At 46.1% G+C, this 61950-nt stretch overlaps 2 protein-coding genes across 6 annotated transcripts; both read left to right on the top strand.

Moving 5' to 3' along the window:
* The first annotated feature begins 1294 nt into the window (after positions 1-1294).
* LOC139754783 (C-type lectin domain family 17, member A-like) lies at positions 1295-14856 on the top strand. Of its 4 annotated transcripts, none has more exons than XM_071672566.1 (4): positions 1295-1448; positions 2596-2671; positions 2863-2978; positions 3261-3616. In XM_071672566.1, the coding sequence occupies exons 1-4, from the start codon at positions 1391-1393 to the stop codon at positions 3533-3535; spliced, it is 525 nt and encodes a 174-aa protein (XP_071528667.1). In that variant the 5' UTR covers positions 1295-1390; the 3' UTR covers positions 3536-3616. The 4 variants fall into 4 exon arrangements, with proteins under 4 accessions (XP_071528667.1, XP_071528670.1, XP_071528669.1 ...); XM_071672569.1 differs by lacking the exons at positions 2596-2671; positions 2863-2978; positions 3261-3616 and adding exons at positions 11757-11832; positions 12049-12164; positions 13493-14856 and having other exon boundaries at positions 1343-1448; XM_071672568.1 differs by lacking the exons at positions 1295-1448; positions 2596-2671; positions 2863-2978; positions 3261-3616 and adding exons at positions 6341-6438; positions 11757-11832; positions 12049-12164; positions 13493-14856.
* Positions 14857-18526: 3670 nt separating this feature from the next.
* On the top strand, positions 18527-22093 carry LOC139754782 (tetranectin-like protein). Of its 2 annotated transcripts, none has more exons than XM_071672565.1 (4): positions 18527-18680; positions 20046-20121; positions 20614-20729; positions 21710-22093. In XM_071672565.1, the coding sequence occupies exons 1-4, from the start codon at positions 18623-18625 to the stop codon at positions 21925-21927; spliced, it is 468 nt and encodes a 155-aa protein (XP_071528666.1). In that variant the 5' UTR covers positions 18527-18622; the 3' UTR covers positions 21928-22093. The 2 variants fall into 2 exon arrangements, with proteins under 2 accessions (XP_071528666.1, XP_071528665.1); XM_071672564.1 differs by lacking the exon at positions 18527-18680 and adding an exon at positions 19087-19171.
* Positions 22094-61950: the final 39857 nt, after the last annotated feature.

Raw genomic sequence — 61950 nt, 5'->3', positions numbered from 1 at the left:
GGGCCGTTTTGATACCTGCTCCTTTCCCTGCGCATCATGAACTGTTCACCGTCGTGCAATCGATTCAGTAACTTAAGTGTTGGTATCAGATCACCCCCTATCTCCCTTCTCTCTTCCCAAGGTGGACAAATTCGCAGCCCTCAACCATCTCACTGTGGCTCAGTGTGTCTCAGTTCAGCTTACCATCTCAATTGCTCTTCTCCGATTTACTGGTCTACGAGCTTCTCATGGGATTTATCGCTCATAACAGACAGCTGTTTCATCATACCATCATTCGACTCCTTATCCCTCAGACGTGGATGATGCCCATGTGACCGTGGCACCACACACACACACATACGTGCCTTCTATCAAATCGTACAACCTGACGATCTTTCCCAGACAACATGTGCATCCTCTCTATTTTAAGCTTTGTAAACTTGACCCCTCACCCCATCCTCCACCCCCCAAAAAAGTTAATACCACAACATTACTTTGGTTCCTGTTCCAGAGAGCTGACTGCTTGTGTGCCCCCCATCACTAGCTAGACCACGCGATATTCGCCAAGCTGCTGCGTCGCATGACTGTTGTGTGGCCGTCGGCAACTCAAGGGTGGGCCGCTTTGATACCTGCTTCTTTCCCTACACGTCGAAGCTTTGGAGCTCTCTACTTTCTCATGTCTTTACCAATAACCGTGACCAGGCACATTTCAAAAGACAGGTCTTTCACTTCCTCCAAAATTCATAAATACTTCCCCTTGTCTTCTCTTTTTCCGTTTCCTAATTCTCTCAATATTTCAGTTAAGGCTCAGCCTTAATGTGGACTTTTGTCCCTGACTGGAACCTTCAACTTGGTATATAATTTGTCATCTGTATGTCACACACTTGTCAAGTGAATTATCTGGAATTTCAATCGTCACTTCGTAATCCATGAAATATGATTCAATCTGGAAAATATCTATAAAAAAAAATTGAATTGAACCCTTCCATGATTCCAGACTTCTACTCGTGAGAAAATGAAGAGTATTAGGGACAACAAACCCTCTTGTGGCCACAAGTGCATTTCTTAATCCAACAAGGTTTTTCAAAAGTCTTTCAAACGCAATACAAACAAAAACATGAAATCGTATGTCGTGAATCAATGTTGCGGGAAAATTTCTCAAATACAACTACGAGGCAAAGAGATTCTTCACAGCCACGTCACAGGAAATTCCGATAGACGCAGGACATCTGCATCGACCGACTCCGTACAACGAAATGTTCGACTTACCATCAACGTCAACTATTTTGGGAGGAAAAAAACTGACGTAGCAGCTGGTAGGCGGACGTGTGTGCGAGTATATAACCTCCATCACACACCGCTCAGGGTACCACACTCCCGCCGATACTTCTGCTGCTAAAACCGCCTCAACATGGCTCACTTCAACTGCCTTCTGACGATAGCTGTGTTATCGTTCGTGTCTACTTCAGGTAGGTGTTCACAGCTTGGGGCTCATGCGCTGTGCATGACCCTAATGAACGTTCGGTTAGTGTTCGTGCGACCATGAGCGGTTGATGACCCCTACCCAACCCTCACATGAGGCGCCCTCGGCAAACGTCTCCTCCATCTTCCCCACCATCAACCCTGTGAGAATGACCACAGCTGACCTACTGGGGGCGTCGCCGTCAGAGTCTGTATATCACAACCGACGACGCTCAAAGGCCTCGCACTCCTGCAGGTACTTTCACATGGCTTGATTAGATTACATCCAGACGAATGATCCTCTTTTCGCTGGCGTCTCCCTCAGGTAGGTCTTCCTTACCGATGGAGTAAGGCGTGCGTCAAGGACTTTTGTCGCACCAGATGAACCAACCAACCGTAGGTAAAATAAGGCTGCCGTGAAGAATGGGCCGTACTTTACAAGATTACAATAAAGACATGATAAAAACCAAGTGGGTTCTTGATGATAAGGGCGTTGTACAGCCAAGAATTATGTCAATACTGTAGTCTTTTGTTCTACGTTCTCCCTGGTATAGATACACCAGGAGACAAACTGGTGTAATCCCTTAGCTTTTACATCAACTGTGACACAGAGGGTTAAAGAAGCAAGCTATGGCATGAGAAAATAATGAAAGCGGCGAGAGACAATGGCATTTCCAAGCCACTGGCTGAAGGGGGAAGGTGCCACACTTTCTCCTCCTCTCCTCTAGAACAATCCTGCTTGAGACTTCAACTCAGGATCCCTGAAGCAGATGTGGCGCCCTGGTCACTCGACACGATCCACCAACCAGACCGCCAGTTTACACTGAAGGCTTTCAGTACCTCGCGCAACACAGCAGCGGACGTGGTACGGGTACTACAATACCCCGACCGTGGCCAGGGGAAGTGAATGAAGGAAATTAACGTAAGGATAATGACACACCCGACGACCTCAGCCATTCATGCAAGTATATATATATATATATATATATATATATATATATATATATATATATATATTATATACTTGGCTATCTCTGGGTGACGGGAGGATGCGATATACACTGATGTTCGTGTTCATTATTACGTCATCATTGACGTCAAGTACGCCATTACGTCATCGATAACGTCATGTAATTACGGGTTTCTTTCCCACAGATGCGTTCTGCAATAACCCCTTCCATGAGGTGGGCAGCGCCTGCCTCCTGGTCAACTCGAAAGACAAGATGAACTGGTGAGTGGTGGTGGTGTTGTGGTGGTGAGTGGTGGTCGTGTCCTGGTGAGTGGTGGTCGTGTCCTGGTGAGCGGTGGTCGTGTCCTGGTGAGCGGTGGTCGTGTCCTGGTGAGTGGTGGTCGTGTCCTGGTGAGTGGTGGTCGTGTCCTGGGAAGCAATGGATAATAAACCAGAGTCTCTCCCCCTTACAGGACCCAGGCCAGGGACTACTGCAAGAGCTTGAGTTATTCCATCGACCCGACCGACCTGGCTGTGGTGACCAATTGCCAAGACCTTAACCCAATCTGGCAGTACCTCCTCCTCGACCGTAAGTGGACCCCTTCTACCACGTCACGGACACACTCATGCACACTCATGTACACACTCGTGTACACTCATGCAACACTCATGCACACTCGTGTATGTTTGTAGGTACTAGACTTAACGGGGAGGGAGGGTTTTACACTGTGGTACACCTACGTGTATCCAAGCACTCGTATCTTATCTATATACTATCTATCTATCTATATGTCTATGACGCAGTAGTTGTGCAATGACTGGATAAACATCATGTCACTAGTGACTCCCGGATCCATTTTCTATCCCCCAGATGTCTTGGACGAGTACTGGCTGGGAGGTTACGACATTGAGCAGGAGGGCGTGTGGCACTGGGTCAGCAGCAAGCTGGTGAACATGGGCGTGCCCTTCTGGCCCGCCAACATCCCTGACGGAGGCCCCAACGAGAACTGCCTCATGCTCACCGCCGCCGGGTTCTTCGACGACGCCGACTGCTCCGAGGAGAAGCACGTCATCTGTTCGCCTCACTCGCAGTCCCCGAGTGAACGACAAGGATCCGCACGTCCACCAACAACACGTCACACATGAAGAGGTGAAGCAGCATCGCCGCTACCACCACGCCCATGGGCGCTCGCTCACAAACTCACAACAATAAACCGTCACAAAACACGCCCTCTTTACTTACTCCTTTACCTAAAAGAAAATCAAATTCGCACATCAAACGATCAAAGAACAATGAAAATTGGAAGGAACAATGACAATGTATGTGGTCGTGGCTGTGCTAATATCATCATCATCATCCCTCAACCACATTCGTTAACACTGTTATGCTTGAGACATGACGTACCATCCAGGCATGGCAGACCTGCACACGATATGACCTCTTGATTTATGAGAGCTGAGGGTGTATGACGATGATGTCATATGCCCCCAGTAGCCACTCTGCTCCGTAACGGAGAGCCACGGCGACCACCTCTGCTCAAATTATGACCGGCGGCACTGAGCACCTTCGCCGAAACCTGGGGTAAGGGGTGATCAGCTCTGAGCACATCAAGCAGTACAGAGGCGTTTCTGTTCAACACGTGTCTTTAATTCCAGCCCCTCTGGAAGATGGGCACGGCGCTGTTGTATACCTGGAAGTGATAACCCGGGGATGTTTAACCTGGCTGGCCTAATGCTGCCATCCCTCGAGAACGCTGGCATCACAACACATCATCGTCAGACTGACCAATCCATGTTGCAGGATCATTCCAGCGACCCCCCGGCAGCCTTTCCAGAGCAACACTGTTCATCACCACGTCGAAATCATTCGAACAGCAGGTTCTTAGGCTGCTTGTTTCTGCTTTACGCCTATGAATTGCCAGGGTCATTATGGCCGTTAAAGCCAACCTGTACATACACAAAGAACATACACAAAGAAATAAAAAAAATATCTTCAGGTGTTAAAGATAATTTTGTAAGGCCATATACGCCCTCACTACGCATCTGGCCCTTGACAAGCGTAAGAACGATTACAAGTCAAACTAAGCAGGTCTCATTAACTGCGTCCTCATATCTTCCAGGTAAAGTAGCCATCAGAAAGTGCAAGAATTTGTTATCTATTTTCCCTTCCTAAAACTCAGTAAGATCTTCATGTTTCCTGTTGGTATCGAGTTTGATAAATCCATTTCTATACGATGCGGATTATAGCTTATTACGATAAAATAAACAGAATGTGAGGCAAAGTGAGATTTGCTGAAACTGATGAGAGAGAGAGAGAGAGAGAGAGAGAGAGAGAGAGAGAGAGAGAGAGAGAGAGAGAGAGAGAGAGAGAGACTCGATAATATATTCTTTAGTGATCTGTGACGCCACCGCATTCCTCCTGCCAAATGGTAATGTTCTGGACTCCTAACTTGGACAACGTGAGAAAAACAAATGTGCCAAGAAAATGGATTCATTATAAATAGCACGTGGGGGTTAGTCACCGTGCTCCTGTCAATTTTCGGCGTGTCGACAGACAGGACTGGCTTTCTATATCATATACTATACAGTATAATACTATCTGGGAAATATATGATCCTACCAGAGAGCAAGTTCCATCCTACTGCGGAAACGGATTACTTATAGGCGACTCCGTTTGGGGGTTAGTCATCTTGTGTGTAGGATCGCTCCCCCGTGTCCACACCCAGAAAACAGGACCCGCTTCTTTTGTAGTACAGAAGATCAATCTTATTTCCATCTGTGTTTCCTGTCGTACGACATGCAGAGAACAACAACCAAAATTAACGTAACGGAAATATGTTTTCCGCTGTGGTTTCAACCGTTCACAAACTATTTCCCAATCACCACACTTTAAGTTCCAGTTATGGGTTATTTGCTATACGTATCTACAGAATACCCATATGACTACAGCTACAGTCACCTCTCCTGTAAACATAGAGATAAGACTATCTACATATCGGAAACCCTTCGAAAACATGTACACATGCAACCAGTCAACTTCGATCGTGTACAATCCACATCACTCAATACTCAGAAACGGACTCAAAATTTCCCGAACTACAATGATGAGTGATGGATTACCATCCCACCAGCACCGTAATAATAGTAGGAGTAGTAGTAGTGGACGCCATGTGATGGAAAGCGTCTCAAGGACGTCTATTCTGATCGAGAGATCCGGTGAAGGGATCGGAGACATCACCCAATCCCCTGTGTGACATCACTAGTCATCTACTTGTAAACTCTACGTCAACCAGACTACAAGACTCTGGAGATATAAGACTCACGTACCACTGTGGTACTCCACATACCACTGTATACAATCCACCAACATGTACCACTCGCTTTACGAAGGAGATTATCAGAAATTTCAACAGTTTTGAAAGTCGAGTGTACGTCATTCGACCTAGAAAATTTTATTAACGAAGAAATATTCCCAAAATTCTACACTCGTGTAACCCAATGGGTGATAAAGTCTTGTGGAAAAGTTTTATGTACGGAAAAGTCATAGATAAACAAAGTATAAAAATGAATAATTTTGACGCTACATTTCCTTTTTTACCTCCAAAAGGTCTTAAAATCTATCACAAAAAAAAGATATATTTTTTTAGATAACCAGAGATAATTTTCCAAATCTTATTCTGTCTATGAACCAATTAGCCACAAATAAAAATGTTAAATAACTCCATGAATAAAACTGCGATGCAACAGCTACGTATCCGGATATTGCAAAGGACGCACGTCCATCCTACGTAATTACAGACTCCATACAACGAAATACTTATCATCTACGTCGACAACTCCAGAGAAAGCAAAAAAACTGGTCCGATGTAGCAGCTGCTAGGCAGACGTGTGTGTGTGTGTGTGTGTGTGTGTGTGTGTATATAACCTCCATCACACACCGCTCAGGGTACCACACTCCCGCCGATACTTCTGCTGCTAAAACCGCCTCAACATGACTCACTTCAACTGCCTTCTGACGATAGCTGTGTTATCGTTCGTGTCTACTTCAGGTAGGTGTTCACAGCTTGGGGCTCATGCGCTGTGCATGACCCTAATGAACGTTCGGTTAGTGTTCGTGCGACCATGAGCGGTTGATGACCCCTACCCAACCCTCACATGAGGCGCCCCCAGCAAACGTCTCCTCCATCTTCCCCACCATCAACCCTGTGAGAATGACCACAGCTGACCTGCTGGGGGCGTCGCCGTCAGCGTCTGTATATCACAACCGACGACGCTCAAAGGCCTCGCACTCCTGCCAGGTACTTCCACATGGCTTGATTAGATTACATCCAGACGAATGATCCTCTTTTCGCTGGCGTCTCCCTCAGGTAGGTCTTCCTTACCGATGGAGTAAGGCGTGCGTCAAGGACTTTTGCCGCACCAGATGAACCAACCAACCGTAGGTAAAATAAGGCTGCCGTGAAGAATGGGCCGTACTGAAGAAGATTACAATAAAGACATGATAAAAACCAAGTGGGTTCTTGATGATAAGGGCGTTGTACAGCCAAGAATTATGTCAATACTGTAGTCTTTTGTTCTACGTTCTCCCTGGTATAGATACACCAGGAGACAAACTGGTGTAATCCCTTAGCTTTTACATCAACTGTGACACAGAGGGTTAAAGAAGCAAGCTATGGCATGAGAAAATAATGAAAGCGGCGAGAGACAATGGCATTTCCAAGCCACTGGCTGAAGGGGGAAGGTGCCACACTTCATCCTCCTCTCCTCTAGAACAATCGTGCTTGAGACTTCAACTCAGGATTCCTGAAGCAGATGTGGCGCCCTGGTCACTCGACACGATCCACCAACCAGACCGCCAGTTTACACTGAAGGCTTTCAGTACCTCGCGCAACACAGCAGCGGACGTGGCACGGGTACTACAATACCCCGACCGTGGCCAGGGCAAGTGAATGAAGGAAATTAACGTAAGGATAATGACACACCCGACGACCACAGCCATTCATGCAAGTATATATATATATATATATATATATATATTATATATATATATATATATATATATATATATATATATATATATATATATACTTGGCTATCTCTGGGTGACGGGAGGATGCAACATACATTGATGTTCGTGTTCATTATTACGTCATCATTGACGTCAAGTACGCCATTACGTCATCGATAACGTCATGTAATTAGGGGTTTCTTTTCCACAGATGCGTTCTGCAATAACCCCTTCCATGAGGTGGGCAGCGCCTGCATCCTGGTCAACTCGAAAGACAAGAGAATGGTGAACTGTCTGGTGAGTGGTGGTCGTGTTGTGAGTGGTGTCGGTCTGGTGATGTCGGCTGGTCGGTGTCGTCTGGCGAGCGTGGTCGTGTCCTGCTGTCCTGTGGTGTGGTCGTGTCCTGGGAGGCAATGGATAATAAGCCAGTCTCTCTCCCCCGTACAGGACCCAGGCCAGGGACTACTGCAAGAGCGTGGCTTATGCCTACGACCCGACCGACCTGGCTGTGGTGACCAATTGTCAAGACCTTAACCTCGCAACTCTCTGACCGTAGTACCTCTACACTCGGCACACTCATGCACACTCTGTACTCAGCACTGTGAACCGCACTCGTGTACACTCAGCACACGTGTACGGCACTCATGCACTCGTACACTCCATGTTACACTCGTGTACACTCGTGTACACTCATGCAACTTACACTCGTGTATTGACATTGTTTGTTTAGGTACTAGACTTAACGGGGAGGGAGGGTTTTACACTGTGTGTACACCTACGTGTATCCAGGCACTCTTATCCTATCTATATCCTATCTATATGTCTATGACGCAGTAGTTGTGCAATGACTGGATAAGCATCATGTCACTAGTGACTCCCGGATCCATTTTCTATCCCCCAGATGTCTTGGACGAGTACTGGCTGGGAGGTTACGACATTGAGCAGGAGGGCGTGTGGCACTGGGTCAGCAGCAAGCTGGTGAACATGGGCGTGCCCTTCTGGCCCGCCAACATCCCTGACGGAGGCCCCAACGAGAACTGCCTCATGCTCACCGCCGCCGGGTTCTTCGACGACGCCGACTGCTCCGAGGAGAAGCACGTCATCTGTTCGCCTCACTCGTAGTCCCCGAGTGAACCACAAGGATCCGCACGTCCACCAACAACACGTCACACATGAAGAGGTGAAGCAGCATCGCCGCTACCACCACGCCCATGGGCGCTCGCTCACAAACTCACAACAATAAACCGTCACAAAACACGCCCTCTTTACTTACTCCTTAACCTAAAAGAAAAACAAAGTCGCACATCAAACGATCAAAGAAAATGAAGATTGGAAGGAACAATGACAATGTATGTGGTCGTGGCTGTGCTAATATCATCATCATCCCTCAACCACATTCGTTAACACTGTTATGCTTGAGACATGACGTACCATCAGACATGGCAGACCTGCACACGATATGACCTCTTGATTTATGAGAGCTGAGGGTGTATGACGATGATGTCATATGCCCCCAGTAGCCACTCTGCTCCGTAACGGAGAGCCACGGCGACCACCTCTGCTCAAATTATGACCGGCGGCACGAGCACCTTCGCCGAAATCTGGGGTAAGGGTGATCAGCTCTGAGCATATCAAGCAGTACAGAGGCGTTTCTGTTCAACACGGTGTCTTTAATTCCAGCCCCTCTGGAAGATGGGCACGGCGCTCTGTTGTATACCTGGAAGTGATAACCCGGGGATGTTTAACCTGGCTGGCCTAATGCTGCCATCCCTCGAGAACGCAGGCATCACAACACATCATCGTCAGACTGACCAATCCATGTTCCAGGATCATTCCAGCGACCCCCCGGCAGCCTTTCCAGAGCAACACTGTTCATCACCACGTCGAAATCATTCGAACAGCAGGTTCTTAGGCTGCTTGTTTCTGCTTCACGTCTATGAATTGCCAGGGTCATTATGGCCATTAAAGTCAACCTGTACATACACAAAGAAATAAAAAAAAATCTTCAGGTGTTAAAGATAATTTTGTAAGGCCATATACGCCCTCACTACGCATCTGGCCCTTGACAAGCGTAAGAACGATTACAAGTCCAGAAACTAAGCATGTCTCATTAACTACGTCCTCATATCTTCCAGGTAAAGTTGCCATCAGAAAGTGCAAAAATTTGTTATCTATTTTCCCTTCCTAAAACTCAGTAAGATCCTCATGTTTCCTGTTGGTATCGAGTTTGATAAATCCATTTCTATACGATGCGGATTATAGCTTATTACTATAAGATATACAGAATGTGAGGCAAAGTGAGATTTGATGAAACTGATGAGAGAGAGAGAGAGAGAGAGAGAGAGAGAGAGAGAGAGAGAGAGAGAGAGAGAGAGAGAGACTCGATAATATATTCTTTAGTGATCTGTGACGCCACCGCATTCCTCCTGCCTAATGGTTATGTTCTGGACTCCTAACTTGGACAACGTGAGAAAAACAAATGTGCCAAGAAAATGGATTCATTATAAATAGAACGTGGGGGTTAGTCACCGTGCTTCTGTCAACTCTCGGCGTGTCGACAGACAGATGACAGACATGACTGGCTTTCTATATCATACACTATATAATACTATCTGGGAAATATATGATCCTACCAGAGAGCAAGTTCCGTTTGGGGGATAGTCATCTTGTGTGTAGGATCGCTCCCCCGTGTCCACACCCAGAAAACAGGACCCACTTCTTTTGTAGTACAGAAGATCTATCCTATTTCCATCTGTGTTTCCTGCCGTACGACATGCAGAGAACAACAACCAAGAATTAACGTAACGGAAATATGTTTTCCACTGTGGTTTCAACCGTTCACAAACTATTTCCCAATCACCACACTAAGTTCCAGTTGTGGGTTATTTGCTATACGTATCTACAGAATACCCATATGACTACAGCTACAGTCACCTCTCCTGTAAACATAGAGATAAGACTATCTACATATCGGAAACCCTTCGAAAACATGTACACATGCAACCAGTCAACTTCGATCGTGTACAATCCACATCACTCAATACTCAGAAACGGACTCAAAATTTCCCGAACTACAATGATGAGTGATGGATTACCATCCCACCAGCACCGTAATAATAGTAGGAGTAGTAGTAGTGGACGCCATGTGATGGAAAGCGTCTCAAGGACGTATATTCTGATCGAGAGATCCGGTGAAGGGATCGGAGACGTCACTAAATCTCCTGTGTGACATCACTAGTCATCTACTTGTAAACTCTACGTCAACCAGACTACAAGACTCTGGAGATATAGGACTCCACGTACAACTGTAGTACTCCACATACCACTGTATACAATCCACCAACATGCACCACTCACATTACGAAGGAGATTATCAGAAATTTCAACAGTTTTGAAAGTCGAGAGTACGTCATTCGACCTAGAAAATCTTATCAACGAAGAAATATTCCCAAAATTCTACACTCGTGTAACCCAATGGGTGATAAAGTCTTGTGGAAAAGTTTTATGTACGGGAAAGTCATAGATAAACAAAGTATAAAAATGAATAATTTTGACGCTACATTTCCTTTTTTACCTCCAAAAGGTCTTAAAATCTATCACAAAATAAAAGATATATTTTTTTAGATAACCAGAGATAATTTTCCAAATCTTATTCTGTCTATGAACCAATGTAGCCACAAATAAAAATGTTAAATAACTCCATAAATAAAACTGCGATGCAACAGCTACGTATCCGGATATTGCAAAGGACACACGTCCATCCTACGTAATTACAGACTCCATACAACGAAATACTTGTCATCTACGTCGACAACTCCAGAGGAAGCAAAAAAACTGGTCCGATGTAGCAGCTGCTAGGCAGACGTGTGTGTGTGTGTGTGTGTATGTGTGTGTGTGTATATAACCTCCATCACACACCGCTCAGGGTACCACACTCCCGCCGATACTTCTGCTGCTAAAACCGCCTCAACATGGCTCACTTTAACTGCCTTCTGACGATAGCTGTGTTATCGTTCGTATCTACTTCAGGTAGGTGTTCACAGCTTGGGGCTCATGCGCTGTGCATGAGCCTAATGAACGTTTGGTTAGTGTTCGTGCGACCATGAGCGGTTGATGACCCCTACCCAACCCTCACATGAAGCGCCCCCGGCAAACGTCTCCATCTTCCCCACCATCAACCCTGAGAGAATGACCACAGCTGACCTGCTGGGGGCGTCGCCGTCAGCGTCTGTATATCAATGCATGTGCATTATATGGCTATGCTGGCGGATGGGCAAGGAGGTATGGCACACGACATGACATCAACAACGTCTTCTCTGTCTGTCATGCACTACATTGATACGAGTTCCTTTCTCACAGATGCCACCTGCAAAAGCCCCTTCCAGGAGGTGGGCAGCGCCTGCATCTACGTTAACTCCGAGGAAAAGATGAACTGGTGAGTCCGCCGTGCGTGTCCTGGGGAGTCCTTCGTGCGTGTCCGAGCGAGTCCTCAGTGCGTGTCCTAGAGAACTTCGTGAGTCCTGGGGAGTCCTCGTGCGTGTCCTGGGGAGTCCTTCGTGCGTGTCCGGGCGAGTCCTCAGCGCGTGTCCCGGCGAGACACGTTGAGACGGAAGGCACTAACTTAAAACTGCATGGATTTCTCCTCCTTCAGGTCCCAGGCCAGAGACTACTGCAGAGCCATAGACTACTCGTACGACCAGCCCGACTTGGCTGTGGTCAACGACTGCAGAGATCTGAACCCAATCCGGCAACACCTCCTCCTCTACCGTGAGTCTCCTTCACGATATCAAGCATACGTCAGTATGTATATCAATAACAATAACAAATAATAATAATAATAATAATTAATAATAATAATAATAATAATAATAATAATAATATATAAATAAATGCCTTAAGATTAAACAGCAATTCGTCTAAAAAATGCACACCTTGGATATTTATTCACGTGTACACGACCACTTATCTCATTACTGACCTTTTTTTCTTTCTTCACACCTGTTCACCGTTACCCACCTTGTTGACGTAGCGCCAGGATATGAAGAACAATGGACTCATTTAGAGACATCCACTCTCACGATTTCTCTTGCCAAGGTTTGAATACAACTCCATGGATTCCCCTAAGCCGTTCATATACCCCGGTGCAGCTCCTTAACAAAACGCCGCCCCCTGTATACCACAACAATCCAATTCATTCTATCCCGCGCACGCCTCTCACCTCCCTGAATGTTGAGGCCACGATACCCCGACACCTGTCTCACTCCGTCATACTGTAGGCACAAGGTGGGAGGCAGCCTCCGACCAGGGTGGTATATCACCAGCACTAACCCCACCTGGGCATCGCAAGGGTTACCGCAGCCGTGCAGTGAACCAGGACTGTAGTGGCTGTCATCCACCACTCCTAAGTCTCAGGTAGCAGCTCTCTTGTTTTTTGCCTCTCTGACAAGTTGGCCCGCTGGCCGGCCTTTCAGTCCACAAACGTACAATCTCTCCACCTCACGCGTATCACTGAAACAACCCGTGGCTAACACAAGTCTCGCCGTACTGCTAACGTAAACAAGCGAGGAACAAACACGACCAAAAAACATCAGCACAACAAATGTAGTTACTCTTCGCCTAGTCTTTTGGAGGTCTTCAATGCATTCTGTGGTACTTACAGGAGCCAGTATGACGGACCTGCTGGTCCGACACGGGCCTCTGCCTGTTGGCGGCCCGTGGAGCCATATGGTTCTATAGTCACCCTCACCTCCTCCCTGTGGCGACTGTGTCATCCCTTTCCTTTTCTCTTTTTTGTGAGCTGAGACGGCATGGGCAGCTGAGGCCCTAATCATGATCATCCTATTAATACTATATAAATATATATATCCCGGCCTGAGCCAGGTACCCATTTTATCAACCAACCCCTTAAGGATGGATGAACAGCTGGGTCTACTGTAGACCGACTGCCGCACCCAGGAATCGATCCTTTGCGCATCCATGTATTTCCACATGTACTCAAACTCATTTCACGTTACATTCGCACAGCTACCGGACGGGTCACTGTTCTGAAGACTAGATCTATGCGTCTTTCCTTCTCATCTTTCCCCTCCCTTCAGATGGTGTGGGCGACTATTGGCTGGGCGGGTACGATATCGCCCAGGAAGGCTTCTGGCACTGGGTGAACGACCAGCCCATAGACATGGGTATCCCATTCTGGGTCATCAACAGCCCCGACGGAGGCTCCCAAGAGAACTGCCTGCGGATGATGTACCCTTCGGGCTACTTCGACGACACCGGCTGCATGGAGGAGAACTACGTCCTCTGTTCAGTCTGAACAACAACTCCATAAAGCACAGCAGACGAATACATTAGTCACCGAGACGCTGGAAACAAAGAAAACGACGCACGGGTGGGGCGATTCCCAAAACGCGCTTCATTAACGATGTACAAAACTGTTTATATACTTCTTATGTTCATCAAAACAGCCACAACGCACAGGTGGTCACGACTGTTCGACGAGTGTAATGCGTCATCACGCATCAATAAACAGAATCATCCCCCACAACATACCACATCAATTGACCTGTATTTTACTGTATTATCTTGATACCTTGAACCACTTGGCATGGATAGAGAGAGACCATCCTCACTGGGAGCGTATGAAGTGCCTACTCAGCGACCTGAGGTTACATAGGGCTTAAGCGATCCCCTCTCCTCACACTGCCAGCGGCACTGAGCACCGCCGCTCAACGCCAAGAGGACCCGGGTCACCACCACTGCTCCTATCACTATATCACCAGGACTGAGCACCTCTGCTCGGCTCGCATCTGCAGCCCCAGATCCCTCCCTGGGTGATGGGAAACGGCGCTCTCCTGTACCCCTAACTGATGGTGGTTCACCTAAACTCTATTCCAGCGTCCTCGGTTACTACATGGAACGACCCATGGGGAACTACGCCATGGATGACAGACGACCTGACCTTTAACCCGACAGTTAAGGGCCATATCTAAGGGTCGTGCCTCAATAATTCGTGAGGCAATGCCACACTTCCCTGAGGACAGCCTCCCATCTATTTTCTTCGATTCTATTTTCCTCTAAAGACAAAAAAAATGTCTCACGCTTGACATGTATAAAAAAAAAAAAATCTCCCACGGCAACGCAGACAAGGATCTCCCTGTCATTCCGAACAAGCTGATGGGCAGTTTCCATTACAGTGAACCTTTAGGCTATTACAGTGAACCTTTAGGTAACAGTGCCCACCCATACTCACCGTCCATCTTCGCGTAACGTGAAAGTTCCCACACACAAAACCTTGTTTCTCCGTTATAGCTTGACCATGGGGTCGGGAGGGGAGGCATGCTACCCACGCCATCTCCTGCCTGTCGTAGAAGTCGACGAAGAAGCGCGATCCGATTCGTCCAGGTATTCCAGGGCCATTTTCAATGTGACAAACTTAACAAATAAAGATTAAGAAGTATTCCACCAGAGTATAACTCTCCGCACACACCATGTAGGGAGAGGAAGGTCAGATACGTCAGGTCACATAAGTAAGTGCCCACCTACTGTCCACGGGGAATAATGAACCCTTCCCTCACTGCTACCACTGTGCTTTTAAGGACCTCAACACTTGCATCTCCCCCAACTCTGTCTGAGGATGTATTAAACGAAAGTTCTCACTGTTTTGACTTTCTCTTTCCATTGGTGATTGTTGCATATATCATAGAAACCTCCAACGGCCAGGATCGAACCCGGGACCCTTGTGCTCCCGCCTGTTGCACAGGAGTCCCGGGTTCGATCATGGCCGTTGGATGTTTGCATGTTCTATGAAGGTGCGCGTTCCTATGCACTTTGTTCATATATATATATATATATATAATATATATAATATATATATATATATATATATATATATATATATAGGATCATAGGGTGGGGGAGGGGGCGAAAATCCTGGGAGCCTTGAAGAATGTGTGGAAGTCGAGAACATTATCTCGGAAAGCAAAAATGGGTATGTTTGAAGGAATAGTGGTTCCAACAATGTTGTATGGTTGCGAGGCGTGGGCTATGGATAGAGTTGTGTGCAGGAGGGTGGATGTGCTGGAAATGAGATGTTTGAGGACAATGTGTGGTGTGAGGTGGTTTGATCGAGTAAGTAACGTAAGGGTAAGAGAGATGTGTGGAAATAAAAAGAGCGTGGTTGAGATAGCAGAAGAGGGTGTTTTGAAATGGTTTGGGCACATGGAGAGAATGAGTGAGGAAAGATTGACCAAGAGGATATATGTGTCGGAGGTGGAGGGAACGAGGAGAAGTGGGAGACCAAATTGGAGGTGGAAAAATGGAGTGAAAAAGATTTTGTGTGATCGGGGCCTGATCATGCAGGAGGGTGAAAGGAGGGCAAGGAATAGAGTGAATTGGATCGATGTGGTATACCGGGGTTGACGTGCTGTCAGTGGATTGAATCAGGGCATGTGAAGCGTCTGGGGTAAACCATGGAAAGCTGTGTAGGTATGTATATTTGCGTGTGTGGACGTATGTATATACATGTGTATGGGGGTGGCTTGGGCCATTTCTTTCGTCTGTTTCCTTGCGCTACCTCGCAAACGCGGGAGACAGCGACAAAAAAAAAAAAAAAAATATATATATATATATATATATATATATATATATATATATATATATATATATAATATATATATATTGTCAACTCATTCTTGGTCTTGAAATCACACAACATAAGAGCCGCACAGCAGTGCACCAGCTGCCGCCTCGTGACCCACCTGTCGTCCAGCTCAGGCCCTCGTCTCGGGCAGTGGGCGACGGAAGACGACGTCGTCCGGGAACGACAGCCAAGACGGCTTGATGCCGCGCCGATCTTTATCTATCTATCTATCAAGTATCTATCAGGGTGACCCCCATACCCAGTTTCAGCGAGGGTACTGGTAAGGTCCACACAGCCCCCTGAACTCCGTCATACACACGACCCTCACCTACGTACATTGTGCCTCGTAACCTGACGAAAATGCCTCTCCATCGTTTTCCATTTTACACGTTTCTTTTACAATTTTACACACTTCTACTTGTATACTTCTTTTACTTACCCACATGTTTCACTCACACACTTATTTTACTTACTCATCTTTTACACACCTCTACTTACACACATCTTTTACACAATTCATTCATCAGGCGAGACCAGCCATCTCTCAATGACAGGTCTCTGTAATTCCTGTAACATTACTCTCTCTCTCTCTCTCTCTCTCTCTCTCTCTCTCTCTCTCTCTCTCTCTCTCTCTCTCTCTCTCTCTCCTGGTTCCCTCACCAGCGTAACCACAGGCCCCCGGAGTTGACTCGGGGGTGGGTGGGTGGGAGGCTGGTGTCTTGAGAAGGTAACAGCTGTGATGACGAGGGATGATTTCCTCATCTTATCTACCGCGGTTGGTGACGACCCGCACGTGTGTGTGTGTGTGTGTGTGTGTGTGTGGGTGTTGGGGGGGGGGGGAGGATATGTGTGTCACGTCGCTGTATCAAACAAAAACCAAAAAAAAAAACCATTTCCTGTTTCACCAGCCCGTTAGGATGGAGTTGTTCACATGGCTTCTCCTGCCAAGACGTTGACCAACTACGTTCTTGAACAGTATCAGTTCTCGTCATATCACTGTCAGTCTTAATAAAACACCTCTACGTACTTTCCGTGTATGTGTAGCTATTTTTAAGACATGTTCGCCGCATCCCGCGTGAGCAAGGCGGCGTCAAGAACAGATGCCAGACTTAGAGGAGAGAATTCCTCACCTGCCTCCTTGCTTCGTTCCTTCTTTGGGAAAGTAATACAGGAGGGGAGGATTTCCACCCCCACGCCGCTCCCTCACCTTTTAGTCGCCTTCTACGACACGCAGGGAATACGTGGGCAGTATTCTTTCTCCCCTTACCCCAGGGAGAAAGACAGACTTATCATAAGACTTGATCAACACATGACTTACAGATTTCGGCCGTGAAAAATAAACGTAGTGGGAGAAAGATGTTCTTCCGCCTGGGTCTGAGCCGTTCGGCAACCATTCCCTCAGTTCCACGACCAAGTTCACAGTCTATGAGGTCAACACTCAAGAGAAACTGTGTGTATGTGTGTGTGTGTGTGTGTGTGTCAGACAACCAGATGTCTGGAGACAGCGCCAGCACACACCATACACAACTGACCAACCGTCATACGTCAGGTCGTACCGAACATTACTGGAACCCTTAACATTTCCCTCGTATATCACACATGGTATACTATGAATCAAGACTCAGCCCAGACCATACTAGGAAGATACTATCAACTGAGGGACGACATATAGGCCTCCCAGTATGAATGTGATCGGTAGAAAGTGAATACAGACTTCCTGTAATTGTAATTGCAAAAAAAAGGAATACAGACTTATTGTAACAGGTGGTAAGTGATCACAAACTTTCTGTAATTGGTTAAAAATTAATAGACATTTTAGCTAGTAGCAAGTAAATACACTCTCTGTAACTAGTGATAAATGAATATAGAAGTTACAATTGATAGTAAGTGATGACAAACATTTTATCTGGTAAAAAGCGATTACAGACTTCCTGTAATTGATAACTGATAATCTAAAAAGCTCCATGATAGCAGAGAACGTTCAAGAGAAGGGGGCCCTACTTGTGTACAACTCCCTCCCAGTACAGTGACAAATAGGAAATTACAAACAGGAATATACAAGGACGGACAGGCGTAAAGCAATATGTCTCACTTGTAGCGCAAAGGGCCTAAAGTAAGCCATCTTCCCCAGATTTCAGACTCAGGGACGTGTAACTAAATAACAGAAGAAAATCAGAATATTATGAAATACAGGAACGTCTGAATGATACACTTAAACAGTCAAATTCGCCCGTCATTAAATGATATAGTCAATAGCAAAAACATAGATGTCAAAAAGAGTGCGATGAGGGTTTCATATACATCACAACACAGTCATATAACATAGCTATATAACAACTACAACTACAAGGCTGGAGGTTATATAGATGAGTCAGCCTCCCACACACACACACACACGTATATCAACAGATTCCACGTTACGAAATATTCCGGTAATCACTGATGTCGACATTTCCATGTCGAGAAAAAAAAAAGGGGGATCGTGGTAGTCAACTGCCTGGCCCTTTGGGTGTGTATTTATAGCCCCGCAGCACAACGCTGAGGGCACCACACTCCTGCAGCTGCTGGAGGAACCATACCTTTCACCATGGCCCATTGGCAAGGTCTCCTGACGATAGTCGTGCTGTCGTTCGTGTCTGCTTCAGGTAGGTGATGGCAATTGGTAGGTCATGCGATGCGCATGACTTCAGTGTACGTCAGACTGGTGTGGATGCGGTCATGAACCGTGAACAGATAACTGGTTCTGACTACTTCAGGGACCCCAAACTGTTCCCTGATGTTCTATCACAGGCGTTCCTCATCTCGTCGATTCCAATCCTAACAGCAGTTGAGCCAGAGGAGAGGTGGGTAGGGAGGCACTTTCTGCTTTCCTGCCCTGCTTCCAGGAAAATTTAGGTCAAGAAAACACACACACACACACCTGGCCATGGACCATCAGGTCCTCTGATTATCTATCACACTCCCACGTAACCCCTTTGAGAATCACCGCAGCTGACCCACTTAGGGGGCGTCGCCGTCAGCGTCTATATAACCATCAGCGAGGCTGAAAGGCATCACACTCCGGAAGGGTACTTCGAAATGGCTGTATTAGGTTATACCTTGGCGATAATTCTCTTCTCTCTGGCGTCCACGTCAGGTAGGTCTCGACTCTCGATGTACCAAGGCGCCCCCCTGGCCTCAGTATTGGTACGGGGTCTGGCGGGCAAGGGACATTCCTCCCGCAGTCACTTCTGTTCATCTAACTGGTATCGTAAAGCTCTTAAAGTCTGCACCTACTCGAACTGTCGCCCACGCTACTCAGGGTAACGGGATCGTAAACCGGAGATGTTGGATCTGAGGTCCGGAAAACCGAGGGGACTTCCTCGCCGGGCAAGAGACAGGCCATGTGGGATCTTCTGAAACAACACACCTGACTAATGGGTAGTAACTTCAGAACGGGACTTGGAATAGGAAACATGTGTATCACTGTATTTCCCAGTGTACCAGAGACCATTCGGTCTTCTGTAACCTGCCTGCTCTATGTCCTCTGATAATCTATGTCCCCACTGGCGCTCTGTGGATGATCTATCTGGCGAGACTTCTCAATTAAACCGTAGAGGTTGACATGTGAAGCCTTCGACAAGCAGGGCGTGACGAGTGGGGTGCCACAGGGAGTGTGCTCTGGACCGCATTCTTTTCATGTGCAACAAGAATGGCCTAAAAATGGAACAGAAGTCCCAAAAGTGAAAAAAAAACTACTCGGCCAGCTATCACACCACCTCTCATTGATGACCTATGACTCAAAATGTTCACCAATCTTGACTTCGATGAGCAACAGTCAAGTGGCGAACATAAACACATTGTGGTACAGACTTCGACTATTACCTCATATGATCCCCGCCCCCTCCACAGCATGCTTTATGGCCGTCACTATATTGGCTACCGGGTGTAGGAGGGGAAATACTAACATGCATTAATGAATGAATGAATATTACCTTCGTCCTGTACCTTGCAATGCTTCTCTCCTGCAGATGCAAGTTGCGGTGATCCTTTCATGCAAGTGGGAACCCTCTGCATTTACGTCAACTCTCGTGAAAAGATGACCTGGTGAGTACTATTGCACGTGTCCTGTTGTTGTGGTATGTGCCAGCGTGTGTCTCCTGGTAGGTCCTAGTGTTGAGGTGTGTGTCAGTGTATATCCTGGTAGGTCCTGGTGTTGTGGTGCATGTCAATATGTGTCCTGGTAAGTCGTGGTGTTGTGGTATCTCCCATTACCCTGGAATGTCTCAGCATGTGACCTGGTGGATCTGTGGAGCTTACAGGATCAATTCATGTCCTGGTAGGCTCAGGCGTTCTGCTGTGTACATGTCCTGGTGGGCAATGGTCTTATAGTATCAGTATGTTTCCTTATGACTGGTGGAGTCCTGGTGAGTGACGGTTTCCTGGTGAATGATGTGTCCTGGTGAATGATGTGTCCTGGTGAATGATGTGTCCTGGTGAGCGGCTGATCAGCACAGAAAACGTGACAATTCGGAGACACTCCATCAATTCCTCGCACATTTGCCAACTCGGTAAAGACTGAGCATTCCTCCCCTGCAGGCACGAAGGCCGGGACTACTGCAGGTCGCTACAGAGCACAGAGGGTCAGCCCGACCTGGCAATGGTAACCAGTTGCCATGACCTCAACCCACTCTGGGAATACATCGTCTTCAATCGTGAGTGTATCTGATGCTCTGACTAATATGCCCGTATATAAATATATATATTATATATAGTCGCTGTTTCCCGCGTCGGCGAGGTAGCACCAGGAAACAGACGAAGAATGGCACAGCCACTCTCATACAGCTATATGTACACAAACGCCCACATACATACATACACATAATATACATTCATATTCATGCACATACGTAGACATTACATACATACCCATGTACATATACATACTTGCTTGCCTTCATCCATTCCTGTTGCTACCCCGCCCCACAGGAAAACAGCATCGCTACCCCCTGATTCAGCGAGGAAGCGCCAGGAATACAGACAAAAGGGCAACTTTCGTTCACATTCAGTCTCCCTATCCACATCCAGGCCCTACAACCTTTCCATGGTTTACCCCAGACGCATCACATTCCCTGGTTCAGTCCATTGACAGCACGTCGACCCCGGTATACCACATCGTTCCAAATCACTATTCCTTACACACCTCTCACTCTCCTGTATGTTCAGACCTCAATTGCTCAAAATGTTTTTCACTCCATCCTTCCACCTCCAATTTCGTCTCTCACTTCTTGTTCCCTCCACCTCTGACACATATATCCTCTTTGTCAATCTTTCCTCACTCGTTCTTTCCACATGTCCAAACCATTTCAACACACCCTCAACAGCTCTCTCAACCATACTCTATTTCCACACACATCTCTCTAACCCTTACATTACTTACTCGATCAAACCACCTCACACCACATATTGTCCTCAAACATTTTATTTCTGACACATCCACCTCCTCCGTACAACCCTATCTATAGCCCATGCTTCGCAACCATATAACATTGTTGGAACCACTATTCCTTCAAACATACCCATTTTTGCCCTCAGAGATAGCGTTCTCTCTGCACATTCTTCATCGCTCCCTGAACCTTAGTCTCCCCCCACCCGGTATCTTCAAAGCCATCTTCAGCGCCTCTCCTCTTTCCAGATGTCCTCGACGACTACTGGTTGGGGGGATTCGACGTAGGGCTGGAAGGCTCGTGGCACTGGGTCGACGGCAGCCTGATGCCGATGGGCATCCCCTTCTGGTCCACCAACAGCCCCACCGGAGGATCCAGGGAGAACTGCCTCTTGATGTCGTCCCCGTCCGGCTACTTCGACGACTACACCTGCACGTCGAAGGAGTACGTCCTGTGCTCGGTCTAGCCAGAGGACCCGTGTGCAACGACCACAGACGCCGCCGACATACGACACTGCAACGCTGTGGCAATGCACAGCAAGATAAACGTCCTCGACACGTATTCCAGATTTCCACGCCATTTAATAATGAAAAAAAAATCAATCAAAACTCACGTTAAAATATATTCATGCACGGGCAAGTGTCATTGACCCCTAAACACGCTTGTTAAGGTAAACAGAAATTCCTGGCTAGGTTCTAGTGTGAGCCGAGAAGGACCTGCTTGGCGACCTGATATGCTTTTTAAACTCATAGAGGCCAGGTCTCAGGCCCCAAACACGTCACGCCTCTGCTCACCACCCGAGTGATCGGCTCTGCTCGGCACTGAGCGCCTTTGCTCAGCACCAGAGAAACCGAGGCGCTCACCAACGTGTGTTGAGCGCCTCCACCAGCACGAGCGGGCCTACCCAAGCTGCCTGGTCCACCCAGTGAATATCAGGGAGATATAATTAACCTCATTAGACACAGTGGTACCATCCTTGAGAACGACGGTACGTACCCTTGACCATTACGGTACATCCGCTTGAGTACGATGGCCAGGCCCTTGACACAAGCCCTTAAGGGTTAGGTTAAAGGATATGTCAACGAAGACAAAGGCCTATGTAATGACGTACTCGCGAGTTCAACCCCACAGCGCCTCAGCACTTTTAATCTTAATATCTTTTCTCTAACAAATCCATTCTGTAGTTCAATGTTCTTTTCAACGCCTACATTTTTTTTCCTCAATCGTTTCCAAAAACGCCATATCAAACTATCAACATATCACTAATAACGACACATCATGACGCCGAGGTTCAATGATTTACACACTGAACCGTACCCTAAGTAGGGCCTCTGACCCTGTAACGGTGGCAGCGATAAAAAAAAATGACCTTCACAGACGCAGAGGTTTACGTAAAACTGCCACTGACGCCTCACTCTCGTGTGTAAACGAACCCGCCACTATCCGTGGGTGGGGATGTTCTCGCTAGCACTTTCCCGCTGTAAGGTCTCAAAAAAAAAAAAAAAGCACCCAAGCCTTCCAGAGCGACTCAGATGACCACCACACAGCAGACCTCCTCCAAATACCCTGCGGGGCTAAGCCATCAAGCCTTCTTGCGACACACACTCGGTATAAACCTGACCAGGCGTGTGCGTCGACTTCGGCAGGAGGATCAAATGCGGAGATACACCCACCTGTGCCGGACTCGTTAGCAGGACGTCAACACACGCGCCTTTTCATGTTCAACTCGTAATACAACGACCATTATCCCTCGCTGGGGCTCGCTAAGTTGAGCAGCATCGGGTGCGTCCACTCCTCGTCTTATCAAGGCGAGGATTACTCCCTTTTTTTAAAACCTTGGGAACATCCCGTCGTCCAGTGGCGAGCTACGCTGGGCCCCATCTTCTGTCCGTTCGCAAGCTGGACGTATTTTGTATAGGTCTTCCCGCCTTCCCACAATGACCCCATCGTCAACACAGATTGTTCTACTGATGATACGTCACCCTCGTTTCTAACACATACAATCACTTGTGATGATAAGTCACTGTTCATGATAGTTAACCGTTCATTATAGTCATTACATATGAGAGCGTGTCTTCCTGGCACCCATTCCCTTGCTTTTATAGTCCAGTCTGAGTGACAACTGAACCTCGCATCAGCAAAGAAAAAATACGCTGCTAACACTACCAAATATTACTCGCTCGCACCCAGTAAACCACAACTAATCGTTACCATGGACGATGTACTGGTGGCCTCTCACTGACACGTATAGCGCATACTTGCCCTGACCGTTAAGCGTCTTAAGGTCAAAGGCATTACAGAAGTTTACCGAAAAACACAGTATCTACAACTAATCGAAAACTTTAACACTACAACAGACGTACATGTACTCTCAAAGATGTACTCACCCCAGGTTCGATCCTCCCGTCCGCCTTAAACATGCTCTCCACATCGAAATGGGACGGGTGCAGTTGGCCAACCAGACCTGAGGAATCAAGATTTTTCGTGGTCAAATCTACTACAAACACCTGTGGGTGTCAACCACAACTAAATTTTCATAAGGCTATTCAATATTATATATATATATATATATATAATATATATATATAATATATATATATATATATATATATATATATATTATCCCTGGGGATAGGGAGAAAGAATACTTCCCACGTATTCCCTGCGTGTCGTAGAAGGCGACTAAAAGGGGAGGGAGCGGGGGGCTGGAAATCCTCCCCTCTTGTTTTTTTTTTTTTTTTTAATTTTCCAAAAGAAGGAACAGAGAATTGGGCCAGGTGAGGGTATTCCCTCAAGGCCCAGTCCTCTGTTCTTAACGCTACCTCGCTAATGCGGGAAATGGCGAATAGTTTGAAAGAAAATATATATATATATATATATATATATATATATATATATATATATATATATATATATATATATATATAATTCCTTTTTGTCCACGGGCAAATGAAACACGTTAAGTTCCCTTGTGCACTTTCGTGTAATAATCACATCATCAGGGGAGACACAAGAAAGAAATATAACAGACAGTTGAAATACAACGAAGAGACGTAGCTAGGACGCCATCTGGTGCTACTGGACTCCGCCTGCTTAAAGTTACGTGAAAAGTTTACTACTTTGACGAGGACGTATAATTGGGAGTAACACCTCGTCAAAGAACTTCTCGCTCCAAAGGAAGAGACAATTAGCACAACAATGAGCTGCACGAGTCTTCAGGAAGGTCCTGGGGTAACAGCAGGACTCTTGCATATATATATATATATATATATATATATATATATATATATATATATATATATATATATATATATATATACCGGTATGCAGCATCTGCTTGCATTTTCCTGCCTTAGGAAGATACCATCACAAACAAACGGTTGAGCCCTTTAAGAAAAATCCTTCCTTGGCTCCCGTTTCCCTTCTAGAAAGGAATATTTCAAGAGGGTAGGATTTGCAGCTCCCTCCTCCCCCAACGGTCCCACCCCACTGAATCGCCTTCTACAACACGCAGGCTTGGCTGGCTCCGAGGCTACACACGAGAGTGAGAAGCCACTCTCACTAAGCTCCATCGCTCATGTCATTTCACGGGTCTATCCTGTTACTGCTACTGTGTGTGTATAACCTAACATTGACGCAACACGGGACCTTAGATAGAGGTCCTGTAGTTATAACCTCAGAACCCCTTCCTAAAAAAATGTTTTTGGTTACATAATAATAATAATAATAATAATAATAAAATAATAATAATGCTAATAATTCGCGACAGCTTTAAATTCGTCAAAAAGCGTTGCAAATCATGTTCATATCTGCGTTTTACAAGGAAATCTTCTACCAACCACACACACACACACACACACAGACAAACGTATCATGGACCACTTTCCACCATCATGGTCTCCTACGACCATGATTACCCTGCCGTAAGGTGACAAGCTGGTCGATCATCGCATGATGGACGGGCAACGACGCTACCATACCATCATATCACAGCCGAAACAAGCAAGATAAGGCATCTGAACTACCCATTATGACGTAAGAGTTGTACCCTGTATATAAGCCAGAACGATGATTGCTCAATAAGGTAGTTGATGACTGATGATTAATGATTTTATATCCAATGAAAACGATACGATATCTATATTAACTTACACAATTAATGTTTCTGGCTCACTTAACCGGAGTTAAAGTGGGTCATAATATTCGCATGTTCTAACCTTAACCAATAAACTTCCTTTATATTTTTGTGATCCTAATCCAATTTAATCCTAACCAAAGCAATTCTAACCTTTTCCCTACACACACACACACACACACACACACACACACACACCAATCTACAACGGGACATCAACATTGTGTTTTATCCTTTCCTTATACTGGCAACCCACAACTGCGCGGGAGTGGAGTTCCCACACATTATCTGCGGTCGAATTAACCTCTAAACACACACATACATCAACGTATACAGAGGTGTTTAAGCGCATTTACTTCTTACACAGAGGTGTTTAAGTGCACTTACTCCTGACTAAGTCCACCTTCTAGAACCACTTGCGTCTCCGTAGAGCCAATCATGTAAAAAAAACATTTGATCGAAATTGCAATAAACCATCGTACTCGACTGTGGCATAATGCAAACTGTAGTTCATCCCGATCTTGCCAACTGAGCGCAGCTGCGATTCCTCTGCCACACACAGGTTAGCCAACATTATGAAGTCTTTTTTGTATCGTTCATCTAAAATCATTCCAGAGTCGCGTCTATCCGCCCCGTTACCAACGCTTAAAAAGGAATGAAAATAAAAAGTGTACAGTAGTTTCAAACCACCAATGGCCTAATTATGATTTTAAAAAAGTAGATATTCATGCTGCTAAATACACATGACATTCTCACTTCCAGTAATCACTCAGTTAATTCTTCTGGCTAATTAGAAACAACCGCGGTTAATGAACCATGACCAATGGTGAATGCAGGTCGTAGGGGTTTAACGATGGTTAACTACCTATCGATCATCCCGTCCCATACGTGTCAGTCCTCCTCACATTAATCACATAACTGCCAGTTGTAATGTTTGCTACATTTTTACCCCACAATTCAGTTCATTACTGACAGTACTACTCACACACACACACACACACACACACGAGAATAACTGACAGTCTGTAATCAGTTATAAAGCGAAAATAACTATGCGTTGTTATACTGGGGAAGGCATAGCGCACAGAAGTACCGATAATTGAATAGTTTAACACAGCCGGGTCCGATATGAGACGCCCCTACCCACCACATATATTCATAATTACATATATAAAGTGATAAATATGTGCTACCTCAAGACTGGTGTCCCAAACATTAAAAAATCTGAAAATAACAGGACGAAATAATCCTTTGGCCCATGTCTAAATAGCAGGTGGTGTGCGTGTAGCTCAGTCGCACCCTCTATTTCGAACTCCACCATCTTAACCCATTCCCCACACCCACGATCACCAGCGGCACCCAGCTTGGCCCATTCTCTACACCCATGATCTTCAGGCTAATATCAATTCACTGACATAACTTCTGGGTAATGTGAAACCATCAATTCACTGCATAATTGTGGTCATCTCCCCACACACACACACACACACACACACACACACACACACATAATACCCTACGGATCTTCCAACAGCACTTGAACATTTCACAGCGGCCCTTCCAAAGCACTCAACAGTTATTGTAGAAAATCTACGGCTATGGATACTTCAGGGAATATCTATGAATAGCATACTTACAATTCAGTACAATCACCGCTGCGTGGGTGATTGCTCCTCCACCTGCCATGCCGGCCAACTCGAAGAGGAATAACAAAAGCAACACAAAGACATATAAGAAAACACGTCGGAAAACCAACGTAACGCAGTGTGACGCTATGATTGCCAGATACTTCTTTTCTTTTCTATAACCGCCCCATCTGTTGAGCAGACTGGAAACTAGATCGATAGGATGAGTGGCCGTTGCCGTATACTAAAGGACGTCGAGATGATTCAGTCACACATTTACGTTTTCTTTCCTTCTATTTCTAGATATTTAGATACAATTATGACTGAAGCTTAATAAACAAAATATTCAGTATGTTATGTAGTAGTATCAATGCTGTTATTGTGTACAAATTTCGGGTTAGGAAGCGCCAAACAAGTGTGTGTGTGTGTGTGTGTGTGGTTATCACCCTACCTCCGTTAACTGACTCAGACCCTATTTCTTTTACCCACATATTACGTCAAGTGAACCCTAGGCTAGACCTTTCTAATGGTGTCTCATGCCTGTGGATCTTCCAGCTCGAACGCTGCATCATTGCACGAACGTTTTCCAACGTCAACCATCTATTGCTAGCTGACTATGGCTGTTATGATTTCTGGAAACAATACTGAAGCATTTATCATATAATCTCTTGGTATTTAGACAACATCGACTAATATATATATATATATATTAAATATATATATATATATATATATATAATATATATTTTTTTTTTTTTCTTTCTTTCAAACTATTCGCCATTTCCCGCATTAGCGAGGTAGCGTTAAGAACAGAGGACTGAGCCTTTGAGGGACTACCCTCACCTGGCCCAATTCTCTGTTCCTTCTTTTGGAAAATTAAAAAAAAAAAAAAAACGAGAGGGGAGGATTTCCAGCCCCCCGCTCCCTTCCCATTTAGTCGCCTTCTACGACACGCAGGGAATACGTGGGAAGTATTCTTGCTCCCCTATCCCCAGGGATAATATATATATATATATATATATATATATATATATATATATATATATATATATATATATATATATATATTCTCAAAAAGCGTTGCCAGAGCAATATTCATATTTATGGTATATTTTACGCCATTTGAGCTACACTTCCACGTAGTTGCAAACCCAGGTTTCTCTAAGGTAATTCTTGAAAAGAAATAATCAGAGAAGAATGTAACTAGAAATGCCATGAGTTTTATATATTCAGATTACACAGCCCTGCTTGTCGAACGAAAGCTGAAACGATACTGACAAGCGACGACAAAAAATTAGGTATCCCTTCAATACTTTAAGTGGCACCCGTTTTCTTTGGGATGATTTCTGTTTACATAATACAGCCTCTTGAGTTTGTGGCCTACTGAACAGGTTGCTATGCACTAAATCCGGTCAGGTATACCCTATAGTATACTGTATCCTAGTCCTACAGTATATTGTATCCTAGGATATATCATTTTTCCGGTTGTGTGATAAATGGGAACATTAGGATTGCCGATAAACCCATTAAGTAGAACATGGAAAGCAGCAATAAACATAAATGTAGCCTATACTGCGTATGTGAAATTCAAAAACCTTTTATGTTCCCAATTGATATAGTAATGCTGCTGTCAGTAGCGTGCGTGTTTAATGGCAACGCTAATGCAATTTACTGTTGTTCCGACTTATGGATGAAATAACTATCGCATAAAGCGATAAATCAGTTATCAATTTAGATATTGATGCAAATTCGCCAGGGGAGGTTTAAGGCAGGTGTACACCACATCATTTTTATATAAATTTTTCCTGTTATTTTCATGAATTTTATAGAGCGCATTTAGTATGGGGCATAACGACAAGCCATTTTCTATATTGAATTCCACCACAGGTCATTGGTTCATGCTTGACCCCGGAACCACAATATAAATCGATTCATCATATACAGATATATGTATATATGTATATATACAAGGAAACAGACGAAAGAATGGCCCAACCCACCCACATACACATGCATATACATACACGTCCACACACGCACATAAACATACCCATACATTTCAAAGTATACATATACATACACAGACATATACATATATGCACATGTACATAATTCATACTTACTGCCTTCATTCACTCGTATTACCGACGTAGAGATGAAAGAAATACTCTTGTGACATTTCGAGAAGTCTACCCTCACAATCAAGTCTTGAAAAACGAAAGGAAAAAAGAAAATGCGTATATAATTCGACGTCGCTAGGGTACCTTTGGGTACATTGAAGAATGCCGTTATGGGAGCGTCCATGACTGTACGCTAGCTATTTGAGGGCAGAAGTAGTACATTGATTGGAACTACCGCCATGAAGAACGACTAGTAATGTGATTTAATGCAGCTGAATTCATAAGTAGAATTTAAGACTGGGTTCTGAACTCATGAATAGGATTTAAAACCCAGTTGTGAGATGTCAAGTAGAATTCTAAGTTTGAGTGTACAACTCCCTCCCCGTACAGTACAAGAGATGGGGCCTCACGAGTGTACAACTCCCTCCCCGTGCAGTACAAGAGATGGGGACCCCACGAGTGTACAACTCCCTCCCCGTGCAGTACAAGAGATGGGGCCTCACGAGTGTACAACTCCCTCCCCGTACAGTACAAGAGATGGGGCCTCACGAGTGTCAATCCTCCCAGTACAAAGATGGGCCCAGATACAACTCCCTCCCACGTACAAGATGAGACCCCAGAGTGTACAACCTCCCCGTGCGTACAGATGAGACCCACGAGTGTACAACTCCCTCTCCGTGCAGTACAAGAGATGGGGGCCCCCACGAGTGTACAACTCCCTCCCCGTGCAGTACAAAGAGGTAATTACACGTACAGTGACTCGTTACGCCTCGTAGCTCAGGGTACAACGAAAGGTGTACTGCTGTTGGCTGAGTATAATAAAGCAAATGGTTTTTATATCGTCCCAAAATTCACGAATGAAATAACAGGAAAATAACACATAGCATGATGTGATGTATGCCTACCCAACTCCCCTGGTAAATGGGCAATCGTATCTAATAATATAAATAATTTATTACTTTTGTGATATTCATTTCACCCATAAGTCGAGATAACTACAAATTATTTTGTGTCGCCATCAGACATACATACGCTTCGTTGACAGCAATATTCCTAAATCAAATGGATACGCAAAAACGGTTTTTGAATTTCATGATATCCAAATATACACACACACGCACGCACACACACACACAGTATAGGCTACAGTAATGTTTATTACTGTTATCTACGTTTTATTTTATGGCTGTAGCTGTAATCCTAATGTACCCATTTGACACAGAACCACAAAAACTATAAAATACACCAGTGCTTAACTTGGCGCGCGAGTTAACATGTATGTATATATTTCCAGTACAGTATATCTTTACGAAAAAATCTCTTAAATTGTATCGATCAGCATTAACTATACACATGATATATGTGTATTATATGTAGGTATGGTTTATGCTTAGGTGCCCGAGGACTGGTGGAATGCCTGCATAGTGTCAATATATAAAAGGAAGGCATACGAAAGTGAATATACGAAGCACAGAGGTATAAGCTTGTTGAGTGTACCGGGTAAGTTGTATTGGAGAGTGGTGACTGAGAGGGATTATATGTGTCATTTAATGGATCTAGAAAATGTATGTGAAGCGCTTGACAGATGCATTATGAGAGGCGTCACAGGTATATGACGTGGAAGGAAAGTTACTAGAGGGAGAGAAGAGTTTTTAGCAAGAAAGTAAAGAGTTTGGGCGAGTAGGAAAGGCGAAGGGTGAATGGTTTCAGGTCAAGGTGGGTCTGCAACAAGGAATGTTTGATGTCACCTAGGCTGTTCAAGCTGTTTATTTAAGAGGTGATGAGGAGGTGAATGTGAGGATCTTAGAAAGATGGACGGGTTGACACTCTGTCAGGTGTGGTGAGGGAGGCCTGGGAGATGAGTCATATGCTGTTTGCTGATGACACGGCTTTAGTGGGACTCGAGTGAGAACTGCAGAAGCTGGTGTCTAAATCTAGAGTCAAAGGAAGGAGAAAGTAGAGCGTTGATGTGAAAGAAATCTATGTTAGAGAGTTTAGCAGGGGAGAGGGACAAGCTGGATAGAAATTGAGTCTGAATGGAGACAACGTGGATGAAAAAAGGAGGGACGGGGGGGGGGGGTTAGATACCTAGGGAGTAGCTATGGCAGCAAATGGAACCGTGGAGCTGAAGCAAACCATAAGGTGGGTGAGGGGCGAAGGTTCTGCATGCAGTCAGGTTGTTTGGAAAGAAAGTTCACAGTCCTATGATGCAAAGATGGGTGTGTCTGATGTGAAGCAAGGGTCGTAGATAATAAAGTAAGGAAGAAGTGAATGTGTTGTAAATGTATAGGCAATAGGTGGAGTAAGGAAGGTAGATCAAATACGAAATGATAGGAAGAAAGAGAGTTATTGAAGATTGAAGAATGTGGTCGAGGGCGATGAAGACGGTGTGCTGGAATAGTTCGGACATAAGGAGAGAACAAATGAAGAGGGTTCGACAAAGAGGGCATACGTGTCCGATGTAGACCAAGTGAGATGGAAGGATGGAGTGCGAGATGATATGAGCGTTTAGAGCCTAAACATGCAGGTGGGTGTGAGGCATGCACGGGATAGAGCATGTTCGAGCGATGTGGCTCGCAAGGTCGACGTGTCATCAATGGGCTGAACCGGGGATGTGAACCGATCAGAGAAAGCCACGTAAAGGCGTACTCTCCTAATACACTAATATATGCTATATATATATATATATATATATATATATATATATATATATATATATATATATATATATATATATTGTAATATCGGACGTACACACAAGAGCAAATAGATGTACATCGTACAGACAATGAAATGTCATACGAGCCCGCTGTACTGATGTATATGTACACTACTGTGCACAAAAGTAAATAACTGTACCGTAACTTGGCTACATACAAACTAGATATTCAGTCCCAGACAACACAATTTTTTGCAACACTGCGTTGTGTCCATCTAGATCAGTGTTTCAAATGTTCCTGCAACGCAAGAGGATTAGAAAGTATTTCCCAGAGAAATATGTCTTAAATATTTTTCGTTTTCTTTTCATCTTTTGGCGTTTTCTTTCTTATCTATCTGGCGTCTGTCTCTCTATTATCTACCATCCGACCCGAGGTCCCTCCTGGTAGGGTCCTTATATCGGGACCGCCTTGCCAATGGCTGTGTCGTTCCCCCAGAGACACTTATCCCTTCTAACCCCCAGGCCCTCCGGTGCCTTATCGGCCGATACAAAGGCCTCTATCGGGTTATCTCCCACACTCTCGCCAGTTACCCGATTCTGTTATCTAGTTATCTAGGCCTGATGGGGAGGTGGTGTCTACGGATCCTGTGGCGGGGCTATCTTCCTCCCTGGCCCGCCCTGGCGAGGAAGATCCTCCCGTGATAACGAGTCGTTGCTCCTGGTTTGCTTCGATCGCCTTACATGATGACGTGTCTGATTACGTCACTTCGATGACGTCACCGTGTTCACTCCTGTGTCGCTGGGTCCGTCCCTGTTCCTAGCGGCTGTGTTCCTCGCCTCACCTCCACACGCGCGGGCCTCCGCGCTCCACAGGTATCCTCTCCTTGCCTTGCAGGTTTGGTGTGGTAGGACGCGGGTGTCGTCGGACCTATCCTCCCTCCTTCGGGTGGCGACCGCTTCCATCTCCTGGCCTGCGTCGGCCGGTTCTCCAGACCACACGGCCGGTGCGTCTGCTTCTGTTCCTCCAGGGCTTCGAGGGGGTCGTCTCCCTGGGCTCCGAGCACCTTCTGCTGTCATCACGGTCCACGGTCGACGGTTCGAGTCAGGCCTCCCCGCCGCCCCTTATTGGATGGTCCTCCTTCGGTTCCTTGGCTCTCCTGGTCGCCGCACCGACGGCTTACCGCCCGTCCTCCTGCTGGTGGTGTGGGCGGAAGATGATGATTTCATCGGCAGCGTCATGAGGGCCTCCCTCGAGTCCATCATGAATGACGTCCCCCCCCTTTTCTTACCCTGACTCAAGATCTGAGTAACCTTGGGCCTCTCTCTCTCTCTCTCTCTCTCTCTCTCTCTCTCTCTCTCCCTCTCTCTCCCTCTTGCTCTCACTTCCTCCTCTCCTTCTCCACTTGATATTCCGGTGAGTCTCCCTGGATAAGGGAGCCTCTCACACTCCCTTTGAAATTCACACGCGACCTCACGCTGACAAATGTGACCCCCTTTTTTCTCCCCCCTTGAACTGGAAACTCAGTAAGGGTGAGCAGCAGTGGGTGGGTGGGTGGAAAAGGAGAGGGAAGGAAGAGGGTGGTAGAGGTCTGATGGGGAAGGGAAAAGATAAATGAGAAAGGCAGGATGTGGGAGGACGATATAAGACGGTGCAAGCGATAGACGGGAAGGAAGTGGGAGAGAAGGAATGTTTTCCACTCAATAAGGAAGGGTCAACCGATCAAGATTGCAGTGGAAGAGAAGGGGTATGGAAAGGGGAGCAAGACAGTGCTACACCTTAGTTCCTTACTACTCGGGTGACACTTAAGTAGCACAAGCCTTCCGGTAGTTAACACTACTCATGGTCGTCAGTAACAATCGGAACGCTACTAATGGCGTCGTTGAAGCAACACCGTCACGCCCCTTCACCAATGCCCGTAACGCCGTCACGACCGTCAGTAACACTGTCACGACCATCAGTAACACCGTCACGACCATTAGTAACAACACCACAACCAACGTAACAGCAGGACGAGCACCAGTAACACCCCAGTAACCATGAGTAACACCACTACAAACCATCCGTTACACCACAGCAACCATCAGTAACACCCCGCAACCATCTGTAGCACCAATAACACCCCCGCAACCATCTGTAACACCAGTAACACCCCCAACCATCTGTAGCACCAGTAACACCCCCGCAACCATCTGTAGCACCAGTAACACCCCCGCAACCATCTGTAGCACCAGTAACACCCCTAAAACCATCAGTAACACCCCCGAAACCATCTGTAACACCAGTAACACCCCCATAACCATCTGTAGCACCAGTAACACCCCCATAACCATCTGTAGCACCAGTAACACCCCCTAATAACCATCTGTAGCTCCAGTAACACCCCCATAACCATCTGTAGCACCAGTAACACCCACCTCACAACCAACCATCAGTCACAGCAATAACACCATCCGTAACATGCCTACGGGCCCCACCCTAGCTTCCGGGCGGGGGATGGAGAGTCCCCTGGGGTCACCAGGACAAATAGGGTCATGTTCCAGCCCCGTGACCTTTGACAGTGGGCCTTTAAGGGCAATTTCCCAGGTCGCTACAGTGAGGCAAATGGTCTATGCATAATATGAATGTTAAGGGAACTTCCAGCAGGTCTCTATCCAGGCCTGCGCCTCTCCTTGTTCAGCCATTTTATTCCCCCGTTGTGTTTGTCCGGATCATTTGACGTCACTTGGCCCTCGCCAGCGTCATTCCTTTAGCTTTATTTTCCACCGCTGTTCTTTTAAGGATTTTTTTCTTAATATATCTTCTGGTGATACGAGGCGGAGATGCAATTATTTTTTCTTTGTTGATCTCGGTGTGACGGAATTATTTGATGTCACTTTGTGTTCGCAGTGTCATTCCTTTAGCTTATTTTCCACCGTTGTTCTTTTAGGATTTTATATTTTGTGTTGATACGGGACGGTAAGGAGAGATTGTATTTCTGTCTGTTAATGGTAAGGTTATGCGAGATTTTTTATTCACTCTTATGATAGTGAGTGTCTTTGCTGACTTCTTTGTTATGTTGTATTTGCTGGGTAAACACATGTGATTGATCAAAAATAGCTCCCTAATACACACACACACACACACACACACACACACTCTGAGAGGTCGACGTTTGGGGACTTTTTATTACAACGAATAAATTACCAAGCATCAGCATAAAGGCGAATAACTTACTTGCCACACTTCACTCGCTTGTAACCTAATATGATAAAAAATGTAAAATATACTTTGAGTTTCTTGAACGCTGAACCCTAAACAGAAATATACCTGAGGGGTGTACCCAAGACCCATGTTCGATGCGTGATTGTGACGTAGACAAACTGTCTGTTGGTAAACAATGAGAACAACATTAAACATTAAAGAGCGAGGATAAAGTAAATGTTTTGGTGACATATTCTGAATCCGTCTTCCACTCTACACCAACTGTATTATGTATCATACTTCCTACGTCCGCTCAGCACACTTAAGGAAGCGCGAGTACTTGATTGAAAGGGTCAGAATGAAAGGAGGAGTTAAGATGATGTTTGAACTGAGAGGGTTCAGCCACAGTGAGAGACAAGGGGAAGTGTGGTCGCACGCCGGCCTTGATTTAGATGCAATCGCTGGACTTTGTGTGGAAAAAATAGGCAACATTCTCAGCTCTCTATACGACTTCAGAAGACGTTTGAGCCCCGACAGGCCAAACGCAATCCTACAGTTTGATACAACCCAGTATGAGTTATGTACCGTATGAATACACGCTACAGCGCTACATAATACAGCGCCACTGTATGATCGACCTGAAGCCTTACAGGTCTCAAGTTTTGTGATTTCTGTAATCACTTCAGTAATTCATGGACCTGACAGCGCTAAGTCTTGACTCTTCGATTCCTGTACCCGGATTCAGCGCCTTGTGCCACCCACACACCTAGACCCCACAAACACACCTGTTCCCACTCACACACCTGACCCCACTCACACACCTGACCCCACTCAAACACCTGACCCCACTCACACACCTGACCCCACTAACACACCTGACCCCACTCACACACCTGACCCCACTCACACACCTGACCCCACCACACACCTGACCCACCCACACACCTGACGACTCCCACACACCTGACACTCCCACACACCTGACCCCACTCACACACCTGACCCCACCCACACACATGACCCCACCCACACAACTGACCACAATTTGTGCACTGCTCCCCCGTCTATATAAATATATGCCGACCTTATTTGTAATATGTGTATTTATGTACCGAATACAAGTGGCCTTCAGCCCATCTCTGTAGTTTACCACATGTTTTTTTAACCTACTGTCCTCTATATGGGTACCCGACCCATCCTATATTGTGCTGTATGTACTGAATGTATAAGGCCTTCAGCCCACCTCCGTACCTTGCCTTACAGTCACCTACATATGTTGAATTCTGGCCAATGAATGGTGTCGAGTGACTGTCACGTGTTACCCCGGCCATAGCATATGGGGTCGAGTACCGGAGGTCGAGTACCGGTGGGGTCGAGTACCGAGGGTCGAGTACCGGGGGTCGAGTACCGGGGTCGAGTACCGGTGGAGTCGAGTACCGGGGGGTCGAGTACCGGTGGAGTCGAGTACCGGTGGGGTCGAGTACCAGGGGTCGAGTACCAGGGGGTCAAGTACCGGGGGTCGAGTACCGGTAATGCCTGGCTCAGGGCATAGAAACATGGAATGACACAGAGGGTGATTTTCTAACTCTTCTCTCTTCCTTCCCTACGACTCTTCCTCTCCCCCGTGCGCTCCCCCCTTCCGCCGCCCACCAGAGACGCCCCTCGCTAGTCGATCGCTCGACACCCTATGAATAAAAAAGACACGAGACCACATGTGCGGCAGCTGACCGGAGGGAGGGAGGGGGGGAGGATGGGGCGAGGTGTGGGCCCCCCCCCCTTGATTCACTGTCCTGTTTCTACCCATGTGTTTCCATGCAAGCCTCCACCCCCATCCACCACCACCCCACCAAACCCCCATGTGATATACAGAACATTTACCCTCTCCCTCCCCCCCACACACCACCCCTTTCTCACCCTATCTTCTCCTCCCCAAGCCTCCTCCCTCCATCTCTTCTCCCTCTTCCTTCTCCCCTTCGCCCCACAGTCTGCCTCCCGCAGGCCTGGCCTCGCCACATGGCTATAAAGGTCCCGGGATCGACTCCCATCACCCTGCATAATTACAGGGGGGGGGGCGGCCTCAGTGATGGGGGGGGGAGACGAACGATATTGTGATGGGGGAAGCACGATCTTGAGAAGGGGGGGTGATGGGGAGATGATGGGCAAAGGTGGAGGCATCGGGTTCTTCACGGCGCTACCGTGACGTATGGGGCAACCTGATGGGCAGCCTGATAGGCACCGTGCTAGGTAGAGTCTGATGGGCAATCTGACGAGTAGTCTGATGGGCAACGTGATGGGTGATCTGATGGGCAGCCTGATGGGTAGTCTGATGGGCAACGTGATGGGTGATCTAATGGGCAGCCTGATGGGTAGTCTGATGGGCAGCCTGACGGGTGATCTGATGGGCAACCTGATGGGTGATCTGATGGGCAACCTGATGGGTGATCTGATGGGCAACCTGATGGGTAGTCTGATGGGCAACCTGATGGGTAATCTGATGGGCAACCTGATGGGTATCTGATGGGCAACCTGATGGGTAGTCTGATGGGCAACCTGATGGGTAGTCTGATGGGCAATCTAATGGGTGATCTGATGGGCAACCTGATGGGTAATCTGATGGGCAACCTGACGGGTAGTCTGATGGGCAACCTGATGGGAAGTCTGATGGGCAATTTAATGGGTGAATCTGATGGGCAACCTGATGGGTAATCTGATGGGCAACCTGATGGGTAATCTGATGGGTGGTCTGATGGGCAACCTGATGGGTAACCGCGATATCACGTACGTGATGGGTAAGGGTGAGAAGGAACCCTGAATGTGCGTGGTATCTGATGGGCAAGGTGTCAGTGGCTATTGACCTTGTACCCCAATGTAGTCATGAATGTAACCAACCCCTTTAACTGTCTTCCTGTACAGTGTTAAGAATCATCAACCCAAGGCTTGTTTTCTGATGGGACGAGCACCTGATGGAACCCAGGCGTCGTTTTCTGATAGCGGTCTTGCATATGACTGGCAACAGCTACCTCCACAGTCATCTGAGTGTGCCGACCTGATGGGCGCGTCATCTGAGTGGTAGGGGAAACCCCATAGGCCTCCGCTGGTGTACTCAAATCATTTTTTTTTCTGCGGGCGAGGCAGCTGTCTGGGCCAAAGAACGACCCTCGAGTGCCACTGAAGTGTTGGCTCACTGAGCAGTCGTCATTAACCCGAAGAGAGAGAGAGAGAGAGAGAGAGAGAGAGAGAGAGAGAGAGAGAGAGAGAGAGAGAAGAGAGAGCAACACTCTAAGCCACTGTTGCCAATGTTTATTTTGATGGATTCAATTTGCTTAAAGTTGCTTTTAACACACTCTCTCTCTCCTCTCTCTCTCTCTCTCTCTCTCTCTCTCTCTCTCTCTCTCTCTCTCTCCTGTCTCTCCCATGCATATTCAGGGTACGAACAGGTTTACTGCTCAACCCTGGTCCTGTGGGGTGTCAGTATAACGAAAGATTCAATCTTTTACGATTTTTTTTTTACGAAACATCAGTTCGAACTGTTTAAACGACTTCGTTGAATTATGATGGTTGAATGTTGATGTGTGTGTGTGTGTGTGTGTGTGTGTGTGTGTGTGTGTGTGTGTGTGTGTGTGTGTGTGTTGTCTATCATATACTTTAAGAAAGAGACATTAAAGATTCCTTTTCATCCCCCGGGACTCTGCATCACGTACACTTAAACCAGCATCCATCTTGCTATTCAGAACATTTGCATGTTAATGGCACAGATGAACTCAAAAGCATTTTCCTCTTCACTATATCGAGGATGCAAGGAAAAAATACAGACATGCTTCTGTGTCCACCTGGCTGAAAACTTTGAACACTCTGACCAACGCCAGAATAGAAATGGGGTGTCCTAAATAATGATAATGATAATAATAATAATAATAATAATAATAATAATAATAATAATAATAATAATAATAATTGGTTGTTATCATTATTACCATCATTATGATTATTGCCAACGGACGATGATACAGCCTTGAGGTGTGACCACAAGCAGGCGGAGTCCGGTAACACCATTAGACACACAAACACACACACACACACACACACACACACACACACACACACAACAAGTACACATCATGACCATCATTATTTTCAGTGTACATCAGAAGCCACACATGTACGAAAAAGCTGCATGTACGAATTCTTGTGCTCTGAACTGTGGAAACATGTTCCCATGTTTAATTAACACTCCCATAATGTTTACTGACTGACGGAGCCTGCAGTGGGGGGTGGGGGTGGGGGGACTGGTGTGGGTGGGTTGGTGTGGGAGGGGTGGTGTTGGTGGGTTAGTGTGGGAGGGGTGGTGTGGGTGGGTTAGTGTGGGAGGACTGGTGTGGGTGGGTTAGTGTGGGAGGGTTAGTGTGGGTGGGTTAGTGTGGGAGGGTTAGTGTGGGTGTGTTAGTGTGGGAGGGTTGGTGTGGTGGGTTAGTGTGGAGGACTTGTGTGGGTGTGTTAGTGGGAGGGTTAGTGTGGGTGTGTTAGTGTGGGAGGGTTAGTGTGGGTGGGTTAGTGTGGGAGGATGGGGACGGTAGTTGATCTTGTAAAAATTAGAGAGGGATTGAAGTCTGTTCATTTCAGCCACCACATGATCGCGTAGGGTCAAATTCTATGGTGGAGTTTACCGTGTGCATGCAGAGTTTACAGTGTACTTGGAGAGTCTACAAAGTGTATAGAGAGTTTACAAAGTTCATGGAGAGTTTGCAGTGCTTATGGAGAGTTTACAAAGTTTACGGAGACTTTTACTGTATATGGAGAGTTTACAATGTATATGGATAAGCCTTCCCATATCATTTACAGAAAACAATATGTGACTTTCATTCTATAACCAGGTTCTGTCTGTCATATATTTCACGTGTGTTGTACGTACACAACCTAGCTTAACAACCATCAACTTTGTATTTACATACAACTGACTCAAATACGAGATTGTACTCTACTTGCTCAAAGTCTATAAAGTCAAAAATCTTGTATAACACAGCTTTAAAACGCCCCTCTGGACGATTCGTGACAAGTCCACCATCTTTACATAAAACACAGCTTCAAATCTTCCTTCGGGGAGCTACTACAGAATCAACCTCCCTCACCCAAACAAGCTGGCTCAAAAGCTTTTCCCGCTCTTTATCAAGAAAAAAAATTCTCCCTATTATCTCTTTTATCTCTGGATCGCATCATATGCCTACTATAGGTCTGTTCTTTAACTACCTGTTCGTTGTGTGTTCTCTGGAAAGGCTCACAGGTAGTGTTGATCAAATCCGATTAATTCTCATAACTACACAATTACTTTTCGTCAGACACCCCTCTTCCCATTCTCTAACAATTAAACTCTCCGCGGACTTCGATTATGCTGAAAACACTTTCAGTGCAAATGGATCAACAACCCTGGCAAAGTATTAATTACAGTCATTACAAAGCACCGAAATTGTAATCACCTGACATTATTGCCCCGCGTGAAACATTTTCTTTTTTCACAGCCCATTAACGACAGCGGCGTGACCTTTTGACCTGACCTTTAAGGGTCAGTTTTAAAGGGTCAAGTCATTCTATCTAAGGGTCGTGCGTCACGGGTTTAAGGGTTACACTGTCGTGCTCAAGTGTCGTACCGTGGTGGCCAAAGGTTATACCGTCGTACGTTATGCTCAAAGGTCGTATCATCGTGCCCAAGGGTCGTACCATCGTGCTCAAGGTTCGTACCGTCGTGCTCATGGGTCGTAACATCGTGCTCAAGTGTCGTTCCGTCGTACTCAATGGACGCACACCGTCGTGCTCAAGGGTCGTTCCGTCGTGCTCGTGTCGTATCGTCGTGCTCAAGGGTCGTATCGTCGTGCTCGTGTCGTACCGTGTGCTCAGGGGTCGTACCTTCATACCCCACGGAGTTAGTAAATCACTGGGTAGTTCCAGGACTAGGACAGAGAGAGAGAGAGAGAGAGAGAGAGAGAGAGAGAGAGAGGGAGAGAGAGAGAGAGAGGTTAAACAGTGTCATTCTTTAGATTAACAGCGACATGGAAAAAGGAGCCTTGTGTAAGCTATGAGTCTATATGTAATGGGTTCCCTTCCATGGCCACCTCCCATGTTCATCTGAAAGGAATCAACACACGAGAGGGGTCTCCCCCACATTTCGATACCCCCAACCCTATTAAGCAGTCTGCTAACAGAACAACGTCGTATCATTAAGCTGTTCCAGGCTAGGGTGATTACAGCTCCTTGATGATAGGCACTGGGTCAATGGGGCTACATATAATGCTGTCACACACAAAATACCGTAACGATAGTTATTTCTGATGTGATTACGACACCATAACGATCGTCCCTCCAAGGCAATTCTATTGTCACTTCCTGTTTTGTTTTGTTTCTCGCATCTTGTCTCCCATTCCCTTATTTCTCACTTCTAATTCCTCACCTACGTCGATTCTACGGCCACCGAATCCCTTGGCGCTCCCCTTATCATCACTTTCCAAAGGATAATTATAACAGTTTTCTCTCCTTTAATTGGAACTCCTATCAAACTTTATTTCCCTTTATGAATGACACTCGAAAATCAAGAACGTGTCTCACGATGGAACATTCTATCCTCAATGTTGATTCTCCAATAAAGAAATAATACTTTTAAACAATATGTCTGTCTAGCCCTCAAGCATGCGAATAACATGAACAGACGAAGTCCGCGGACTTATATCTCCTCCATAACCATAAACCTCAGGTTTAAAGTTACCTCCACCGTCCGTCACTGGAAGGGGAGGAACAATTCCAGGACTCGAAGCCACAATTCCAGGGCTCGAGGTCGCTATACCAAGACTCGAAGCAACAATTCCAGGATCCGAAGTCAAAATACAAGGAACTGAAGCTGCAATTCCAGGACTCGAAGCCACAATTCCAAGACTCGAAGCCACAATTCCAAGACTCGAAGCCACAATTCCAAGACTCGAAGCCACAATTCCAGGACTTGAAGCCACAATTCCAGGACTTGAAGCCACAATTCCAGGACTTGAAGCCACAATTCCAGGACTTGAAGCCACAATTCCAAGACTCGAAGCCACAATTCCAAGACTCGAAGCCGCAATTCCAAGACTCGAAGCCACAATTCCAGGACTCGAAGCCACAATTCCAAGACTCGAAGCCACAATTCCAAGACTCGAAGCCACAATTCCAAGACTCGAAGCCACAATTCCAGGACTCGAAGCCACAATTCCAAGACTCGAAGCCACAATTCCAAGACTCGAAGCCACAATTCCAGGACTCGAAGCCACAATTCCAGGACTCGAAGCCACAATTCCAAGACTCGAAGCCACAATTCCAGGACTCGAAGCTACAATTCCAGGACTCGAAGCCACAATTCCAAGACTCGAAGCCACAATTCCAGGACTCGAAGCCACAATTCCAAGACTCGAAGCCACAATTCCAGGACTTGAAGCCACAATTTCAAGACTCGAAGCCACAATTCCAGGACTCGAAGCCACAATTCCAAGACTCGAAGCCACAATTCCAGGACTCGAAGCCACAATTCCAAGACTCGAAGCCACAATTCCAGGACTCGAAGCCACAATTTCAGGACTGGAAGCCACAATTCCAAGCCTTGAAACCACAATTCCAGGACTCGAAGCCACAATTCCAGGACTCGAAGTCACTCTTTTCATGAAGCCTCTAATTAGCCTTGTGCGCTGCCCTATGTTTTCCAGCGTAGCTCCAACGACCTCCTTCAAATTATGCAAAACAACTCCCCACCTCAGACACATGGCAATTAGCCGTGATGTGTTTGTTTTGGCCGCTGCTTGTGTGTGTGGTAGTAAAATGTAGTTGAGGGTTGGTCTTGAGGAAACCAACGCACTATGGGGGGGGGGGGGAGCTTCCACATCGAGGCTTCCTCAGACTCTTGTGGTATTCTTTCATGGATTCATCAGCTTCGTCTGGAACAGAAGGATGTCAGCACAACGGTAATATTCGATTCTTTTTATTGTTAATCGAATCTGCTTTTGTGATGTTGGATTGTCTACATTCATTGACAGGTTCTCTTGCGTTATACACATTTGAGAATATTTCCAGACATTTTCTCCTTAAGCAGGTTGCTAGGACCTTTGAGCACGACGGTACGACCCTTGAGCACGACGATACGACCCTTGAGCACGACAGTACCACCCTTGAGCACGACGGCACAACCCTTGAGGACGATGGTGCGACCCTTGAGCACGACAGTAGGACCCTTGAGCACGACAGTAGGACCCTTACGATCTTTAGGTATGATGGCGCGGCCTTTGACTATGTTCTTAATTCTCTGATCATAGGCCAGGCCATCATCAAATCTAAGGGTCGTATCGTCGTGCTCAAGGGTCGTATCGTCGTGCTCAAGGGTTGTACCGTCGTGCTCAAGGGCCGCACTGTCGTCCACATGGAGTTAGTCTGGTCTCCTGTCTTGTGAAAACGACAAAAGAAAATGAAAAGTCAGTACCTAACAGACACATGATTACATTTCTCTACACGACACCATTTCCCTCATACACCGTTCAGTCAAATATCGCATATCCGAATATTGTTCTATGCCTGTGAAACGTGGGAATCAAGAATATTCTGAGGGATAGTGTGTAACACGTCTGCAATATTTGATGGACAACACACACACACACACACACACACACACCATACACAGTTCAAGAGATGGAGCCCCCACGAGTGTAGCCCCCCTCCCCCCACCATGCAACACAAATAATTACTAATAGGTAATTACACCACAACCACCACACGGATTTACCCACACCCACACCCACACCACACACACACTGATGAATTAATTGTGTTGATTGGACCTGGTGTAATTAGTTAAGAGTAATTTAATTCTCTCTCAATAATTACATCAGACAGAAGAATTATCCATCCACACCCGCGAATGGTACATAAACTCCATCACAGCCAATATGCTATACAAATTCCATCTACAACCAAAATGATTCATTGATTCCATCCACATCTAATATGCCATATAAACTCCACCCACATCCAAAATGCTATATAAACACCACCCACAACCAAAATATCATATAAACACCACCCACACCCAAAATATTATATAAACTCCACCCACACCCAAAATATTATATAAACACCACCCACACCCAAAATATCATATAAACTCCACCCACACCCAAAATATTATATAAACTCCACCCACACCCAAAATATTATATAAACACCACCCACACCCAAAATATCATATAAACTCCACCCACACCCAAAATATTATATAAACTCCACCTACACCCACAATATTATACAAACTCTTTCCTTTCATCAGTTTTCTTCAAATGGCTGAAGGTGTTTAGATTTTTCGTTGTGTTGCTCACTTATACAATACCCCGCCAGGCCTCTGTCTTAACGTCATGTCTTGTGTATGTGTAGGTCACCCACCAGCAGGATGGGAACATGCCAGGCGACGCGCTGTGCCAGTACTCAGAAAGTGGTGAGAGAGAGAGAGAGAGAGAGAGAGAGAGAGAGAGAGAGAGAGAGAGAGAGAGAGAGAGAGAGAGAGAGAGAGACAGACAGACAGACAGACAGAGAGAGACAGAGACAGAGGTTCAACAAAGAGTAAAAGGGGGTTCAACGGAGGAGAGAGAGAGAGAGAGAAAGGGGGTGGGTTTCAACAAGAGTGAGAGATAAGGGCCAACGAAGTGACAGACAAGGTTCAACGAGGTGTTACTGTGGTCTAAGGAAGTGGAGCAGGTGAGTGGTTGAAAGTTTTACATTTTTCTTAATTATTCCTCAAATGTCCACCAGAAATGAACACTGATTTAGACCCATCTCGATTATTTATCGAAGGGCAATAATTCTTTATCTGTTTTGTTATTCTCTGTTCCAGTTACGTATTCTTCAGTCTTGACTTCTTTCCTAATTTCTTTAATATATCTTTATCAATTGATCTTCCTACCCTCGTATCTCATTCATACACTTTCTGACCCTCACAGACCACGTCTTACACATATTGAGTCTGATCTAACCTTTATCACTATCTTCTGCATATCTTTAACATTTACCCTCACTATTCTTTCATTCGTCTTCACCTGATATTGAAAAATGAATTCATTGATATTGCTTCATTTTCGTTCTGTCTTCCTTGTTAATGCCTTTCGTTATCCATATCTTCTTTCTTTCTTTCTTTCTTTCTTTCAAAGGTGTTCTCTTCCTTCTTCAACTCCACGTACTATGTTCTATGTTCTTAGTGTCAGGTTCAACCCCATCCCCTTCCCCATGACACCCCACACACACACACACACACACCCTGTGTAGTCACATTCAAGTCATCCTCATATTTTTCCCTCATACTCTCACACACCTCATTATGGACCATCGTGGCGGTACGATCCTTTCCCAATACATCCTCAACCCCTAACTCGCCTCCATCTCATTAACACCTCTTCTCTTCCTTCCTTCTACTGTCAACATTTCTTCCAGTCCACCATCGCCGCCACCTTTACCAACACTTGCCTCTGCCAAACGCCATTCCTCAAGACCCAAGCGAGGCAATGTTTCACACAAGATTCCGTCTCTATTCATATTAAGGGCCGGTGAGGCCGTGGCCAATGGCCTGTCAGATAAGTGTGATTGAAGGCTTCAATAAAATGTAAATAGACCCTTGACGAACGACTTCTTCTATTTGCCAGGAACTTCCTGGCCCGGCCATATGCATAATGGAATATCAATGTTTAGGCTGGAAGAGAGTACTGGAAATTTGCATTTCTCGCTCCTGATCGACACCCCCCACGCCTCCCCACACACACACACCCCCCCATCTGTGTCCTCTCTCTCTCTCTCTCTCTCTCTCTCTCTCTCTCTCTCTCTCTCTCTCTCTCTCTCTCTCCATCTGAGGATTCTTAGAGACTTCGTGTATGTCTGTGTGTTTCTGTGTGTGTGTGTGTGTGTGTGTGTGTGTGTGTGTGTGTGTGTGTGTGTGTCATTATGTATTTTTATACTTGTTATGTCTTCACGTCACTCATAAACTACAATCTCTTCTCGAGGACACCACTTCGACTCCTCAAAAACACCAAAATACATATTCAGGTCAGACTCCAACAAGTTCCTCGTATATATATTTATTCTCTCTCTCTCTCTCTCTCTCTCTCTCTCTCTCTCTCTCTCTCTCTCTCCACAACAAAGCATCATCAGCGAGAGATTGTCATCGCCTTCGCCTCCGCCCGGAGTCGGGGTTTGGTCGTGGCGATACACTTGTTTCTCGAGTCTTGGACAAACGCTGGGGTTGGGGGGGGAGGGACGCACGACGACGCCCCCGCCCCGCCCCGCCCCGCCCTCAGCAACCCCCCCCCCCCCCCCACACACACACACACAGTCCGCCACTCTTCCAGGAAAATTTAATGGTGAAAACTCGTAACAATGTTTTGGAAACTTGGCGAGTGTCTTTCTGTTTTCTAAAGGGTTTCAGGCCAGAGCGCATTACGCAGAAAATCACCTTCAGCCTGTGTTATTTTCCTCTCTCTCTCTCTCTCTCTCTCTCTCTCTCTCTCTCTCTCTCTCTCTCTCTCTCTCTCTCTCTCTCTCTATCTATCTATCTATCTATCTATATCACTATATCTATCTATCTATCTAAATATCTATTCATCTATCAATCTCTGTCCATATCTCCTTAAAAGTCAGCATCAGTTGGACGGTAGGCTGTACGTACACACACACACACACACACACACACACACACACACACACACACACACACACACACACACACACTACACACCCTCCTTTCTTCCCCCCCCCCCCCCAACCTCCTTCCCTCACTGATTGACTTATTCCCTTTTAAATGACCATATGAGACTGGTCCTTACCCCTTCACCACCCCACCCTCTGGACGTATTCCCACCTGCTCCTGAAGTGGTGTGTGTGTGTGTGTGTGTGTGTGTGTGTGTGTGTGTGTGTGTGTGTGTGTGTGTCACAATGACATCATGAACGAATCCTCTGTGTAGGATTCGAACCCTTAGATATGACGCTGAAAATGCCATCTTCGAGGCACGTCAGACCGAGATACTCTTCTACGGGGACGACCTACTGCTGTCGTACGACGTGTGGATCCCCCTCAGGACGACCACCTTCTATTATCGTACGACGTGTGGATCCCCCTCAGGACGACCCACTCACATAGGACCTAAGCCTTAACTCAAACTATCGAAGAACGACCTGCCATGGACGAAGAGCCACTTACCATCGTCCTAACCATGGACGACTCATCGGACGACCTAACTAGGACGACCCGCCCCAAGACTACTCCATAGACGACCCTCCCGGAGAGAGAGAGAGAGAGAGAGAGAGAGAGAGAGAGAGAGAGAGAGAGAATGCTATGTGTGGAAGATAATGCTAAACCGTCCTTCAACCATCGAGGTCGATCCTCCCGTTGATTTAGGCCGTGCTCGGCGCCCGCAACGACAGACGTGGCCGTAGAGATACCCCCAGTCTCTCTCTCTCTCTCTCTCTCTCTCTCTCTCTCTCTCTCTCTCTCTCCCCCTCCTTCCGTGTTGGCTGAGGCGGCGGAGTTTCGGAAAAATGTTTTCGGCCGGGGCAAGAGGAGGATAAGCCCCCCCCCCCTGAGTCGTGAAGGGCGGGTAACCCTATGGTGAAGGCTAGCACAAACGTCGTTAAGGGCGGAGAGTGGTGGGGGGGGGGGAGGCGAGGGCCGCCCCTACCTTGGGTGGCGGGGAGGTAAGGACGAGGACCCGGGTTCGAGCACCCGCACGACCCCCCTGGGGCTCCTTTGCCTGACCTGCAGCAAATTGGCTGATCCTCCAGCGAGGCTCCGGGACGCGGTCTGCATGTGTTAAGGCGCCGCCCCGTGGGGGAGGGTGGCTCTTGGCCGCCCAGGGCGGGAGGGTGGCCCGATGCCGCCCTAGTGGGAGGGGGACAAGGGAGAGTAGTGGAGGGGGGGGGCTAGTAGGGGGAAGGGTGGCTGGGACGCCCTAAGGGGTTGGGGGGGCATCCCTGGGGAAGGGTGATGGTGGGGGGGTCTCCCCAGTGGGGGGGGGGGGGGGGAGAATGTGGCGAAGGTTTCCCCTGACGGAGAGGAACGGGACACCGTCGCCCCAGTGGGAAGGAAAGAGGGGGCGGAGGGCGCCCCTGGCGGAAAGGGGGAAATGGGAAGGGGAGAAGGAATAGAGGCGGATGGTGCCCCAGGGGTGAAGGATAGCTCCCCTAGGGGTGTGGGGTGGAGTGAAGTGCCCCCTACAGGGCTGGGTGGGGGTGAAGGAAGGGGCCCCCTTCCCCCCCCCTATGCGGGGCGGGAGTGGAGGAGGAGGACAGGAGACCCGGTGGTCTGGGACGACGAGGTCGCCTCCCCACCCACCTCTCCCTCCGGCTCAACCACCGTCAGGAAGAAGAGGGAATGGAAGATGTGCAGATAACGCCATGTAGTATGGACACAAGTGTACTGCCAGGGCAATCTTATCACACACACACACACACACACACACACACACACACACACACACACACACACACACACAAATCTTGAAATATTCCAGTCCACGCCTCACCACCTACGGCAGGCGAAACGAAAAACGGGAAAAGATCCAACGCAGAGCGAAGAAAACGGCAGCAGGTTGGGGCCCTGGGGCATCATGATGCCCTCGACGTGTGCCAGGTTAACTACACCCGCCCAGGGGCGTGAGGACCCGTGTCTCAGGTACGGGCGTGGTCTGCTGGGGGCGCCACGACCACCTGACGTTACTCCCGACAGGGCTAGGACAACACGGGGCCGAGCGCTGGGAAAACACGGGGATAATGTTAGGAGAACAAGGGGCTAGTGCTAGGAGAACACGGGGCCAGCGATAGGACAAGACTGGGCTAGTGCTAGGACAACACGGGAACAGTGCTAGGACAACACGGGACGAGTGCTAGGACAACACAGGACCAGTGCTAGGACAACACGGGACCAGTGCTAGGACAACACGGGACCAGTGCTATGACAACACGGGACGAGTGCTAGGACAACACGGGACCAGTGCTAGGACAACACGGGACGAGTGCTAGGACAACCAGGAGGACCAGTACTAGAGGACAACACGGGACCAGTTCTAGGACAACACAGGACCAGTGCTAGGACAACACGGGACCAGTGCTAGGACAACACGGGGCCAGTGCTAGGACAACACAGGACCAGTTCTAGGACAACACGGGACCAGTGCTAGGACAACACGGGACGAGTGCTAGGACAACACGGGACGAGTGCTAGGACAACACGGGACCTCCACCCCTTCCGCTGTGGCGCGGGACAGAGGAACCCTCGCGCATTCCATATATCTACCTCGACCACCAGACTCACTTCACGTATTTAAACCGTCGCTGTAGTGCCGGTCATACAAGCCCTGTACGTGTCTCTTATTGAGCCGGACGTCTACCTGTTCATCAATGTCGCGTTCCAAGCATGGATATTCCTACATGGAAAAATATGTGTTCAGTGTATTAATAAGCAGCCATAAAATTCTTACCAATATGTCTCTCTCTCTCTCTCTCTCTCTCTCTCTCTCTCTCTCTCTCTCTCTCTCTCTCTCTCTCTCTCTCTCTCTCTACGTCTGCCTGTCTGCCTCCCATACACACGACCTCTCCCACCCCACAAACAACCCCCCCCCCCCCCAACACACACACGCCCCATCCCCCCCACCACACAAATATCAACATTCAACAAAGGAGCTTCTTTTCCTGTGTGACGTCATCCACAGCTGGGAAAGAGTGGGACGGACTGCAGTCAAACTTGACCCGTAAACAAGGGGTCGGAAGGGTGTAAATGGCACACGGTCTCCCGGGAACCAATGTTGACACAGGGATATGGTATCTTGTTTTCTATTTACAGATCCTTTTATGCTCATATTTACACCGTAAAATTATTGTAAAAATCGCATGTAAATGATGTAATCATAAGGCACTATAATCATACAAAATACAATTGAAAATCTTTAATTTCATCTACAAACCAAAAATTTTACTTAATTTACGGCATATCTGAATTTACAAATCTAAAATCTTAATCCATTTACAGTATTTTTTATCTAAAAATCTAAGATTCTAATCAATTTACGGTATTTTTCTTTATTCACAAACCTAAACTTTTAATTAATCTATAATTTATCAATTTGTGATAAAGAACTGACGGGTTTTTTTTTTTTTCCCAGTCCTTCACCAGCAGCCCCCCCCCAACCGTCTTAGCAGCCCTCACCACCCCAGCAGCCCTCACCCCAGTGGCCCTCACCCCCCTCCCATCACCCCAGCAGCCCTCACCCCCCTCCCACCACCCCAGCAGCCCTCACCCCCCCTTACCAGCAGCCCTCATCCCAGTGGCCCTCACCCCCCTCCCTTCACCATACCTACCAGAGCCCTCACCCCTGCCTCACCCCCTCCCTCACACCCACACTCCCCCCCCTTCACCCCAGCAGCCCTCACCCCTCCATCATCAAAGTCACCGTCACCCCTTCCCCCAGCAGCCCTTACCCCCCTCCCATAAGCCCTTGCCCTTACTCCCTCCCGCCCAGCAGCCTCCCTTACCCCCCCCCCTTCTAACCCCACCCTTCCAGGGAGGCGTCCTCCTCAGCCAGCAGCCCCTCCTTCGTCAGCTCCCTGCAGGCAGTAAGGTCCGGGGCGACGCGCCCTGAACACTCCCTGAGACGCTGCCTCCGGCCCTTCTGCGACGACGCCTGGCTGGCCAACCACGAGGTCCAACCTGGCCAGAGGTTGGAGGAAACCCCGCTTTGGAGGCACGCCTGTGACCGCACGCTCTCTAACAGCCAGTTGAGGAACCGTTTGGAGCAGCCCTGTGACCCCACGTTCTCTAACCTAGCCAGAGGTTGGAGGAAACCCCGCTTTGGAGGCACGCCTGTGACCCCACGTTCTCTAACCTAGCCAGAGGTTGGAGGAAACCCCGCTTTGGAGGCACGCCTGTGACCCCACGTTCTCTAACCTAGCCAGGGGTTGGAGGAAACCCCGCTTTGGAGGCACGCCTGTGACCGCACGCTCTCTAACCTAGCCGGAATTTGGAGGAAACCCCGCTTTGGAGGCACGCCTGTGACCCCACGTTCTCTAACCTAGCCAGAGGTTGGAGGAAACCCCGTTTTGGAGGCACGCATATCATGAACGTACCTTCTAACATGGCCAGAGTTAAGAAAACCCCTTTTTGAGGCACGCATACGACCCTACGTTCTCTAACCGAGCCAGAGTTTAGGAAAACCCGTTTTTAGAGGCACGCATGCGACCGTGTGTTCTAACATAGCCATCGCTATGAGGAACCCGTTTGGGATGGCACTCATTTGAGCGTACATTGGCCGCAGAACCAGAGCTTGGTGGATCCCGATTCAAAGACAAGCAAAATGACAATAAAAAAGAAAAAAAAAAAGAACATCGAAACCTTTGTAAATGGGATTCGCGATGGGATTCGGTACTTCGGTCGCTTTCCGAAACAGGATTCGAAATCAAGATGATTCGAGACCCCCTAAAGAGTCCACACATACACACTGTTCTTCACCTACCTGGTGATTCGCTGTTCATCTATATTGCTTCGACTATACGTTCGAACACATTCGAGTCCCGATTTCAAGACCTAACCAGAGCAGCTTCTGACAGTCATACATCGAAACACATCAGCATGAAAAAAATTTTAAATTTAATCCTTGACTTAATGCTAAAACTTTGACTGGTGAGAAATTTATCTTATACTTTAATTTCCTTTAAATACAACGATAAATATTTCGGTTGGCCTCGGCGTTACTTTCAACAAAAAAAAAATAACATTAAAATAACACGAACACTTTTCAACCATCCTTTGAACACTGCTCGAGAAGATGGTTGTCTGGGCGTAAAAACACACAACACACACAAAGGAAAGGTGGAATAAATTTCGAGATGGGAGAAGAGAAAAAACACCACGTCTTTCCCGCGTTCCAAAATGTATTTACTCTGGGTGTGTCTTTCCCAGCGAAAAAGGTTTGGTGTAAAAATGGCCCTCCCAGTATAATTCGAGAGAGAGAGAAGAGAGAGAGAGAGAGAGAGAGAGAGAGAGGAGAGAGAGAGAGAGAGAGAGAGAACGTGATGGCTTTTGAGAGATAGAGAGAGAAGAGAGAGAGAGAGAGAGAGAGAGAGAGAGAGAGAGAGAGAGAGAGAGAGAGAGAGAGAGGTGTGGTGATGGCCACTCTCCCAGGTAGGCTCATCTTAACTCTCCTCCAAGTCCTGGTCAACAGCCCACAAACCCCAGGTTCCCTCCCTCCCCCCTCCTGCACCTCTCCGATGCCCACTTCGTCAGGTAGCGCGCCGTCAAGGGACTAACAGAGATGTGTGTACGGGGGAGAACCACTGTAATTTGAGAAATGAGGTCATTAGAGGCGAGTTATCCTGTACAAGGAGATAATGGGGGTTCAATTAGCAGGTGATTAACAAAGAGAAAGTCTTTGTATAACGAGTCAGTCCCCTCTCGTTAACCACATTAAGCAGGGCTTCCTCCACTGCTCGTTTGGGACAGGGATGGACCTCTCCCTAAGTCCCACTTGTTATTGAGTGGGATAGGTCTGGGTCCCCCTACATGATGCTGGGACAGACTGTGTGGGATAGGTGGCTGGTGAGGTGCCACTGGTCCCAAGCGTCTGGCCCTACCTTGCTTGTTAGGAGATCCGGCCATAACATCCGACATGACCTCATCTCATGCCATTCTCTCCCTCGGAATAGGGCAGTTACAGCCAGCCCAATTAGGTCGCTGACGGTCACCCAGGATAGGTCGACGTAATTACCAAGAGGGTTAACGAGAGTGGGGCCCATTAAGCAGTAATTACATGACTAAGATCAGGGGAAACTACAACGGCTTAATTTGCATCCTGGGCTGGACAGCGTCTACAGCCCAGGAGCGTCATCCCATCAGCGACTTACCCTTAAAAGAGCCCGAGCATCCTGACTGCCTTGTTAGACAGTTGGTATGACGGAGGGTCTCCCGTTTTCTTTCAGTCCAATTATCCTTAGTGCTGAAGCTGGTGGGAAGGGGTAAAGGGGGAACTTTACTACAACCTGATGACTCTCAGAAAAATTAGTAGTGACCTTTTGATTATATATATATATATATATATATATATATATATATATATATATATATATATATATATATATATATATATATAGGTATCACGATCATGCCTGCAATTGGCTACACTCCGAGCGAAAAGTCGTTTTCTTATCCCTATCAATGGACGAATAAAAGCACGGTATCTTCGAGAATCTTCACGTCCCACAAGGGGTCCATCACTTCCCTGCTCCTGCGTGGAGTGCAGTAGCCCTATCCGGTTCCTCACTTCAATGAAGGCAATATATGTAAGGCATTCGGATGACCAAAGAGAAATGTGTGTAAGAATGAGAATTGGGTCACAAAATACTTTTTAGAATTACAGGTATGTGAAAGGATCACGGAGTCTGACTATCCAAACTGTTTACATACGGAATACGTACACATTACCCTCAAGACAGACAGACAGAATACGTGACAATCTTGAGCGAAAATAAGTGTAGAATATGAAGAGAGAAAAGCCTTGTATCAGTGGAAGATACGAATCACTAACATAATTCTATGTGAGTGAAATATACGAAGAATTAAGAGAGCAAAGTCCTGTACGAGTGAGAGATATGAAGAATTAAGAATACGCCTTGTACGAGTGAGAGATATGATGAATAAGGAGAGATACGTCCTGTATGAGTGAGAGATATGATGAAGTAAGGAGATCGCCTGTATGAGCATGAGATGAAAAGTAAGAGAATAAGCCTATAAACGGTGAGGAGTTAGATGCCCAAAGATGAGGATTGTGTAGACATATGAGAAACCTTTGTAAGACTTTGCATCTGTGTCAACGTATATCTGAGACATATTACAAGCATGAAGAGACGAATTACGTGGATGAGACGCGTGGAAACGCAATGTGTGTGTGTGTGTGTGTGTGTGTGTGTGTAAGGGGGGGGGGGAGTGAAATACACCAGCCTGAAACATACAGCCGAACGAGGACGTATGTAGTACAAGATGGGGTGTGTGTTGGGGGCAGGGGTTGGGGCGGCGGCCGAGGGAGGTCCCTATGGGGAGGAGGGACACTGTCTGGTGGGGAGGGATGTGTGGACAGAGGGCCCTCCCTACTCCCCACGGTTACTTCTCATCTATTGTGGATCAAGCGATCGTATGTGAGTTACAGGACCCGCAGGGGCGACGTATGCGAGTTACACGAAACCCAGGGGAACTTATGTGAGTTACAGGACCCGCAGGGGCGACGTATGCGAGTTACACGAAACCCAGGGGAACTTATGTGAGTTACAGGACCCGCAGGGGCGACGTATTCGAGTTACACGAAACCCAGGGGAACTTATGTGAGTTACAGGACCCGCAGGGGCGACGTATGTGAGTTACGTGGAACCCAAATGGAGTCATGTGAGTTACTGGACCCTCAAAGGACTTTATGCGAGTTACAGGACCCCAAGGCAGGACCTATATGACTTACAGGACCCACTAGGATCCTATGGGAGTTACAGGACCGAAAGAGAATCTATGGGAGATACTGTAGGGATGAGATGTACACAATCGTATCGAAGCACCTCACTCTCACCACCGGAAAAGGCAACTCCTTCACTCACCTCCTTTACGACGTCCACTGCCGCGCCCGGGATTCGAACCCATACGAAACTGACCCCGGCGTCCGGACCCATTCTTACACATGGTCAGTAACGCTGAACACTACACCAGAAGGCCCGCGCGCGCGCATGTGTGTGTGCCTGTGTCTGTGTATATGTACGCACCTGTATAAAACTCCAAACTGTGAGCAAAAATGTTTAATACAGTTGCAAATTTTTTCTCTCGTCTATTTTAGTGAGTTGAGGTAAAAAGAAAAAAAAGTATATTTCTCAGGCAAATGTATGCAAATCGTATGCATAATCCAACCAGCTGAGCCTTTACCTACGTAAACACTACCAGACTGACATCGGAAAAGCGCCTAGTCTACCTTCATGCTAAACCCAGAGCAACGTCATATGCAGAGGAGGATAAACCCAACTTGGTTTATTCTGGCTGCCGTTGGTTTATTCTGACCGACGTTGGTTTATTCTGGCCGACGTTGGTTTATTCTGGCCGACGTTGGACCTGACATCAATAAACCCGATCAAGCCAAAGGTCTGACAACGTCTGGGTGGCAATATGTCTGGACGTCAACCAAATTGTAAATGTAAGACTACTTTTCTCTACCTGTTCAAATATTTCACTAAGCCAAGCTACTAGATTTTCTAGCGATATCAAGGCAAATCTATCATTAATCTATTTTTTCCACACCCAAATAATATCTATTAAATGGTAAATCATCTCTTTATCTTCTCAAGTTTTTTTTTTCCCCCCGATGAAAGTATATTGAAAATTCTACTTGAAATGCGTATCATCAAAATACTGATTACATCTGTTTGTCTTAATACAGTAAATAAATGATTTTTGACATTAATTCAAAGATCTGAATCAAAGAACACGTCTTGAGCAAGGGGTATCTTATAATGTAGATACGAAATATAGACAAAATAACCAGATACAACCCCCCACCGAAACAACTGAAGTACAATCGCTCACTTCGACTTCTATGGAACCAATTGATAACGACACTCCGCTGATGAGTGAGGCACGATGTGGCAACACGAGTGTCAAAAAAAAAAAAAACTCGCTGAACATATTACTATCATAGTCCTCACAACACAGTTGCACACGCAATACATGGCGTTCAGTCCAGCTGCCTACCACCTCAAGCAATGAAGATCTGATTTCTCGATAATCTCCAACAATTAATTACATTCTCGTAAAAATAGCTAATCACTTTTTCAGTCAGCAATATTTCAAGGATTTATGTAGTACGTCAAACGAGAACAGAAACAGAAATTAGGTATAATCTTGAATTAATCATTAGCTAACCTTTAAATGTTCATGTATAAAAATGTTACTACCTCAAACAGTCCTTTTCTACCTTCCAAACAACCCTGAACAGGCAAAAGCTATGACGTCACACCCAAACCACATAACAACACTGAGTCAAAGTTAGCAGATGTTCTTACAAGGTCATATCAACTCCAATTCATTATCAGATTCCAAGGTTTTCCTGGCTTCTACGCCTCCCATGTCACAGGTACAAGCAGTTGGCATTATAACTAGACTAGAAACGAACTGTTATGCCAAGAACGTGGTTGAAAAAAAAAAAAAAAGAAGCTAGTTTTCAGTCGCGTAAAAAGAAATCAAATTCGGCAACGGTTATAGGAATACATAGCGAAAGCCTAACGCCAAATAGTTTTGGTCGCTCATACCAACCCTATATTTGTGACTCCTTACGAAGTATTTCACAATTTCTCTGAAAAACAAAGTATTTTGTCGCCGTTCCTTACTTCACTGGGCCGAGCTCTGAATTTTAAAAAGCGAAGGTGTATTGCAGCCGCCGCCCGTGGGTTTGGGCGAAGCTAAGATGCTCCTCAGATGGTAGCGTTCCCTGTCTATATACACATACCTTCCTCCTCCCACGTAACATCACGGACGAGAGAGAAATACATAACGCATACATCACTGTAAACAATAAACTTCTCGTAGTCTACATAAATCGCCATAAACAAAGTCTTTTCGTACCCTAGATATAACGCTTTTCGTACCCTACCTATATCACTATAAACATATCCTACACTATATAAAAATCTTTTCGTAGCCTCCTTATACCCCTATAATCAAAATCTTATGGCAGCCTCCATGTATCATTGTGAACAACATATCGTAGCCTATAAAAAACTTAATCTTTTCGTAGCTTGCATATGACACTATAAGCAACATATATCTTAGCCTATAAAAACGTAATCTTTTCGTAACCTACAATATAACACTATAAAGAACATATATCGTAGCCTAGCTACCGCTTTATGTTACCCAAGAACAGTATAACACACACACACACATACACACAGTATGCTGGAGTTATGTAAGGTCCCAGAAATAGGCATTCAACAAATGTATTTTTGTCGCCCTTACTGTTCGACTGTTTGCTATGCACCGCAGCTTAACCCACAATTGGCTCTGAATTCACGAAAAAATTCGTATATTATGGAAGTATATGTCGTGGAGTTTGCCTATGCTAAATGCTGATGGGAAATGCACATTTGCAGGCTTGTAGATTCCCATCAAATGAATCTGTTTTAGAGTATTTTGTACCAGAATTGATAGAATTTTTTCACATTTTCATTCATGGCGTTTTTGAGTCGTTTCTCATATGGCATCTGTAGCGCCGAGTGTGTTGTGACGCGGTGGAACCAGCATCGGCTGATTGTATCATTCTGTGTTTTGGTCAACATTGTCCTTAAAACTGTGCCCCCAAGCCTGACGCCTTTGCGTGAGACCTTAATAGATAAGTATTGGTGACTAAAGTTCGTCTTGAGTCGACAGAAATAGACAAAATAAGACGTTTTCGGAGGTTCCGCTACACTCCTCTTCGAAGCTGACAGAAAACGTAGTGACGAAGAAGCTCCATTTCCTACACTTCACTGTCGTCTGCACTTTTTTTCTTTTTTTCCCAAAAAATGCAGATTAAAAGTGTACATAACTGTAACCAGTACTAACCAAACTGCACTGCGACCAGGTGTAATGCAACTTAAGAATACTGCTTTTTACCAAGCGGGATATCTCTAATATTGTATATGACAGAAACAATATTTGTTAGCGATGTAGCGCCATTAACTCCCCCGCTGTTCAAAGCGCTTCATGCATGTCCAATAAAGTCGCTGAAATTCGATCTTTCTTCATCGATATCTAAAGAAGAAAACAACCTCCACTATTATCTTAAAGCGTAAATATGAGGAAACATGAGCACGGACATCAGTATTTTCCTTTTTATAAGACAGTGCATTTACGAATTATACGCAAGAGACACCATACATATATAAAGAACTTTGAAAACCTGTTACTGTATTTTGAGTACGAGGGAATACAAGAGTGAACACTGCCAGAGATACTGTAACCTAGAATAGACACAAATCCGATTACCCTGACGACTCATAAAATAGTCCCGCCATCACCAGACCCATTTTCTGTGGCCGGACGCCCGTTGGCTGAGATGCCCTGCTGGGGAGAATGTTCCAGATAAGAAAACTGTTTTGACTTATCAGCCACACGCAGCTCCCGTCTGACCTATAATCCTCGAGTCTGTCTGTCTGTGAAATAGACGTAGCCCACCCGATATCAAACACAGCCAATACAAACCCTTGGGAAGGGTAGGCAAAGGTGCTATTTTTTCACCCCGAGTTCGTCCTCCCCGTAAGGTCCTTTTGCCACCTAAAGCGCGATATATCAGTGAAATAAAGTCTGGGTTTAACTCGGAGGGGGGTGGTGGTGGGTTGGAGGAGGAGGAGTGTTGGAGGAGGGGGAAGAGGCGCGTTCTAGGAGCACTTGAGTAAGACCAAATACTACAGCACAAGATAGCAGCAGCAGCAGCAGAGCCATGCGTCACTCCGAATCCGCTCTCTTGACCGTAAATTGCGGTTTTACCGCCTCTGTCAGCATGATGGAGAAAGATCCATGGACTCTGTGTGTGTGTGTGTGTGTTGTGTGTGTGTGAGAAGGACGCTTGGCTCTATTTCAGCACACGTTGATGGCGCCTGGTGCTTCCCTTCACTGGCTCCTAAGGGGGGAATGCGCTTTGCATATAAATACTTCTATTCCGAGTTGTTTTGATATTTCAACAGAAATCGGGAAGGGGTGTGTGTGTGTGTGTGTGTGTGTGTGTGTGTGTTCTGGGTGATGGCGAGCGATCAGAGTGCTTTTGCATACGTTTAATTATTCATATGGCATTACCATTTCTTTCTTCTTTAACTGCAAGAGGTGATAAATGGAGATTATAGGCACGGGCCACTGCAGATGTGTTCATAGTGGTCAGTGGAATATTAGACAAACAAAGTCTCGCGGAAAAATATTTAGCAATAAGGTTTATTGTACATAATAACAGAAATAGTAATGATGAAAATAATAGATAATAATAATAATAATAATAATAATAATAATAATAATAATAATAATAATAATAATTGCAAAGGTAAAAATGACTGATATAACATAATAAAATGAGTTTTACGCTCGTTACATTCTCATGTATGTATGTATGTGCAATGTGTTTACTCGTGTATACACACACACACACACACACACAGCCTGAGCCAGGTACCCAAACATAGACCGTACAATAATGATAATTATTGTGATGAGTAATTATGATACTGACATCAGAACTATCAGTAATTATAATTGGTAATGACACGGCAGCTCGATCACGGGACGGAGCCTTGGGTATGGTGACATGACCTTTGACCCTATCACAATAATGAGGCAAACCACTGTCCTGGAACGCTTATGATTCATGTCACTAAATATATATAATTTTTTTTTCAATTTTTTTCTCTTGTATTGGAAAAAAAAAATATAAAAATTCTTAAAAACTTATGGTAGCATTTTGAACCAATCGATGTTTCACTGATCTGATACTGAATTGATATATTTTGTAAACACATTTTAATACTGTACGTGACATTTGGAGATACAGTCTTTCTGTACATTTCGTTACTTTTGTTTCAGATCTGTAAATACTGAAAATTCGTAAATGAAAAAAATATATATATATACTGAATTATTTTGACCACAAGAAAAACTGTTTTGAGGTGAACTATGAAGCAAAATTCAGATGACATTAACTTACGAACATTTTTGGCGGGCATTTCAATTTCTAATTTCATTCTAGTGTCTTTCTTTGTCATTTTTCATTTCCACATTTGTAGTCAAAGGCTCTGCTGCTCCCAACCTCAAAAGCCGCCATATTTCATATACACCATATTGACTTGAAAAAAAAAAAAAAAATTGAGGGAGGCAAATTGATCTTAAAATTTATCTCTACCACCGGGAAACACACATTCCCTTTTCCGCTTCCCTTTTCCGCCTCCCATTTTCTGCCCCCCCACCCCATTCTCCACCAACCACCCCCCATTTTCCGCCGCTCTTTCCCTGCTTTTTAAACCTCCATTTTTCATGACAGCGACAGGATGGTGTATTTTATGGCGTGTGTGTCAGTCCTCTTAATGTGGATACTGCAGGGCTACTGTAGTTGTATATTGTCGTCTGCCACCCCGGTATTGTATGAAGTGAGGCAAGTGGTGTATGATGTGTGCGAGGGATGCGGGGCTCGAACCCTGGTCCTGTGTGTTGTTGTGAGGATGCTGGGCTTTTGAAGTTTTGTTATGTATACATTGGATGTGTGTATATACAGGCATACATTGGATGCATATATATATATATATATATATATATATATATAATATATATATATATATGGGCCCACCTTGGGTAGGGTTCGCATGGATTCGTGTCTTTGGTGCGGCAACTGGCCCAGAGAGAGAGAGAGAGAGAGAGAGAGAGAGAGAGAGAGAGAGAGAGAGAGAGAGAGAGAGAGAGAGAGAGAGAGAGAGAGAGAGAGAGAGAGAGAGAGAGAGAGAGAGATAACCATATCTCAGGAAGTCCCGATATTCGTCAGGCAAGTGCTTCGTCAGGAAGGTAATCCGCCAGGTAACATTCCCCGTCAGGGAGGTCCTCCGTCTCGTATTTACTCCGTCTGTAAGTCCTTCGTCAGATAGTTACTCCGCCAGGCAAGTACTCCGTCAGACAGGTACTTCGTCAAGCAGGTACTTCGTCAGGCAAGAACTCAGTCAGATAGCCTATTAATTCAGCAGGTACTCCTTCAGGAAGGATTTCCGTCAGGCAGGTCCTCCGTCAGGTAGACACCCCATCAGGTCGGTATCCCGTCAAGCAGGTACTCCATCAGGCAGGTCCTCCGTCAGGTAGAAACCCCATCAGGTCGGTACCCGTCAAGCAGGTACTCCATCACACAGGTCATCCGTCAGGCAGGTACTGACCCTTGCCAAACGATCACATCCGGCTTACACCACTTAACATCATATAATGGAAATCAAATCCTCGTTTCAGCCCCACATCGACCAGTTCATCTCCTACGTGGCAGGAAGGGAAGAGGTCTCCAGTAATCAAAGCTCTCTTGAACGGGGCAAGGTCTATCAAGAGAATGGACTCACGAAACAGATCAGATACCCCCCTCGTTCAGTGGGAAATTCTTTACCTAAAAAAAAAAGTCTTTTATCTCCGCTGGAAATAAAGTCGGGGGGTATTTTACTGATATACTGTGTCGCCAGCGAACCGATGGGGGAAGATGGGTTATCCGTCTCATAATAATCTGATAATTTGGTTGACTTTGATATTCGTGTGTTCTTGAAGTATAATCAAGTTTAATAGTATCTTTTAACACATGTGTATCAGGAATGATTGTTCAAGACCTCTCACAACCCTAGGGGTAGTGAGGTCATTGTAGTTAGAGGTACTGCAGAGTTGTCTGATAGGAACATAGAGATTTTAAAGGTTTATTTGTCGATTGAATGACTTTATTCATTCTGAGAAAGTTCAATGACTTCCAGTGGATCTAAGGCTGTTGTCTGCTTGTGTATTCCCTGTCTAAGTTTTCTATTGTTCATCTGTGTGTCTGTGTCTGTGTGTGTGCGTGTGTGTGTGTGTTTACGCATGTACCCTTAAATGAATACTTCCGTTTGTTACACATTCCCTTTTTGTGCACTTATTTTGATACTCCACTAATCATTATTACTATCATTATTATTAATATTATTATCATTATTAGTATCATT

This window comes from Panulirus ornatus, chromosome 17, assembly GCF_036320965.1.
Source record: "Panulirus ornatus isolate Po-2019 chromosome 17, ASM3632096v1, whole genome shotgun sequence".
Taxonomy (NCBI): domain Eukaryota; kingdom Metazoa; phylum Arthropoda; class Malacostraca; order Decapoda; family Palinuridae; genus Panulirus; species Panulirus ornatus.
The sequence above is the reverse complement of the archived record's forward strand: the minus strand, read 5'-3'. Positions and strand labels throughout refer to the sequence as shown.

Coding starts and splice junctions, on each gene's coding strand:
- LOC139754783 (XM_071672566.1), top strand. CDS start 1,391: ATGGCTCACTTCAACTGCCTTCTGACGATAGCTGTGTTATCGTTCGTG. Junction 1,449..2,595: donor ATCGTTCGTGTCTACTTCAG/GTAGGTGTTCAC, acceptor TCTTTCCCACAG/ATGCGTTCTGCAATAACCCC. Junction 2,979..3,260: donor GCAGTACCTCCTCCTCGACC/GTAAGTGGACCC, acceptor TCTATCCCCCAG/ATGTCTTGGACGAGTACTGG.
- LOC139754782 (XM_071672565.1), top strand. CDS start 18,623: ATGGCCCATTGGCAAGGTCTCCTGACGATAGTCGTGCTGTCGTTCGTG. Junction 18,681..20,045: donor GTCGTTCGTGTCTGCTTCAG/GTAGGTGATGGC, acceptor TCTCTCCTGCAG/ATGCAAGTTGCGGTGATCCT. Junction 20,122..20,613: donor TCTCGTGAAAAGATGACCTG/GTGAGTACTATT, acceptor CCTCCCCTGCAG/GCACGAAGGCCGGGACTACT.